Source organism: Larimichthys crocea, chromosome VIII, assembly GCF_000972845.2.
Source record: "Larimichthys crocea isolate SSNF chromosome VIII, L_crocea_2.0, whole genome shotgun sequence".
Lineage (NCBI taxonomy): Eukaryota > Metazoa > Chordata > Actinopteri > Sciaenidae > Larimichthys > Larimichthys crocea.
The window spans coordinates 1,009,577-1,077,915 of record NC_040018.1 but is presented as its reverse complement, the minus strand read 5'-3'; the positions used below and the strand labels follow the sequence as shown (position 1 = coordinate 1,077,915).

Here is a 68,339-nt window from a genome sequence, read left to right as displayed (position 1 = left end):
CATGCTACAAATTGTAAAATGTTCCATATTTGCATCCCAGCAACAATAAACCATATAGTGATGGCATATAACGAGCCCAGGGAAGCTGATGTTAATGAGAATGAACAATATAGTTAGTTATTTTTGCAGACAGTGTGAAATTCTTCATACATTTTTTCACAACTTGAACATTTCCACCCTCTTTCCCCTCTATTATTTATTATGCTTTAAATTCCATGAATTAATCATTTAAAATCTAATGAGACTATACAGTATGTGTTGCCAGGGGACATTTCCTCAGTGTCCTGGCTGTCCTGTCATATGTCAGTCTCAAATCTACATACAGAAGTCGACTGACAGTGAGCTCAGCAGTGGCGGAAAGCACATTCTGTACATTCAAGTACATTCACTCAAGTATACGGTACTTATTTTGAGGTACTTTATTAGACTTGCAACTTTTTACTTCATTATATTGATATGACAGATGTAATTATTAGTTACAATGCAAACTAAAGGCTCTACACACTCACACAGGTGTTTGATTGGACCTCCAGTCAGGTGTGTGTTGGTGGAGCTATGCTGTACTAAAACTGCCATAAAGACTTTACAAATTAATATTTTTTTTCTGCATGAATATCTTCAGCCCTGCTCAAAACTACCAAACATTCAAACATTTTGAGGATTTTAAGTGTTTAAATTCTAGTTTGATTACTTGATGTCACTTTTGTTATTTATGGAAAAACAGTGAGTTATTTTCCCTTTTTTCATACATCAAGTAATGAGCAGGGCTGAAGTTGTTTAAGAGATTTATGCAGAAACAAGCAGAAAAAAAATTAATTTGTGAAGTTTTTTTTTGTCTTGACTTAAGAGGGTAGTACATTTTTTCTATTGATCTAGAAATTAGATTAGAAAAATTCAATTTAGAATTCCAAAATTTGTTGTTACAAAAAAAAAAGTGCCACATGCACTTATACAGCCAAAATGATGATCATAGAGTGATAATAGAGGTTTTTCTCAGCAGCCATTTTGACATGAAACAGCAGGTAAACACAGGTGATACTAATTAAGGTCCAGTTCCATTCAGGTCAAACCGAGTCAGGGTGCAATAAATGGAACACAACCTTGATTAGTATCATCGGTAACGCCTATTCCATGTCAAAATGGCTGCTGTGAAAAAGCTCTGTCTGTCTTTGTCACACTGTTATGCCTCACTGGGACACACTTATGAACATAGCAAGAATGATCACAGCACATGTAGGTATCATTTAACAGTAAGACAGACTTGAAAAAAATCTATCCTTTAATGAGCACCACAGTGCCAAGTATCTCCACAGGAAGGCAGTGTTGTGTTAAGTTAATGTTCCCAGGGATTTAAAAACAGGTGAATGATGGAAACACTGATGGAAAACACAGTCAAAAGCACAAATGAATAAATGTGCATCAGAATATGACAGAAAATGTTAAACTAACGAAGTGTTGCAAGATTTCTTGGACTGATTTTATGTCGATGTTGTGGAACCATACTTTTTATGGTTTTGTTTTATGATGTTTTAGTGAATTATTGATTGATTTGTAGCGGAGAAAGAGAGAGAGACTATTAAATATTCTTTCGGTGTAATAAATCTTGATAATAAACCTTGCCCTCATCGCTGATTTCTTATCAGCATTTAGAGCTTTGTCAGTGGCGTGACTTGCATTTTATCTACTGCTGGAAATCCACCTGCACCAGATAAGGAGGTCTGAGGTTCGTCTGATGCTATTGTTTTCTGTCTTTTACTCCTCAAAGGGTCATGTTTGTTTGACAAATGACAATAAAACTTTTTTTTCCTCCCAGTTTTATTTTCTATTAATAACAGTCACAACCATTGATTTTGAACCTTTTAAAATCAAGAGATTTAAAAGTAAATCAATTCCATAAATGGTGGAGAAGTCTGAAAAATGTATAGAAAACATGCAAAACATAGGCGCTGGTGAATGATAACACAACAGCATGCACGTTATCTTGAACAGACACGTGTTAAACTGCAGAAATATAGTTTCACACCCATTCTGCACGACTTTTCCGGTCTTATTGTGGTTGTTAGTTTTTTTTTTTGGAGGCGGATTGATGCAGCCTGCCTCTGTGGCCTGAACAGTGAGCAGGCTGAGAGGATGAGAGAGAAAACTAAGGTGAAACAGGGAAATGTGGATGTGTGTCGACAGGGAATATATAAAAAAAATCAACTTACAGCTACAAGTTTCTCATCATCAGGACAAAAAATCTGTTTATTAACCCTGATGTTGGTGATCAGATGAAGAAAATAGACAAAGTAGAAAGAGGTTGTGTGGAGATGATTTCAAAGGAGCAGACAACAGAGCTCAACTTTATCTTAAGAATTTCATCATGAATTTCCACCATATTAAAAATGACTAGGGTTTAATTAACGTCTAGAAAAATCTAATGTTTCTTTACAGGCTCAAACTTAAGATGAACTAATATCTTGAACTAATAACAGTTTAATAATAAGAGGTCTAAGAGGGTTTGATTTATTTAATCTCTAGTGGTGCAACATTGATAAAAGTGCAAAAATCATATAAAACAATGTTATAATCATATGTTATTTTGTCTCCTTCACTAAATGTGCAAGTCTTGTTGAGTAGATTCATATTCAGAAGAAGGAAGAAAAAAATATTTAGCAAAAAAAGAAAAAGAAAAGATTTCTCATTATTTTACACATGCAGCAATTAGATCTGTGGGAAGTGAAGCTATTGTTTTTACTTTATGGAACGTATATCTTTCTTCATGAGGTGTTATTTTTCCCATTCATGATTCACGTGAAAGTAATGGAACCGAAGAATAAATAATCAAGACACTTTAAATCTATTAACACTAGTTTTCTTTTTCTTTTTCTTTTTTACAATATCATTTCACTGAGACAATGAGAATCTATATTTTACTGTTTGCAAGTATAATTTCAATCCAGATATCACAGACTAGTGCATTACATATGGAGGAGAGAGGGACATCATCTCACTTCAATTCACGTGAACATCCTGTTATCAAAGATTTTATAAAGAAAGTGACGTGTTGCTCACATCAATGCACTCTGATCTTACTTTGTGTCCTAAGTTATATTTACTTGGTTGTATACTGTACTTCTTACAGTACTGAGAAAATATTATGTTTTATGTGGACAATTGCCATGTTTTATTTATTTACATATTTATTTGTTTGTTAAAACACTTAAGCTATCTCTCAGCTGGTGGTCCATATGTTAAAAGATTTGATGATGGACTTTTGGAATAATAACTTTGTGTAGGCACAGAACAATGAAGCGATACCATTGAAAAATATGGACAATTTGTTCACTAATAATAATTTGTTATGTATTTTTGTATGTGTTGTTGCCCATTGTTTGACAGACGCACCAAGAACAATGAACACACACCACACACACACACACCACACACCACACCACACACACACAATCAAAAATAGATGAGTCCCAAAGAGTGTGAAATATCTATCAACTAGTGTGTTGGATTATTAGAAAGCAGTGCAGGACAAAATACAACAACATGTTTACAGTCGAACCAGCAGAAATTAATGTGACCCACACATAACAGTGCTCATGGTCACACAGAGGGATCTCATTGCTACTCAAACTGTAACTTCTCAAAGTACACCTACAGCAGGAGCCTATACGTAGCTTAATGACGCCCAGTGAACTGATTTTTTTTTTTTTTTTTTTTTTTTTTTTGCTGAATGTGAGTGTGCAGTTTCCAGGATGCTAAGCCTGGCTGTTGTGTGTTTCATTCAACGTGATTAGCCTTAGCCTCTAGGCTCAGTCTGTATATAGACCTGTCCGCAATAAACTTGCTGTTGCAGCAAATTTGAGCAGCACCAGAATTGACAGTAACCTATCACGGGCCTCACTCTGAGCTGCCAAGAAGACGACCATGCTCAAATTGTAAAATGTTCCATATTTGCATCCCAGCAACAATAAACCATTTAGTGATGGCATTAACGAGCCCAGGGACAGCTGATGTTAATGAGAATGAACAATATAGTTAGTTATTTTTGCAGACAGTGTGAAATTCTTCATACTTTTTTCACAACTTGAAATTTCCACCCTCTTTCCCCTCTATTATTTATTATGCTTTAAATTCCATGAATTAATCATTTAAAATCTAATGAGCTATACAGTATGTGTTGCCAGGGGGACATTCTCAGTGTCCTGTGTCCTGTCATATGTCAGTCTCAAATCTACATACAGAAGTTGACTGACCGTGGAGCTCCGCAGTGGCGGAAAGCACATTCTGTACATTCAAGTACATTCACTCAGTACGTATAGTTATTATTTTGAGGTTACTTTATTAGACTTGCAACTTTTTACTTCATTATTGATATGGACAGATGTAATTATTAGTTACAATGCAAACTAAAGGCTCTACACACTCACACAGGTGTTTGATTGGACCTCCAGTCAGTTGTGTTGGTGGAGCTATGCTGTACTAAAACTGCCATAAAAGACTTTACAAATTAATATTTTTTTTCTGCATGAATATCTTCAGCCCTTCTCAAAACTACCAAACATTCAAACATTTTGAAGATTTTAGTGTTTAAATTCTAGTTGATTACTTGATGTCACTTTTGTTATTTATGGAAAAAAAAGGAGTTATTTTCCCTTTTTTCATACATCAAGTAATGAGCAGGGCTGAAGTTGTTTAAGAGATTTATGCAGAAAAAGCAGAAAAAAAATTAATTTGGAAGTTTTTTTTTTTTTGGAAGTGGACATTTTTGTCTTGACTTAAGAGGGTGTACATTTTTTCTATTGATCTAGAAATTAGATTAGAAAAATTTAAATTTCCAAAATTGTTGTTACAAAAAAAAAAGTGCCCATGATCACTTCAATGACAAATGCCAAAGATGAGGGTTAGATATAGAGTGATAATAGACGTTTTTCTCAGCAAGCCATTTTGACATGAAACAGCAGGTAAACAACAGGTGATACTAATTAAGGTCCCGTTCCACTTCAGGTCAAACCGAGTCAGGGTGCAATAAATGGAACACAACCTTGATTAGTATCATCGGTACACCTAGTTACCTACTATTCCATGTCAAAATGGCTGCTTGTGTGAAAAAGCTCTGTCTGTCTTTGTCACACTGTTATGCCTCACTGGGACACACTTATGAACATAGCAAGAATGATCACAGCACAATGTAGGTATCATTTAAGTAAGACAGACTTGAAAAAAATCTATCCTTTAATGAGCACCACAGTGCCAAGTATCTCCAACGGAAGGCAGTGTTGTGTTAAGTTAATGTTCCCCGGGATGTAAAAACAGGTGAACACACTGATGGAAAAACCAGTCAAAAGCACAAATGAATAATGTGCATCAGAATATGACAGAAAATGTTAAACTAACGAAGTGTTGCAAGATTTCTTGGACTGATTTTATGTCGATGTTGTGGAACCATACTTTTATGGTTTGTTTTATGATGTTTTAGTGAATTATTGATTGTTTGTACGGGAGAAAGAGAGAGAGACTATTAAATATTCTTTCGGTGTAATAAATCTTGATAATAAACCTTGCCCTCATCACTGATTTCTTATCAGCATTTAGAGCTTTGTCAGTGGCGTGACTTGCATTTTATCTACTGCTGGAAATCCACCTGCACCAGATAAGGAGGTCTGAGTTCTTGTCTTTGCTTATTGTTTTCTGTCTTTTACTCCTCAAAGGGTCATGTTTGTTTGACAAATGACAATAAAACTTTTTTTTTCTCCCAGTTTTATTTTCTATTAATAACAGTCACAACCATTGATTTGAACCTTTTAAAATCAAGAGATTTAAAAGTAAATCAATTCCATAATGGTGGAGAAGTCTGCAATGTATAGAAAAACTGCAAACATAGCGCTGGTGAATGATAACACCACAGCATGCACGTTATCTGAACAGACACGTGATAAACTGCCGAAATATAGTTTCACACCCATTCTGCACGACTTTTTCGGTCTTATTGTGGTTGTTAGTTTTTTTTTTTGGAGGGGGATTGATGCAGCCTGCCTCTGTGGCCTGAACCGTGAGCAGGCTGAGGGATGAGAGAGAAAACTAAGTGGACAGGGAAATGTGGATGTGTGTCGACAGGGATATAAAAAAATCAACTTACAGCTACAAGTTTCTCATCATCAGGACAAAAAATCTGTTTATTAACCCTGATGTTGGTGATCACGATGAAGATAGACAAAGTAGAAAGAGGTTCTAATGTGGAGATGATTTCAAAGAGGCAGACAACAGAGCTAACTTTATCTTAAGAATTTCATATGAATTTCCACCATATTAAAATGACTAGGGTTTAATTAACGTCTAGAAAAATCTAATGTTTCTTTACAGGCTCAAACTTAAGATGAACTAATATCTTGAACTAATAACAGTTTAATAATAAGAGGTCTAAGAGGGTTTGATTTATTTAAAAAGTGGTGCAACATCAGGTATAAAAATATTGTTCTTTTCTTTGTCTGTGAATCACTCTGTGGCAATTATATATATTATATATATATATATATATATATTATAATATATTATTATATATATATATATATTATATATATATGGTAAGAACAGGTCCAAGCCATCAACATGTACGCACTACCAGTCATCAGATACCCCGCTGGCATCATAAACTGGCCAAAGGAGGGATGAAGCCACAGATATCAAGACTAGAAAGCTCCTCACCATGCATGGAGGGTTCCACCCCAAGTCCAGCACCCTGAGACTATACACTAAGCGGAAGAGGGAGGCCGAGGACTAGTGAGATCAAGGCCACGGTCCAGGATGAACATCGAAAATACAAGACTACATCAGAAAGATGGCCCCGAAGGATGAACTGCTAAGTGAGTGTCTCAGGCAGCAGAACCCTGATGAGGGTGCAGAGGAGGAGGAACAGACAACCTGGAGGGACCAACCCCTACATGGCATGTACCACGTCAGATAGAGGAAGTGGCTGATATCAGAAAAATCCTACCAGTGGCTGGATAATGCAGGACTGACAGACAGCACAGAGGCACTAATTTGGCAGCACAAGGACAGGCCATAAACAAGACCATAGAGGCCAGGATCTACCAGAGTAGACCAGACCCAAGATGCAGACTGTGTAAAGAAGCCCCTGAGACAGTCCAGCATAGTAGCAGGGTGTAAGATGCTAGCTGGATCAGTGTACATGGAAGGCACAACCAAGTGGCTGGGATAGTATGCAGGAACATCTGCAACCTGTTGGATAGAAGTACCTAAATCCCGATGGGCCATACCATACAAGGTGGCTGAGAACAACAGGGCCAGGTTCTGTGGACTTCAGCTTCCAGACTGACAAACAGGTCCTGGTTAACAACAGACATAGTGGTGGACAAAGAGCAGAAGAGGTAGTGGTGAAGATGTGGCGATCCCACTGACGCCACATCAGGAAGAAGGAACATGAGAAAAACTTGAGAAGTATCAAGGGTTGAAAGAGCAGCTGGAACGGATGTGGAAGGTCAAGGGTTGCGTGGTCCCCGTGGTAGTGGGGGCACTTGGGGCAGTAACCCCCAAACTGGGAGAGTGGCTCCAGCAAATCCCAGGAACAACATCTGAAGCCTCAGTCCAGAAGAGTGCCGTCCTAGGAACATTGCTCAAACTCCCAGGCCTCTGGTAGAGGACCTGAGCTTGAGGATGACACGGATACCACCCCACCGGGGTGAGAAGGAGATTTTTATATATATATAATCATACTTTATGGTTATTTTGTCACCTTCACTAAATGTGCAAGTCTATGATTGGGGCAAAGGGGAGGGTTACCACTTCAGAACTTATTCATATATTGTTAAGTAGATTCATATTCAGACTCATATCAATTCCAGAAAAATAAAGGATAAAATGTTTATATTATCAAAAACAATTTGTTTCAGTTGTTTTAAGAAGAGATTCAAACAAAGATGTTGTCCGAACAGTCAACAAAAACAATTTATTCCATGTTTCTCTCAATATTTAATGTTTGTGTGTGAAACGTTCTGTTCATTATAATTTATAAATTAAGTCATCCTGATTTCTTGCTAATACTGCAATCTTTTAATTTTCGTTTTCATGCTGACATACTTCACACAAATGTACCAAAGCTTTGAAAAGAGTTTACAGTTATACTATTGTATTGAGTGTAATACAGATTCCACTTTCTGTAAACACAGCCCAGTGGCATTCATTGTTCCTCTGAAACATCCTATCTGTAAATGGAAACTCAGATACACCCTCAGTTATGGCTCTGCTGTCCAAAGGCCAAGGCAGCAGCGAAGGTTGACTGTATAATAGAGTACAGCGCCCGTCCTTCTCAGAGTTGGTCTGTGTGTGTGGCTGGAGCTGAAGCAGCCACAATGTCTGTGAGGATTCTTTTATTGTTGCTGGCAGTGTCCTCTGCTGTTTCTGCTCAGTCAAGCATGGAGAGCGAAGCAGAGGTGTTCCTGGAGAAGTTCGACAAGGAGGCCACTCAACGTATGTACCAGTACTCGCTGGCATCATGGGCCTACAACACCAACATCACAAAAGAAAACTCAGACAAGCTGGTGAGCAATCGAAGACTTTTAAAACACAGATCTTGTAGCTATTTTAAGTTGACCAGTGCTCACAAAAACAAAGGTGATGTAAGTTACTGATTTACTTGATTTGTTATGTCTGTTTTCATTCCACACAGTTAGCACAGGGGGAAATATGGGGCAATTTCTACAACAATATGTCAAAACTGTCCCAGCAATTCCCCATCAGCGAGATCAAGAATCCAATAATCAAATTACAGCTCCTCTCCCTACAAGACAAAGGCTCTGGTGCCCTGTCTGAGGATAAAGCTGCACATGTAAGACAATTACTCTGTGTTCAATTTCAATCTGTTTTAGATATGTGATTTAAGCTTTTTCATTCTTTCACAATAACCTAAACATTGTTATTTTTGTGCTTTTTTTTAAAATCTACTTGTAGCTGAGTAAGGTCATGAGTGAGATGAGTACAATCTACAGCACAGCGACAGTGTGCCTTATGGACGACCCCCTTAACTGCCAGACTTTGGAGCCAGGTACACTCTGTTAATAAGGGCCGGTTATGGTGACGTGGCTACCTGTCAGCTACTGTCAGCCAGAGTCGGATAAAGCAGTTTATAATTAACACAGTCACTGAGAAAAGAAAAATGTTTTTTATTTTTTGGATTGTGTGAATTATATTTTTTGACCAAAAGGGGTTTAGATATGTACATGTTACTTAGCCAGTGTTTTACAACCTCTTATAAAACAATCAGTGTCTGACTAAGTCATCTTGTCACAGCTGAGATGTCTATGAGTTGTTAGCAGTACAACCAAAGAGATGTTCTCCTTTCGAACCATTAATCATCTCATAACTCCTCAGATTTATCTAGTGACTCTGTGAAGGGGCCCCAACCCGTAGGTTTGGGAACCACCCGGTAAAAGTACTATATATAAAGTAGTTAAGAAGTTGTTTGACTGATCCAGGGGGAGACCTGGGAGGGGAGAGAGGGATGCTGCCGGGAGGGGGGGTGGTGGTTGGATGGGATTATGTTTATAAAAGTTGTATGGATGCTACTGTATGTCTCACTCGCAGTACTTCAATAAAAAGGTTGTTCACAAAAAATAAATAGCTAAGAAGTTAGCTCCACCTCAAGCAGCTACAACAGCAACAACAGCTGCTTACAAATTCTTGTGTCAGGATTATAAATCTAATAATTCAATATACTGTAGTAGTTTCATGCACGGACCATTGTTCTGCAGAACAAGTACTTGTTATTATGAATCATTTCATAAACGGTATATGACTTATGTCTGAAAACTAGATGAATATAAGTGCCACTTGACTAAACGTACTTAGTTCAATTCCACCACTGCTATCTGCTATCACTGCTTTTTTGCAGATTTGATGAAAAGACAAAAATGTATCTGCAATTAATGCACCCACTCTGACTATGACTGACTTGCGATTAACTCTGTTTACAGGCCTGGAGCACGTAATGGCCAACAGCAAAGACTACGCCGAGCGGCTGCATGTGTGGGAGGGCTGGAGGAGAGAGGTGGGGAAGAGGATGAGGCCCCTGTATGAAGACTATGTGGATCTGAAGAATGAAGCTTCCAAATTAAACAGTAATTCATCTCAAAGAATATATTCCACTGCTATATTCCAATATGTAGTAGAGCTGATAGCAACGACAATTACCTAATTAAAAATAACAAATGTCTCTGTCCTACATTTTGTTCTTCTTATGATTGGTTCTCTCTGACGCACACACTTGCAGACTTTGAAGACTATGGAGCTTACTGGAGATATAACTATGAGACCATTGAGGAGGATGCTCAGTTCAACTACACCAGAAATGAGCTCATGGAAGACGTCCGCTCTATATACAAAGAGGTACGTCCAATATCTGTCCATATCGGTGACCTGTACGTCTCATCAACGTTGAGATTATACAATTATTCGTTATTGATTATGTGAAGTAATTAACAACCATATTTTGTTGTTTTTTGTCATAGATCCTGCCTTTGTACAAGGAGCTGCATGCCTATGTGAGAGCCAAGCTCATGGAGGTCTACAAAGAAGGCATTGATTCAGAAGGACCTCTGCCAGCCCACCTGCTGGGTATGTTGAGGATAGATAGATGTCAGAGGCATTGAAATGCAAATATTAGCTTTGCTGATTCAAATATTTTATTTTATTTTTTGCTAATATTTTCTTTTGAATGAGTCTGAGGCAGGAAATTCATAATCACAAATTCAAAGTTTTATTTTCAAATACAGAGAAACTTGCTGACATCTGAGGAATATGAATAACTTCAAACCCTAAAAGCTGAAAAGGGGAGAAAAGGGGAGACAGATAACCGTCTTAATTTTTCTTCCTCTATATTGCATACATAGAGACCAGGATATCAACAAGAAAAATATATGTTAATGTCAAAGTACAAGATAAGATAAGAACATAGGAAGCCTTTCCTGAGGGGAAATTCAATATCAGTGGCAGCACAATGAGAGAAGTGAGTACAAATAAATAAAGTAAAAGTAAAGAAATAAATAAATAATAAAAGGTACAGAAAGATAAAGGAAGAATAGAAGTAAAACAAGCAATTAAAGACAAAATGACACAGTAAATATGGGCTGGCAATAAAGTGATTCAGTGTAATAAAAAAATACAGCTTCAGAGCATGGAGATTTGAAGGTTTGTGTCCAAAGCTTATGTATGGCTCCCTCTGTTGTCAAGGTCTTATCACTACCACTTCATATATGTTTGATAGGCGAGGATGTAAAGCAGAGTGACATCTTGTGAAATAACCTTCACATATGTGTGTGTGTGTGTGTTTTTGAGATTTGGTAAAGACATAATTCAAAAAATATTACTTAGTGCTTTGTTTGGATGTTTAATACAACATTGTTATATGGTACTAAGAGAAGCAGCAAATGTGAATGTGTCAAATCACCTTTGAAAGGATTGCAACTCTGACTTAAGTCTACTGTAGGAGGAACATGTCAGTGTCTACTAGAGAGGGAAAAGTAATTATTATCTTTTGTGTTTTCAGGTGACATGTGGGGAAGATTCTGGACTAACCTGTACCCTCTATCAATTCCCTACCCCGGAAAAAAAGATATTGATGTCAGCGATGAAATGGTGAAGCAGGTACTGTGCACTTTAATTAATCTGTTATTCTGTTTGTATATTAAACATTATTAGGGTAATAAACACTCGCTTTGCAGTGATAAAGAAATTAAAACAAACAAGACGTTGAAATCCTTGATTGAATTTCAGGGTTGGACTGAGATTCGGCTTTTTGAAGAAGCAGAGAAGTTCTTCATGTCTGTGGGTCTTTATGAGATGTTCCCAAATTTCTGGAATAACTCCATGTTCGTGAAGCCTGATGGACGCAAGGTGGTCTGTCACCCCACAGCCTGGGACATGGGAAACAGAGAGGACTTTAGGTAATACACTCACAGCTGTGCAAGCGTGCTGACTCTCTGATGCTGAAGTTACTGACTCTCAAACAAAAAGAAACTGTTGTTGAGATATGCACAATATGAGATTTTTTGGTTAGGACACAGAGTGTATATACATAATTAAAAACCTTACATTGTTACAGCAGTTCCTTTTAAAATATATTTTCATGTGAGATAATTTATATGGCTTTTTTGTTCAGTGAGTTCAAGAGTTATCGCGCTGTAGATCAGTACATGACAGCCATAAATATGATGGTATGAACTTGTTGGGAACAATATTGATTAATCTCTGAGTCATTCTTTCCTGCTGATAAAGAAAGTTAAATATTAATCCATACGGCTTCCCTTTTAACATGTATGGCAAAGTTTTATGGCTTCTTAAGGGCCAGTTTGGATTAAAAATAAGTAATTCATGTTCATCATAAATCCATGTAACTCCACTTATCTCCTTAGACAAAGTCATTTGTTAAGTCTGACTCAACAGAAAGAACTTTTTTATTGGTACATATCTGATATGACATTATGTGCCACACATTATAACTGCTGACAACAACACTTTTCCTGTGATGTCTTCAGGATCAAAATGTGCACCCAGGTCAACATGGACAACTTCCTCACAGTGCACCATGAGATGGGTCACAACCAGTACCAGATGGCGTATCGTAATCTGTCCTACCTCCTGAGGGACGGAGCCAACGAGGGTTTCCACGAGGGTGTCGGAGAAATCATGTCCCTCTCTGCTGCAACACCCAAACACCTGAAGAGCCTGGGTCTCCTGGGTCCTGACTTCGTTTATGATAATGGTAATATTTGTTATGGAATTTTCTATCCTTAGGTTACACGTGGTCACGTGTGGGCCTTGTGGTCCTCAGCAGTATTAGTTGTTTGGCTTTGGTTGAGAACAGTAGGTGCCAGTCTATCTCAACACTGTGGTGGCCAGGGTCAAAGAGACCTATTGCTGCCTTCATAATAGATAGTTGCTGTTGACGTTCTAATCTGCGTAAACAGACATCTGTGTCTCCAGACTAGAATATGCTGACAACACCTCCATGGGTAAAAACATTCTCTTTGACTAATTCTGGGCATATTGTATTTGTGGTGTTATCTTGGGGTTTAAAGTCTATCCACCAGGATGAGTTGGGCAGAATGTGAGACTGACTCAGGCACTTCTGATGAACTTTGAGAGTGTCTCTAATTCTCCTTGGCCAAGCGTCAATAAATAATACAGCATAAGACATCAGAGGCTCCTGAACACTTTCTTCCCTCCTGACCTCACCATTGACCTTTGACTTCAGCAATTTCTCCACAACAACATTTATGTAGACAACACTGACAGTTATCAAACCAAAGAAATATCACTTTCTCAAAAACCTTAAGTTGCTATAATCAATAGTTTCAGATGAAACGACTACAGCCATTTCAAGTGTCTTGTGTCCGGTTGGCCAAATCACAAATCTCTGTTTATTTTCCTGGGATACAAACAAATCTGGCTCTCCTTCAGTCCTGAATGCACTTGAAGCTGTTCGGTAATTGCCAAAAATGGCAGAAGAATAACTTTAGCTGGTATTTATCTAGCATTAGCTAACTCTAAATGTATGACTTACACTGAGTATGTATGACAAATGTGTCTTGGTTGCTGCCCTTGAATGGCCCATAGGATAAAAATAGCTTCAACGCCTTTGGTGCCACCTGGATAGAGCAGGTCACACCTGTATTCACCTGTTTACGTCAGTCACATCAGATAACCAAGCATAACATGACCTTGGACGCCAGGCCCTGCTGATCTAACCGATAGACAAACTGTCACTTACTTACAGTGTCTGACATGCATGCGGAGTGCTTTTAAACTCCTGGGTTTTGCAGTAAGCTCACTGAAATGTTCCAGAAACAATATATATAATATTTATCATGAATACATTGTTTCTAATCCAGAACTTAACTTCTAAAATGATTAGACAGAAGCAGATGGCTTTCTGAACCTTATCACCATTTTGTGTTTTTTTGCCCACAGAAACTGAGATCAACTTCCTGCTCAAACAGGCACTCACCATTGTGGCCACACTGCCGTTCACCTACATGCTGGAGGAATGGAGGTGGCAGGTGTTTGCAGGGAACATCAACAAAAATGAATGGATGAAGCGCTGGTGGGAGATGAAGTAAGCCGAGACCTATAAGACACATTTGTAAATAATCAAGTTAACGCTACTGGCATCTAATATCACTGTAATCAAATAGGATCATGACATATTGCACACAAGTACAGTGGTGTGTAGTCTGTGGTTACAGTAGTTGGCTGCATCAGACTCTCTGTTGTTATAACAGGAGGGACCTGGTTGGGGTGGTGGAGCCAGTGCCAAGAGATGAGACCTACTGTGACCCACCTGCTCTGTTCCATGTATCAGGAGACTATTCTTTCATCAGGTAAAGCTGCAGTAGAAATAACAGCATCTTAACTCCAGCAACTTTGAACCTCACAATCAGTTTCTTGGTTGGCAGGATATGATTAAAACTTGTTCATGTATACTTACATAAAAATATAAACACTTATTTTTGCTCACATTTTACACGAGTTAAAGTAAAAGTTCCAAGACTTCTTTGACTTCATTCTTTGTTCACAAATTTGTTAAACTCCACGTTAGTGTTAGTGAACACCTGACAGGTGATATCACGTGTATATCAGTGAAATTTGGTGAAATGTCTGGCCTTGGAAAAATCAAGCATGTGTTGTGTGTTGATGCAGCTTCACTTTTTCTGTTCTTTTCCTCTTCTTGTATACATATGGAATGACACCAGTTTATATTTAACAACTTGCATTGCCATTTTTACTGCCCAAGCATCTAAAACTGGAAGGCAGAGAGTGAACGAGAAATGCTAAAAATACTAAGCAGCATCAAAACTGTATAAGAAAAACTTTTGACTGACTTTCAGTAGAGTGAAAAGAAGTGAAGACATGTTTTCGATGTACTTTGTAACTTGTGTGTGTGTGTGTGTGTGTGTTTCTTTGTCTTTGGTTGTTAATGCAGGTACTTCACTAGAACCATCTACCAGTTTCAGTTCCAAAAGGCGCTCTGTGACGCAGCCGGTCATACAGATGCCTTGTCTTCATGTGACATTACTGGCTCTAAAGAAGCAGGAACCAAACTGAGGTATGGACGACTTCCTGTTTGTTTTTGACGACTGCTACAGTATCAGATACTCTCTTGGTTATTTTGGTGATAAATACATACATTTCCTATTTGGATAGTCAGTCTAACCATTTTAAATCAAAATTAAAAGAAAGTGTCTCATTCCTGTTTTACAGTGCTGTGGTACATATGTATAAATGCATCAGTAATTTATCATCGTCACCATCATCATCAATGTTTTCTGTTAGGAATATGTTAGAGCTGGGAAGGTCTCAGTCCTGGACGAGGGCCTTGCATGTGATATCCAATGACACTAGGATGAACGCCGGCCCCCTGATGGATTATTTCCAAAAACTTTATGACTGGCTGAAGGTAGAGAATAAGAAACACAATCGGACGGTAGGCTGGAAAACAAACATAGATCCATGTAAGTACAAAACACATTAACATTGGACATTATTACCACTAAAATAGTATTTCTCAGCTCTGTATGTTAAATATGACACTACAGCTAGCCTGGCAATGCACCAGCACCTCTAAAGAAACAAGATAAAATGTGTTTTTAGTGAGAATTAATCCATACAGAAACCAAAATGTATACCCTGGGGGGGTTTAAATTAAATTTAGAGTTGCTGGTAGTTGGACTTTGTTACAGGCAGGCTAGCTGTTTCCCCCTGTTTCCAGTCTTTGTGCTAAGCTGAGCTAACCATCTTGTGGCTCTTGTAGCTTTATATTTATCTTACAGAAGTGAGAGTGGTATCGATATTATTTTTGAACACTTATCTGTTTTGCTTTGTTTCCTGCAAAGAAAACTCATCTGGGTGGAGTGTATTTGTCTCTAACTCAACACTTTTTGATAATTACAAAAAGCTGCTCCAGACACATTTAAACTGTGTCAGTGGGGGGAAAAAAACTTTCTTGTCATTGCATAATTACTTCTTCTTCTTTTTCTTCTGGGGAACCATTTGCTGTGTCACTTTACAAAAGGGCACTGAAGTAAAAAAAAAAAATCCCTGAAAATGTTTTTAAGGAAGTACAAAAACACAGACTTTAGTCGTCAATGTTTTCATGCCCAGAGTTTGCATGATCAAACACCTTTCATTTACTAGAAAGTATATTTTGTGAGAAGAATGCACAGTGCTAGAGCAAAAGTTTTGCTTTGATTGTTAGTGACTCAAAAGTTAAATGAAAAAGTGCTTTGTAACTGGCAGTACTGTTCCAAGTTTGATTAATTATTAAACATTTATGGCAGTTTATATGTATTTGGCCACAGCAACTTTGTTAACCAATAATAGACAAGTGGTTCAGAGTCAGCCCAAGCAAAATGCATATTATGTACCACTTAGCGAGAAATTAGCAGTATTTAGCTGGAAAATGTATGATTTCTGAAACTGAATTAATGATTCGACTTTTTTTTAACAGATTCAAAGTATGCCATTAAAGTGAGAATAAGTTTGAAGGCTGCCATGGGTGAAAACGCTGTGAGTATTATTAATCATACTCATACTTAACAACTTAAGGTGCTATATCTGACTACATGTGGACTGAATTTTGCACCTTTTCTATCATGGCAAATTATTAATCTGCTTAAATGTGTTTCAGTATCCCTGGAACAACAATGAGCTGTACCTGTTCAAGACCAACATTGCGTATGCTTTGAGGCAGTACTACAGCCAAATGAAGAGAGAGACCCTTCTCTTCACGTCAGTATCAACCTCCAAATCAAAAATGTGGACTTGTTTTTGTCTGACTGACTATTTGTTTGAGAGCTTTTGTTGGTTTTCACCTGCAGATCAGAGGACATCCACGCATATAATGACACTCCAAGAATCTCCTTCTACATTGCGGTGACCAAACCTGGGAATCCGTCCATATATATCCCAAAGGGTGATGTAGAAGCTGCCATAAGGTAAGGCGCTAGCTTTGTTCAACACACACGTGTATCTATAGTATCTTCCAAAACTCTGCATGCAATATACTTTGCTTTGACTTACCCTGAATGTTTCACAGACCATGTCCTAAACTGCTGAAGTAGCCCAACTATTTAAATTTATTTTGAATTTTTTTTAGTGAGTCAGTTAACTACTTTGGTTTAGGCTGAAATATCTCAACTACTATGGTATAGAGATTGCCATGACATTCATGGTCCCAAGATTACGAATCTTAGTGACACAGACAAGCCAAACGATGAATCTAGCACCGTTATGACCATTATTGTGCTGCAGATGTTAATGTCAGGGTGAATTACCAAAATGTTGTTTATCCCTCAAATTTTCATCTCTTTTCATCAACAAAATTTCAATAATATTTGAGTCTAATATTTTGGTTAATGACCAAGAGATGATGGCAGCACTGTTTAAATAAACAAAAGGATTAACTGCTTCCTACTAAAATTGATATAATCCACTCTGCGACCTTTCCCTGTAGACATTTAAGAGGTGTTTGCAATAACAAACTCATTTTGATATCGATCCCAGGTTATGTCGAGGCCGGATCAACAATGCCTTCCAATTGGATGACAGGACGCTGGAGTTTGAGGGTATTATACCAACACTGGCCACTCCCACGCAGCAGCCGGTGGAGGTGTGGCTGGTGGTATTTGGGGTGGTCATGGGAGTTGTGGTGTTGGCAGGCGTTTACCTCGTCATCACTGGTGTAAGAGACCGCAGAAAGTGAGTTTTCTCTTGAGCCCGAAAGCTATTCCCGCCATATTACACAAATGATTTGCATAACTGTGAGACGTGTTGTGTTTCTTTCGTGTTTGTAGGAAACCTGAAGATCCAGTTGTGGAAAATCCCTACGATGAAGTCGATGAAATGTCTAATGGACAAGTTAACAAAGCCTATGATGACAGTGGCCATGAACAAACTGGATTCTAAATCCACCACTGGCTCTGAAAAACAGAGGGACGGTGTTTACGAAGTTTTAGTTTTGCTTTTACCGACAGCTGTATAGTGAATATTTTTGCAAAAAAGTATACTTAATTGTACTCAAATGTAGTAAAATATTAAATATACTTTAATGTGAATGTACTAAATGTTCTATTTTTAAACGTAGTAGTAGTAAACATCATACCATACATGAAATTGTAATGTAAGTAAAATTAATTTATACTTCAAGTATATCTGTCAAAAAATATGCTTAAAATTAGCATGAAGTACTCGAACCTGTGCAAGTGTAGTCATTAATATTTTATGTTGAAATATAATATATATATATATATATATATATATATATAATATAATATCTATATATATATATATCATTTATACACTGCAGTGTTAAATCAATGTCAAAAATAGCTCAGTTACAGAAATCATAGAAGACGTTTGAGTCTAATCAAAACATTTTTACATACAACTCCTGAAAATGTGATTTAATTCTAAGCTTTTTCTTCCATTTTAGTTTCTTTCAATTGTTTTTCCAATGTTTCTCTCAGACTGTATTGCATTTCCTCTTCCTGTTGTGATGCCACACTGCAAAAATTCAGGATAGTTGATCAAAAAGAACAAAAAATGTTTGTTTGTGTTTGACTTTTTAATATTTAAAATCCTGTAAATGGCTTCATGATTAGACATTTTTGTGTTTAGTGCATATCTGGTACATAAGTACCAATATGTTGGACTTGGTGTCTGACATACTGTGTGTAATTCTGCTCATAAAATCTTTTATTAATGTACATTAGAAAGAGTTGAATAAATAAAGACATTATCACATCACCTTGTTTGTTTTATCGTGTATATTTTTTGTAAGTTACGTCTTGAACACAAAATATTCATGTTTGTAAAAAAAAAAATCAGCTTGAAAGTCACGTTAAACAACAAAAATGATTACCAAAAATGACGTCACATATCTAAGCCTGTACCACACACATTTAAAAACACACATACTTGTATGATACATATCTACGCACTTCTGCAATAGCAGAATTTGACACAGCGACATTGGTTTCTATCACTGGACCAGGTGGCTCAAACAAAGGAGCCCCTCTCATGTTTTTCATTTTGTATAATATCATCTTCAAGTCCCAAATAAAATTCACACAAGAATTTTAAATGTTAAACTGACTTGACTGAGAACTGGAAATACTTCTGGAGAATGAGACTCTTCGTCACTTCTGAATGACAAAGACGAACCGTTGTTCTTCCATCCCTCCATCCACGGTTCCCACTCCCACGAAGTCTGTGTTGACGATTTGGATGAACCAGCCGGCATACAGCGCTGACTCAAACCTCCGTCGCTTTGTCCGGTCAGACTTCATGTAGAAGACAAAGGAGAGGGTGCTCTCGTCATTCTTGGAGATCTGCTTCAGCCTCTGCTTTTCACATGTCTACAACAACAAATGTGTGGATATGCATCATGGAGAGCACAGGTTAAACATCTGGGCAGTGAAATGATTTATTATGAAGTATCACAATCATAATAATCAACTTGTTAAATTGTGTATAACATACAGTCAAAATATTGCACTACTTCTTTTAGAAAATGGTTGCAATCACAAATACTTTGGTATGTTTTAGGGTTGCTTTGCTGCTTCAGGCCCTGGATGTCTTCACTGTGTGCATGGCATTATAAAATCTAAAGGCTACCAAAGAATTCTGGGGTGCAATGTATGGACCAGTGTCAGAAAGCTGGGTCTTTGTCAGAGATTATGGGTCTTACAATGACCCAAAGAATACTTCAGATAAAACACTGGAGAGCTCCGAAGTGGCCAGCAATCTATAGAGTCCCGATCTAAATCCCTTAGAGCACATGTGGAGAGATCTTAAAACAGCTATTGGGAGAAGGAACCCAACAAATCTGAAAGATCTGGAGCAGCTGGCAAAAGAAGAGTGGTCCAAAACTCCACTACAGAGGTGTAAGAAACTGAAAGCTTTGTGTAAAATGTTTTAGATTCGGCTTTTACTCTCTGCTTTGTTGTCTTATTCCACTGCAAACAAAAGATATAAACATGAAAATACCAAAGTATTTGTAATTGCAACATTCTTTTGAGAGAAGTTGTGCATTATGTGCCAGTAATTCTGACCATGACTGCAGTGACAGGTCTCTGATATGAACGGGTGCCTCACTGATTAAATGACCTTGGTTAGCTTGATAGTTTTCATGCATAAGTTCAGTGTTCCTCCCTGTGTTATGTTGGTATTCATGTTTGCTATCCACAGTATATAGTATATGGAAAAGCAATGAATGCTGCACATCATTAAATAGACTCTCAGTCATAGTTCTTACCTCAACTTTCAGGAGCACCCGTTCCCCTTCCTTGCAACACCTGACAAAGCAGTTGGTCTCGGTAAAGTTTAGGACCACTGCCACTCCTCTGAAAATCTTATCTATAAAGGTTGACTTGTAGGTGTAGATGGTGATCTTCTCTGAACACAAAAGAATCAAAAATTACATATAATAATTAATTTATGAAGAGCCTATCTAAAATTAAAAACATATTTGTGATTACTATTATTTAAATGATTGATTGACAAACCTGGATTTGGTGAAGCGTAGAGAGCATGCTGAGAACAGAGACTTCTTAGGTATTGGTGAGTGGCCACATGTTGAACTGAACCATTTGACACCTTTTCCTGTTTGAAACTTCCTCTTGGAACTTGAAGTGATACAGGGAACATAGGGCAAATACTTCATTAATTTATATGCTCTTTGTAAGAAATATTTATAGTATCTGAGGGGATGAAGTATGAAACTTTTCTAAACCCATAAACGAAAACTCAATCCTCCAGTTTTTCTGAAAAATGCCAAGACTAGTTGGAGGCCAGTAGTTGTCACAGAAGTGTTATGCTTTTACACTTTATTTTCTTGTTTTTCTTTTGCACATGGAGTTTACTCTTGAAAAAGTGATTTGTGTAACTGACTACAGGACTATCTAACTAACTGGATTTTACATGAAAGTGCTCCGAGCTACTTTTACAGTCCAATGCCAGAGCACACTGCAAAAAAACAAACTAAAAAAAAACTGTTGTTTTTATTAATTTTACCTTAAAATAAATAAATACAGTGGTTATATTATAATATTACCATAAAAGGATATTAGTACTGTCGATTTTAAGTTTAGGGTTGGTGTTTTATTCTAAATTTTATCATATAAATACAGTTTTTTTTTATCAAACAAACACTGTTTTGTCATAAAATTAACATGAAAATACCATGTAAATGTTTTGCTTTTAAATATGACAGTGTACAATTAACAGTCTGTCATTTACTGTCAAATACTACTTTATTATGTATAAATTCCCCTAAAATTACATATAAATAACAATACAACTTTTTCAACTATGACGGTAACAGGATATTAGTACTGTTGAATTTCCGGTTTGGCGTTTTATTTCATATTTTACCAAGTAACAATCTCTTATATAAAATATTATTTTATTCTGTATCATTAACAGCTTATGATTTCTTTTTGTTAATGTTGGTGCCATCAAATGTAGCAAGGTATAAGTACAATTATATATACATGTGTACATTTAAAATGTGTCATATGATTAAAAAAAATACATGAATACATGATTAAAGATTAAAGCAGTAGTTCAAACTTGAGTCCTTTTAGATTTTGAACTTAAATATATATTAAAAAAACTTACTCACCAAGTGTCACCGTGCTGGTTTCTGACACCACAACTACATCATTAAAGCTGCATCCTGTCCCATCACATCCCTGGCAGGAGGTCCCGTCCTCGCAGCCCCTCCCGCTCACCACAGAAATGCTGGTTTTTGTCATGGAAACAATGAGCAGATCTCCACCTTCCCCATTCTCCACATTTCCAGGTTTGCAAACATCCTCCTCAACACCCACGTCCTCTTTTACTTCCCCCTCCTGCCCCACTTCCTCCTCCAAGTCCTCCTCCTTCTTCATCTCCATGCAGAAACTGAGAAGTGTGACCTCCTTGGAGACGGGACGTAGAGTGTCCTCAGCTGGGGACGGCTGCTCAGTGTGCTCATTTATGCTGCCAGCCTTGTGAACTGTCTGCGAACCAGAAGCAGGGGTGAATACAATATAATTTCAATAAAATGCTGTGTACTTTAGTTTTAGTTTGATTTAAACATTAAAAGTTAAAAGAGCAGTGTGTATGATTTAGGAAAAACAACCGTGGCAACATCCAGAGCCTGTGTTTAGTTTGTCTTCTACTGTACAAATATCTGTGGCTCATTCTAATGTAATAAAAACATAACAATTCTCATTTTCAGGTGATTACACATTGATGAAAACATAATTATGCATATTATATTCAATTTCTGCCATATGCTGTAAATAGAGCCCCCTAAATCTGACACACTGGATCTTTAAAGTTCATCTAAGGTTTATTTTCATTAACTCCAACAGAAATATAAGAAAACAGGTGCAGCTTTTATGAAATATGAATTCTGACAAGCACACATGTATATTCAGTTTGGGGAAATTGACTTTTAAAGTAACGATGTGACAGCTTGTTTTATGCAACAATACATCCTGGAGTTGCTGGTGAACTCACCAGCATGGGACTACCCTCTGCTAACATTTGTGCCAACTCCTCTGGTGTTAGATCCTGCAGGTCCGCTCCGTTTATTTGCATCAGTTTGTCTCCTTTCCTGAGAAAAGAAGGAAACATAGAAAACATATAAGATCTAATTGTTTTTAATTATAACTAATGATAATTAGAAATTCATAGAGAAAGCTCCAGATGTATCTATGAAAAATAATGAAACTGATGCTGCTGAATATACTAACACACCTCCTTGTCTTGCTTACTATTTTCTAATTTTAAAAAAATGAATAAAAACACATAGCAGACACTCTTTGACACTCTTTAATAGCCAGAAACAGATGTAATCACTTATCTTCTAGTCGAGAGTTGCAAAGCAAAATCCATTTATTACATCTTTGTAATCTTTAAAACAGCAGACCTGTTGGTCTTTTATAAAATTAATAACTCATTAAAGTCTGTGAAAACTAGAAAGGCTGTGAATTAGAGATTTTGGATTTATGTTCTGAGGAGATGCGTTCAACTGAATATAATAAAGGGTCAATAACGTTCATCACCTGTAATGAACCATCAGGTCTGCAGTTGATGTGAATGAATGAATGGTAATATATCAGTTAGTGCTAATGAAGATTATTTTCTCAGTTGATCAACTAATTAACATAATTTTAATTCTCATTTATAAACTGTATTATAAAATATGCCTTACTAGAAAGTTGTAGTATGTTACAGTAGTAACCAATCTTATAGTTAGTATTTATTCTACTGGAACTGTCTGAACTCCTGTGCCAGAGATTGTTTCTTTTCAATTATCTATTGTATGTGTTTGGTTGAAAAAAAATCTATATTTTGTGCAAACTTTTAGCTTTTTTGGCAATTCATTTGTTTTTTTATGTCCTTTTTATGTCTTGTGCAGTAAAGCAAATGCTTTAGAATGCTATTCTAAACTGCTGTGTTACTTTACATAACCATGCATTAGTCAGTGTATAGCTTATACCTTAACGCTCTATCTCCAGCCGTTTTTTTGTACTTCACCACATTTTCCACGTCATACTGGTGTTTTCCTTCGTGTATCTGGTGGACGATCAGCACTCCTCCCTTAACCAGAGAATCCTGATGTTTAGGAATAAATAAACAAACATAACATCAGTCGTTATACACACTCATATCTTTTAAAATGTGTGCCACAACATTCATTCAGTGTTTAAGACTATTAGATTTTGTCACCCACCTTCAGATCCATGATGCCGACAGTGTCCGCTCGTCACAGTGCCAAAGAATGAAGCCGACCGCAGTGATAGAGAGGCTCTTTTAAAGCCCTTGGATGTCTGTGCTTCTGCTTTGTATGAGCAAAAGAGGAAGTAAGAATGCGGGGTCACTGACACATAAGGGGACACTATCTTGGATGGGGAACTGGTGTCAGAAGAGGAAGTTAAAGAAGTAAATCTTAAATACATCAGTGTGCAATATGATTTTGTTAGAAAACAGAACTTTTGAAAATAGAAGAAAGAATGGGGGAATTCATCAGTAAAAGTGTGTTTTTCTTTCTCCTGGTGATGTAGATTTTCTTACATGTAAGGACTCATTGACAAGCAGAAGAGGTAATGAAAGTGTCCAAACAAGTCATCTCACCGTCACACGCACACACCCACACCATCCTGTACTGCACTGTCTTCGTTTACTTTGTGGTTCACTTCCTTAAATTCATTACAATACCAACACTGTCCACAAATAACCACAAATCCTGAACACACAGAAGAGGAAATCACAGCGGTCCAGTTAGACATAGGAACTATTGGAAGAATATGACTTCCTCTGTGACGGTTAATAATTCTGTTATGGAGAGTAAACAATGTAAATTTGTAGTAAATGTGGTTCTACAAACCAGTAACCTAATAAAAAAAACGGAAGGAAAAGCAACGGTGAAGTGTAGTTTGTTATATTTTGCTTTACGTTATGTCTCATTAGTACTATGTGTTATGAAATCACTAATAGTATTTTATTAAAAGCCAAATAAAGTAAACAACAAGAAATTTTTTCGTCCAGTACATCCATTGTTACTCATCATGACATTACATTGAGGTCTAACAAACATTTTAAGTGCATTTCCTTCCTCATTAAACATTTGCAAAGATCTGTTTGATTGTTTACGTCCATGTTTGTTTCCTCACTTGGTTGGTGAACACTAAAGGCAAGATGTCAGTCATGCTGCCTGTAAAACCTGCATGGTCCAAACAGGGACCAACCGTAAACAGCATAAAGAATAGACAAAGTATCTGTGACGTCTCCCACAGGTTTCTGAAGAGCTGATGTGCAGCTCAGAGTGTGGTGGCTCTGGCCGCCGCCACGTTCACAGTCCTACCTCTTCCTCCTCCCGGCTAATCTAAAAATGGGTGCTGCATGTCATCCCCCCCCCCCCCCCCCCCCCCGTCTCTCTCCCTCTCTTCCCACTTTTCTGTCACTCACAAATTGAGTTTGCCAGGCAACCAGAAAAGATCTGTATGCTAAGCTAATGAGAGCGTTTTTTGAAATTTTCATCCAGCTATTGGCAGGAAAGCTGAGTTAATAAACATATTTTGTGAAATGTCAAACTATTCCTTTAACCGGATGTCATTTAAACTCTAGCATCTGGCAGGTGTCTTCAATGTTTGTTGTTGTGAACAATATTTCGGATATTTTAATCCTATGGAGACTTTTGCTGGTGCACTGTTTTCATACTGGGCTGAGTTATGTTACTAAATTTATAACAAACACACACACTGAAGCTATTTCCAGCTTTCCCTGTCGAGCCAGTGAAGTCTATCTAAATCTGTACACGCTGAGGTGGATTGAGTTACATGAGAGGAACACGCCACTGTCGCAAAATCTACACCGTACCACTGTACACAACAGTATGCCAGAGCTGAGGTACAGACCACGTTCCCACCATCAGAAGCCGGCATAAGTTGACAATTCAAACTCAACCAGGTATGTTGAGTGTATGTGATTCTGCATGACGTGTGTCTTTTTAACTGCTTCTCCAGAGTGACAGAAAGAACTTTTTGGCAATAAAACAACAGGTAAATAAAATAACTATCATACTTATTTATGTCTTTAATCGGTTATCATGGTGTTCCCTCTGAAATGCTGTAAATATATGTTTGCATCTGAGACTGAATTCATTTAAAACTGAATACTGTGCTGAACACTACAAACCACCACTGAGTGAAAGTGACACGTTGCAGTTTAAGGAACTAACTCTGATCACAAATTAGGTTTTAAAAGTACTATTCACCTGACTGCACCTGTGTGAATGTGTAACACTGTCCTATATTGTGTGTGTGTGTGTGTGTGTGTGTGTGTGTGTTTCAGATGGTGATACTTGATGTGTTAATAATAGGGGGTGGCCCTCATGCCTTGACCCTGGCTAGTTTACTATCCAACCCTGATCCAAACTCAGACCCTGGACATGACTTACCACTCTCCACCTCCTGCTCGGACCCTCCGAGGCCTCAACCAAACCTGAAGAAGAGAAATGCAGCAACTGGTACTTGACCTATGAAAGGATGAGTTAATTAAATGATTAGTTAATTGGGCAGAACAATTACTGATAATGACTTTTGAAAAGTAAAAATGTCAATTATTCACAAAATCCAGTGTCTAAATTGTGAATCTTTGTGAATATTCGGTCGGACAAAAACAAATAATGGAAAATTGTGATGGACATTTTTCAGTACGATGGTTCGTACCAATGATTAAACAGCAGTTAATTGAGAACTTTTAATTAGCAGATTATGGATAAAGAAAATAATTGTCTGAAATGAGTTTTGCATTAGCCTGATAATACTGACCAACCAGGCAACTGAATTTCCTTTTACTTACACTGAAAACAAAACAAAAGATGTGTGATTCATAGGCTCCTGATCAGTTTGCTGACACACTAAATAAATGAAGGCTTTTTTGCCACTGTTACTACTTGTGACGCACTATAAATCAAATAGCCTTCCTGTTTCTGGTTTGTGATTAGTCTCTCCAGGCGTGACACTGGAGGAGCAAATAGCAAAGTCCACAATATCGGAGAGGGTCATTTGCCCCCCGCTGAGTCTCCGAGTGGTAGATTCCTACGGAGAATGGACCACTCTGTGGGAGAGCCAGTTCACAGCTCTGAACATCCCTCATCTGCGCTCACACACGCTTGTGCACTCAGATCCTCTCAATAAGGTATAGACACAAATAAATTCAACAGAAGTAGAAATGAGGAAGGTGTTTTTAAAGTGTGAATGTAAAACAAGCACCTGTGTGTGTGTGTGCGTGTGTGTTTTTCCTGCACAGAAAGCACTGCAGGAGTTTGTTTTAAAGTGTGATCGTTCGGCGGAGCTTCACAGTCTTCCGGACCAGGTTTACATTCTGGACGAAAATGCATTTTTCAATGACATGAGGCTTGGAAAGAAGGAGAGGAAACGTCTCAACATCACTTCAACACTCAAGAAGAGTTTGTCTTTCAGCTTGCCGGGAAGCAAACTGAGTGTGGATTTCTTTAAAGATCAGGTGTGTGTGTGTGTGAGTGTGTGTGTTCTGCATGGTATGTACAATTAAATGCAATAAAAGCACTGCTTGCTTGACTTGTCGTGTGTTTACAATATTTCAAAATGAAAGCATGAAACACTGCATCTACAGTGTTAGGCCCAGAAATATTTGGACGGTGACACAATCTTCATGATTTGGGCTCTGCATGCCACCACATTGGATTTGAAATGAAACAACTACAATGGAATTGAAGTGCAGACTTTAAGGTTTAATTCAAGGGGTTGAACAAAAATATATGATTAAACATGTAGGAATTGTAGCTATTTATATACAAACGCTCCTAATTCAAAGGGCTCAAAAGTAATTGGACAAATAAACATAACCCTAAGTAAAATGTTACTTTTCAATATTTTGTTGAGAATCCTGGAACCCATGGACAGCATGAAACGCTGGGGTTCCTCCTTTGTGATACTTTGCCAGGCCTTTACTGCAGCTGTCTTCAGTTGTTGCTTGTTTGTGGGTCTTTCTGCCTTAAGTTTTGTCTTGAGCAAGTGAAATGCATGCTCGATTGGGTTGAGATTTGGTAAATTGACTTGGCCATTGCAGAATATGCCACTTCTTTGCTTTAAAGAAGCAAACTTTAAACTCCTGGGTTGCTTTTGCAGTATGTTTTGGATCATTGTCCATCCGTGAAGCGCCGTCCAATTAACTTTGCTGCATTTGGCTGAATCTGAGCAGAAAGTATATCCCTATACACTTCAGAATTCATCCGGCTGCTTCTGACTTTTGTCACATCATCAATAAACACAAGTGACCCAGTACCATTGGAAGCCATGCAGGCCCATGCCATCACACTGCCTCCACCATGTTTTACAGAAGATGTAGTCTGCTTTGGATCATGAGCTGTTCCAATTCTTCTCCAAACTTTCTTCTTCCCATCATTCTGGTACAGGTTGATCTTAGTCTCATCTGTCCAAAGAATGCTGTTCCAGAACTGGACTGGCTTCTTTGGGTGTTTTTTGGCAAAGTCAATTCTGGCCTTTCTATTTTTGAGGCTGATTAATGGTTTGCACCTTGTAGTGAATCCTTTGTATTTACTCTCATGAAGTCTTCTCTTTGTGGTAGACTTAGATACTGATACACTTACTTCCTGAAGAGTGTTCTTCACTTGAGTGGATGTTGTGAAGGGGTTTTTCTTTACCATGGATAGGATTCTGCGATCATCCACCACTGTTGTCTTCTGTGGACGTCCAGGCCTTTTTGAGTTCCCAAGCTCACCAGTACACTCTTTTTTTCTCAGAATGTACCAAATTGTTGATTTGGCCACTCCTAACATTTCTGCTATCTCTCTGATGGATTTCTTCTTTTTTTCAGCCTCAGGATAGTCTGTTTCACCTCCATTGAGAGCTCCTTTGACCGCATGTTGTGTGTTCACAGAAACAGCTTCAAAATGTAAAAGCCACACCTGGAATCAACTCTAGACCTTTTAACTGCCTAATTAATGACAGATTAACGATGGAAGAGCCCATGCAGCCTTGTTTTTTGTTTTTTTTTGTAGCCATCTGAGTCAACTGTCCAATTACTTTTGGTCCCTTGAAAAAGAGGCGGCTACGTATTAAAGAGCTGTAATTCCTAAACCCTTGCTCCAACTTGGATGTGAATACTCTTAAATTACAGCTGAGAGTCTGCACTTTAAGCCTATATTGATTATATAATTGTATCCTGAATATGTTTTCGTAAACAACTAAAATAACAAAACTTGTGTCACTGTCCAAATATTTTCGTGCCTAACTGTAAATAACATTTGATGTGATTTGAGTTTTGCTTTATGCTTGTTCGGAGTTATTTCTTAACTAACATTAAGGTTAAATATTTAATATTATAATTATAATTACCAAAAAGCTTGAATACAATATGATAAACAATACTATTAGCATTGTAATACCTCTAATGACACATTTAAAAACTTATGTATGAAAAGGCGTTGTTGGTCTTTGTGTGATTTGTTGACATTTAGATGGAAACATATGAAATAATGCTGAGTATGAGTATTTTTGAGTTGGTGAATCTAAAACGTACAGGTGGAGAGATACAACTTGGACAAAGTTCTGGTAAAGGGAACAGTGGAGAACATCACACCCATATGTGAAAACAAGGAGAAGATGGAAGACAATGCTCAGGAAACAGAGAATGAGGCCATGACAGTGACTGAAAGGAAGAGAGTGAAATATTTTCAAGTCCAATTTCAGGAAGGAAACATCCTAAGAGCCCATCAGGTCATTATGGCAACAGGTCCAACCCGTGCCCAGATGGCAAACATCCCTTCGTGGGTGAAAAGCATTGGAGAGAGCTACCCAGAGGAGCGTTTGCAACACACAGTGCACCTCATGCACCACCTGGCAACTGCTCGACAACAACTTAAAGATCATCAGAGACAGAAAGAGACTTTTCCCACTGAAGGTGAGTCAGATTACTTCTGAGGGTTGAGAAAAACCTTAGAGGGAAACTATGTTATAGCATTTGTTCAGAATATTCAATAATACTTTGCTTTCACCTGAGGTTTCCCACAGACTTCAGTCATCCTTGCTGCAACACTTTTACAAGTACTGTATGCTTATGTGTGTCTAGAACTGTGTGTAGTGTGTGAGGCAGGGCAGAGAGTAATGGTAGTTGGTGGAGGTCTGACCAGCGCTCATGTCGTCTCACTTGCCCTGCAGCAAGGTGCCAGCCATGTGACATGGGTCATGAGGAAGTACCTGCAGGTCTAGTGACAGTGTGAAACCGCATGTAGCCCAACCATAAAGAATTACTGCAGGTACACCTGTCTGCCTCCGACACACATGTCTGTCTTTATTGTTTCTTCTACAGTTAAAACAGTTTGATGTGGGCGACGTGGAGACCCTGGTGGGTCGTTACTCCCATGTGGAACACGGCATCAAGATGGACGGCCAAGCCTACCTACGACAGTTCTATAATGAACGGAGTCTCCACAGGCGGCTGGCTATGATTCGCCAAGCAAGGAAAGGAGGGGCCGTCACACCAGAGGCGTACATCCACCTACAGCCATTCATCCTGAATGGACAGGTGGACGTGAAGACATACTGTCAGGTAAGGGGTTAAGTGCATAAGATAATCTTATGACAGGTGATTTTTTTTCACCTGAATCTCATGTAACAATCCAGGTGAGTGAAGCCAGCTGGTGCTACAGAAGCCAGGCCTGGAGTCTTTCCCTCAGCACCGGGAACCACTGGACTGGAGATATGATCTGGCTCGCCACCGGCTGCAAACTTGATGTCAAACAGGACCCATTGCTTTCTGAGGTGATGAAGGAATTCCCCATTCAGGTGGGTTGGACATGTACATTTTTAAAATCAACCCATGTGTGCTTACTGTAACGTGAACAAGGAAATACTGCCAGATTCATAAATTGTGTTTGGCTTGTCTCTGCATGAAGGTGATAGACGGTTGGCCGTGCATATCAGAAAGCTTACAGTGGGCTGAAGAGTGTCCGCTCTATCTGATGGGGCAGTACACAGCTCTTCAGGTAGGTTTTCTCGTGTTTTGGTGTGCAAAAATAGATCTCAACAACAATCTGCGCTATTATTTTACAGACTACATTTCCTACATGCAGGTGGGACCTCATGCAGTAAACCTGGCTGGTGGACAGGCTGCCAGCATGCGAATCGCCAAAGACATTGCACGCCGTCAACAACGGGACAATGGGGACGCTTCTGAACCGAGTGGAGAGAAATCTAAAACTGAAGAATATATTCAACAGATGCAAGGCCTGTTATGGCTTTGACTTTAGCATTTAGCCCGAAGAAATGTGTATGTGAGCAGTCATCTATTCTTGATGATGATGATAGGCCTACACTTCAATAAAAGCTGTGAAATGGACTTCTTTTTAGGAACTATATCATTCAATCTTGGACAGGGCTGGAGCCGATCCCAGCTGGCACTGGACAAGAGGCGGGGTACACCCTGGATAAATTGGCAGTTCATCACAGCGCACATAAAGACAAAGAGGCAAAACTTCACACTCACATTCACACCAGTTACCTGTTAACAGTCCACAGTCATTGGTCTGTGGGAGGGTGCCGAAGTACCTGGAGAGAACCCACGCAGATATGGGGAAAACATGCAAACTACACACATACTGGAGGATTCGTAACAGGAACCTTCTTGCTATGAGGTGACAGTGCCAACCACCGCACCAATGAATCATTTTCCAATAAGTCCAATCATTCATTTTTAAGGATTAATTATAAAGATAGTCTGTGAAAAATCTGTGATTGTGTATTGCTGATTTCAGCATTTACAACAGGGCAAGCAAATACTTTATGGCATTAGACTTCAGATATACTCTTTTACAGCAGCTTCTTGCTCTCTCCCTTTCTCTTCTTAGTTTCCTCTGTCAGCATCACCTTTTGCTATTTTCACCTCTGACATGATGTCTTTACAGTCTGGTGAGCCTGGTTACATAGCCTGCTTGTCCATCTCTGGTTGTTGCATGAAACTGGGCTGGAAAACTTGTTCAAAAAAAGGGACACCATTCACCTGATTACAGGTCAGTGTGGCATCAACATGATTTTAAATCTTTTACTTAAAAGTTACACAGTGTGGCTTTAAACTGATTTGAGTTGAGAGCTTTAGCTTTAGTCCTGTGCAAGTGGTGGTCACATACACATCTCTGACTCTGGTGCATGCTCGGATTATTTCCAGCTACTTGCACACTGTGGAAATCCTAAGCCACGCCCCTCTGCTTGACTTCCGTATTGTAATCTTACCTGAGCCTGAGGAGGTGAAGAGGACTGCAGCCCCACCAATAAACTGGCGGTGTTTCAAGTATCACCATAAAACCAGTTAAAAAAAATAAAAAATCATAACAGTGTCAGGACTTGTTGTATTTCAGGTAGGTGAGTGTATTTCACAGTGTAATTAACGTTGACAGTAATGTTTAAACATTAATGACAGTGATGTTCCTATCGGATGTAACAGGTGACTGTTCCTGTTTCATTGGGCGGTATTGTAGATGATAATACAGTTAATAAAAGATGCAGTTATTAATAATGTGTTAAAAGCTGTGACCCGGTACAAGCAGATCCGCAGACCTGAGATCAGCTCGATAAGGTGCTCTCATGTGTTTCCGGTAAAATGATGAATGATCTTTGCACGACAGAGCTGGGCTGATGTCAGTTTGACATTTTCAGGAAAGTTTTTCTGAATGATTACAGCAAATGTTGTGACCTGCAGCAGCAGCAGCAGCAGCTCTGGGATCAGCTGATGACCAGCTGACTAGCTCAGCAAACCGATCAGCTGATTGTTTTCACGGGTAGTGGCAATCCGGCCATGAAAAGTGTCTTAAATAAGGGGAAACCCTGTGATTGCGTGACCTCACAGGTTATTTTGACTGATTACATTGCTGCATTTTATTTTGGAATATTCAGCTAACAGGTTTCTCCTCCTCAGTCTGGTTTTTAGACACCAATGACAGTCACAGTTTGAATATTACAACTTTATTATAGTGTGAATACAGAATGAGATTTAGACTTAAGACCACTGAGGTACCCTAAGAAATAATAAAGAGAAAATACAACAGGGCACAGGTGAATTACAGTGTTTTGCCTAACTGCATGGGGAAATATCTGAATAAATATATTAACACGACTATTTATGACCTGCAGTAGATTACAGTAGTTCTGCTGTGTAATTTGTGAAACTTGTCCAGATCAGCAATATCAAATAAATATGACATTTCCTACATGTTTTTATTTCAACACATCAAACTTTGTTCTGCTTTTCTTTCTTTCCTGGCCTCAAAAAAACAGTTTCATTGTGTCCATAAATGCTTTTTATTGTCATTTTATCCTCTGTGTATGAACATCAAATAATGTGATATGTTTTTTTAATGTTTTTGTAGAGATTATTCCCGGCATAATGAATGTACGGAGAGTGGAAAAGACAGTTTTGAGTGTGGAGCAGTCAGAGGGAATCGGTGCTTATGCTCGCAGGAGCATCGGTAGAAAGGAAGTAAGTTTCTTAACATGTAAATGTACAACAAAGTTCATCTGTCAACCATATAATTAAAAATTTAACATATCAGCTGTCATTAAAATTGAGTGTTGTTTTATTTCCAGCTGAGAAACCTGGATCCTTTCCTGATGTTGGACGAGTTCAGAATGAGCAAACCAGCAGGTTTTCCAGACCATCCTCACAGAGGCTTTGAGACGGTCAGTATTTGGCTATACTTTTAGAAATTGCCAAACTATTTAATGTGCCGGCAAATATTCAGAAGCTCGAGAAATATAAACATTTGAGTCTCTATGTGTAAAGTGGTTGTTAAATCAGGTCACAGGTTGTTATATCAAACATTCCTCTCTTCTCCAGGACACCATGCTTTATTCACCTCACCAAACTATTTGTGCTATCTTGCCTTCATCAGGATGATGTCTGAGACTGTGTCTGTACTGATACTAATGAAAAGACATAAATTGTAAATAGACTGCACCTATAAACCAAAAAATACAAAATTCTTCCCTCTAATATGTTGAAACAATAACCGTATTGAACTAATAAAACAGCAACAACAGGACCAACAGGCATTCATGAGCGGTGAAACTCCTACTTTGATCACTAGATGGCGACACAAGGACAGTGTGCAGAAAGCCAAAGTGCCACTTGGCCTCACACAAATGATGATTTTGGTTTATAGAGTTCATTATACAGAAAGTCTAATATATATTAGAGATATAATATCTGCTGGTGCTGTTAAGTTTGTGCAACTTCAGCCCCGGAAAACTTAAGGTGAAAGGTTTTAATGATGAAAACTCACAGAAAAGAAAAAAATTCCATATTTTGAAACAGAGGAATTACCCGACTGTGTTTTTGTTGAACCACCTTTGGTTTTGTGGTTCTTCTGAACATTGGAAATGAAAGCATTACGCCTCTACTAATGCTAATCTTTCTTGACCATTGTGACTCATGTACTTACATTTTGACCAGTTTATTAAAAATAAAGAGATGAAAAAATGAACATTTAAGACCAAAAATGTGATCACATGACCACGGCAGCCTCTTCTACATTCACATAATAAAAATGAAGCACATGTACATTAAAAAAAAAAACACAGTATTTTACAGACTCTCTCCACATAAACCAAGCACTCATGATGACTCAGCGTTTACTCTCACATTTCAAACCACCTCTGTACAGTTCAGAAGCCACAGCTTCCCATCTTCCATCTTAATTTCAGTGCTAACTGATGAGAAAGAAAATTGGTAATCAGTTATTTAATTGACAGAGAAGTAATTGATGACTTGATTGATAACTGAAAGTTTTTCTTGTGTAAAAAAAGGTTTCTGGTGGTTACAGCTCCTTAATGTGAGATTATTTTTGAAAGGTGTCTGTTTGTCAGACAAATTAACATTTTTAAGACTTTACATCAGTCTGTTTTATAGACTCACTGTTTAGTTTTTTTTACTTACAAATAGAATATTCACACAATTTCAGTGTTCATAATGTTTCAAATCTGGTTGTAATTGAATGATCCTTACTTTAAAGCGACACTAATCGACATTTTAAATGACAAATAACAATGACAGTGTGTAATGTGAAAGATTTGTGTAGAAGAAAGTTGCTCACAAGGACAAACCTACATAGAAACATTCATATTCATTCAAATATTCAGTCATGATCTTAAATATAAGGCAGCATAGGCCGACTTTATTCAGTTATGATCAGTTCACATAGGAGTTTGGTTTATTCCCAATAAGATGATTATTTATTGAATAGAACCAGTTCAAGAACCAAAGCTCATCACTGCAGCTAAAAAACATGATCAAGAATTTATTGTAGCAGTTTCTCCTCACTTGACAACTCTTGATTATTTTGAAAAGGAAATGTCTGGGGACATTGCGGTTACTAGTTCAGTGGTGAAATCAGTTGAAACGGACAGTATGTCCACAAACATCTGCAGCTTATCTTGGCAGGAGCCCAAAGAGTGAACAAAATGAAAATCAGACGACATGTTTTATGTGTCCTTACAGGATGTCAGTGAGTAGGCGAAATACCGCACTGCTGAAAGAATGTGGTCACATGTAATCCCAGACCAGCTCTGAATGTGGGCCTAAGCCATCCTCAATGCAATCTGCAATCACACCTGTACTAAGAGCTGTCCACTTGTAATCAGATTACCCAGGACGTATGCAATTGATAGGACCCCACAGGGTCAATACCAGGTGTAAACAAGGACATACTGTAATACTGCTCCATGTTTGCTCAATGTGTTAATATACAACACATTAGTGATGACACCTTTATGAGGCAATGTGACAGTGTTCTTTTCAGCTTCTTCCTTTTCCATGATGTGACCACATCTATCTGATTATATAATTAATCTAATTTATTTTGCAATGGAAAACTACAATTAAATATGGTTTGGACCTGTCTTTAATTCAGTAAGTGAACAACTACACTTCATCTTCAGAAATTGACAGCCTTTCCCTAGACTTTACTGGTTTATGCTGGATGTCTGAAGGAAGTGGGAGAGTGTCTAATTAAATAACTTTTCATTTCAGGCCTTAGGAATGGAACATATAGTCTGGTCCCACTCTTTTAGTCTTTCTGTGAACCACTCTTTGAAAACAACTTTTTTTTTCTGGCATAATACTGTTTATTAAACTCACACTCTCTCAAGCCTGTCATCTGTTTTTTTTAAATTATGGCTTAACTCTGTTAGCAGTAATACTACTACCACACCGATGAATGGAGGTAATGGGGCAGGTTGGACTTGTACTGTAGCTTCAAAATCAAACTCAGCAAACCCAGATAATGTTCTTAATTTGCCAGACTTTCTTCCAAGTGTATTTGATTTGGCAGATACAACTTATATATCCCGGTGTGGGTGGACAGGACTAGGCTACACTCCCAGCATGCCTTTCAGCAGGTGTGTTTGCTCACACTCACATGCTTTTTGAAAGCGCACAGCTGTAGAGACACATCACAGGCAGCTCACTGCAGGGGCCCAAGTTTTCCTCCCTTAGACAGATGTTCACCTTTAAACTCATGACCCCACAATCAACGGTTCTCTTCCTGTCCAGTCTGACCACTGGGTGGGTGAAACGAGCACACACGTGCTTTTAGTGTCGAAGCAGCACTTGTTTCTAAGTTCATGGCCTGAGTTAAAGAAACCTGGAACATTCTGGTGCACTTACTGCAAAGAACGTGCTTCATCCACGTCTTTACATTTGTTTTTGAAATGCAACTAATTATTAAGTCCTTGCACAATTTTGCAATAGCTGTTTATGTTACATATGTGTGTCTCTCCTCAAACAGGTTACGTATGTTTTAGAGGGGATCACAGCGCATGAGGACTTTTGTGGCCATACAGGACGACTGAAACCAGGAGATCTGCAAGTACGGCTTATGTGGTTCATTTTTATGATTTTCTTTATTGAAGGAAGAGTTTGATGCTTGTTTGCTTCCATGCCAAGATTCATTCCAATGTTTGTGTTGTGTGAATATGAAGCTAGACAGTTATCTTAACTTAGCACAAAGACTGGAAACAGGGGAAACCACTATAAGATAATTTTTTTTCAAGCTTTATTTTCGATAGAGACAGCTTATAAGGGTGACAGGAATGTGAGGAGAGAGACATGGGGAGTGACCACAGGTCGGATTCGAACCCTGAGCTGCTGCAGCAAGGACTGAGCTTTCCTTCGTACACGGGGCGGTTGCTCTACCAACTGAGCCAAACAACACCCCGAGCCATTCAACTTTTGGAAGAATGCAACTCAATGTTACGCTTATCAGACGAGTGAAACCCTCCACAGTCAACCTGAAATGTCACTAAAACTGAGCACGATCCCGTCCGGCATTCATAGACTACACTATGATACTCTACCTGTTGTGTTAGCTACCTTGCTCGTAATTTACACTGCAAAATAGAGATACCAAGAAGGTTCCTTTGATTTGTGTCCAATGGTTTGAGAGATAGAGAGAGAGAGCGAGCAGTAGTCGAGTAAGGGGGACTTGATTTAGTCTGAATATGGCGTTAGTGCTGCTCAGCCAAGACCCTCATGAAACCAAATAAAACGTGTCATTTATACACTTTTTATGCAGATTAAACAAATAAAATATGGCATGTTAATTACTGATATTTGGAGGTTTTATTACCTCTGGACAGAGCCAGGCTAGCTGTTTCCCTGCTTTCAGTCCTTGTGTTGCGAACCTAAGCTGACTGGCTGCTATCTGGAGCTTGAGACACACAGACATGAGAGATATCGACCTTCTCATCTACCAGTGATCAAGAAAGGAAAATATTTTTTCAAAAACGTTTGACTATTCCTGTAATCTGCCACTAATTAATGGTTTCCCCTTCTTTCACATATTAGATGCTATCTAACAGTGTGATCATTGTTGTCTACATGTATCCGTATCTAACAGTGTCTTTAGTTTTAGTCATTAACATGAATCAGAAGCATTTAGTCCGCTTGTTATTAACGTAAATTAAAGAGCAGAACAAGACTTAAGCCTATTGGCGTACAAATCCCCACAAACTCATCACATATGCATTATAATGTTGTGCACTCACACTAATTGGATATCATGCCCTGTGGCTTGTTTCCTGTGTTTTCAAAGTAATAAAGTTGCATTCACACACACACACACACAGACACACACACACACACACACACACACACACACACACAGGCTGCTGACTCAGCTTCAATCTGTAGAAGAGGTTCAGTCAGTTCAGCTGAATTTGCTCTCAACCGCCATGTGCACCTTCTACAGCCTCGGACGTCACGTTGGTCCTTTAGAGAAGCTCAAACACTGTCTCAGATTAAAGCACGGTTTCATTAAAGAAGGTGGAGGAGGACATCAAGTCATCAACAGGGAAAATGTTTCATAATTTTGTTTGAATTAATTCCACATCTGTATAAAAAAGAAAACAAGGATTATTCTGTGCCTGGAAATTCAGTTGAAAGAAACCATTTTAGTATGAGCAGATTATTTCCATGTTAGACTGCATTATATTATCTAAGATATTTTACATTTTTAAAACATTATAAACACGGCACAGATCTCTGCTCTCTTGGTTTGTGGTCATCCTCTGTTGTATTCCAAATGTTGTATTATCCAGCAGACAGCAAATATCCAGAATGCAGCAGTAAAAGAAACCAAACAACGCAATCAATGGTCACAGAGGAATTATCAGTGCCCAGCTGCATTAAAGCAAAGCTTGAGAGTGGAAAATTACAGCTGGACTAAAGAAGAAGCAAAAGCTGTTAAATAAACTTTGAACCAGTAAATCATTACCTTATTTATTATATTTAAGAGCCTGACAGAGGAATGTTTCTTTATTTTACTGAAAATTACTCTTGTGTTGCTCTACACTTCACGTAAACACCTATAAGCTGCAATCTGTCATCATGGCGATATCAAATGTTCACGACTTTAGTTGAACCTTGTGCTAATTAGTTCCAAACACAAGTATGACTGATGCTGGGTTAAGTTTTACAGTATTTCAGCATTAGCAATAGAAAAGTTTTATGTAATCATAATTAATTAATGTGGATTCCATGGATCTATAGTTCTTCCATTTTCACTCCACACACAGATCTGGTTTAAGCTTTCTGACTTGAATTCATAACACAAACATATATCATATTTCCATCCTGTTTTCTGCATTTTTTTCATTGTCTGATGTTCGGCTGATGTTCGCGTATCTTTTCGACCACCATATTAGCAGTAGTAGATGGAAACATTTTCACATTTTCTTTTGCTCAATCCACTCAAAAATCGATCAAAATGTGCGGTACGTTTCAATGGAAACACTGCTGATGTCTGTTCCGCCCAATAGCTAGATGAAAAGTCAGCAGATAATTAGAAAACGTTACACAAAATTGTGAACTTCTGAATCAAATTTTGTGTCAGGGCACTAGGTGAAAAGTCACCAAAGTTAATATTTATGTCTGTACAAACATTTGTTGAGCTATTTCTGTCTGAACTAAAGTGGTGGACCAGCCAACCGATCTGCAGTGGCATTTGTAGTGCCACACCACATGCATGGGCAATGTATATATGTGATATCACCCTCAGCAGATTGTATGTGTGACATTTGTGTTTGGTATATTTCAAATATGTATCTATGTCCGCCAGTGGATGACTGCAGGAAAGGGGGTGGTCCATGCTGAGATGCCCGTGTCAGAGGAGCCGGTGGTGGGGTTACAGCTGTGGGTGAACCTGTCCAGACGAGACAAGATGGTGGAACCAGCATACCAGGAGCTTAAAGGCTCAGATATCCCCAAACCGAGCCAGGGAGGAGTGACAGTCGCTGTGATATCCGGAGAGGCTTTAGGAGCAAAGGTGTGTGTCCACACATGTGTATCTGTGTGTGTGTGTGTCTTCACCTACAGGCTTGTGATGTCACTGCGACATCATTAAATCAAACCACAGCCAGGAGAGCACTTTGAAATCGAAAAAGATGTTTACTTTCCTAGTAGCTGTTGATCTCATGGAGATTGCTCATTTGCTGGATGCTCGAGGCAGACAGGAAAAACTGACAAACAATGACATAAATGAGCATGCATGTGTGTGTGTGTGTGAAAGAGAGGATGCCTGTTAGCCACACTATTTGACTGGTGTGAGTGTAAGAGTTTGAATAGAGGAAACAGTAAATGAGGAGCAGATTGGATTGTCCAGGCCTGCGAGGGACGACTTGTGTTGGAGTGTGGGCGTTTGTGTGTGTGTGTGTGTGTGTCCCGACAGTATAAAGACAATCTTAAGCACCGTTAACAGTTTGTAAATGTTGTTATTTTAACAACACATCACAATGTGCATCTGATAATAAAAACTGAACAGAAGTAAGAGGAGAAACTTCAGTGATGAAATCCATAAATAGTCAAGGTAATTAATATTGATAATTCAATTTTGAAACTCACTTTCCTCCATTTTTTAAAGCCCCTGTGAGTAAGATTAAAAGTGACACCCAGTGGTAATAAAACCTGGATCCTTTCACAAGGACTGTGTTATTACTTAAACCTGCAATAACAATGTTTTTTTTTGTTTTGTTTGTGTGGGTAAACCTTCACATATCATATGACATTTTATGTCTCCTCCAACTCATAATGGAATATCTGGCTCCAATGCTCCTCTGTGCTCACCAGCTTGTCACTAAATGTATCTGTCTTCTGGTTTGGTGCTGAGATTTTTCTCTGAAAGCAGCTGCATGCTGCAGCCAAACTGATTTGAATTTCTATACGTTTCAGATAACATTAATAATGATATGTATTTATTGTTTTTTAACAGATGACGATAATCATTTTGCACAAAAAAGGAACAAAGAACTCCAAAATTACCCAGGCACTTTCATTTCCTTCACTTTGCTCACTTTCTCACCCCTGTGTTTCCTGTTTGCAAATCCTCAGTGCTGAGGTTTTTATGGTCATTTGCATCAGCTGTTGAGCTCTATCCATAAACAATGAAACTACAAATGACAGATTCTGACTTTGTATGTGAAAAACTATGTGATTATTTATTTAGGTTATGGAGCCAGAACATATGATGTGGGTAGCAACAGAGCAATGCAACTACGGTTTATTGTTCACAACCCATTTGCAGGGAAAAAAGAGCTGGTGGTTCTTAAGTTTTCTGTTCTATACAAAATATAAAAAAAGGTTTAAAGTTTGTGGCTCTATGTAGAGAAAATACGTATGTTTTCTGACTGACTTTTTACTTTTTCAAAAGTCTAAGGTATACACAAGGACGCCAACCTTGTACCTAGACTTCAGAGTGCAGGCAGGGGCCGTGCACATACAGCCAGTTCCTTCAGGTAAGAGGATAACATTTATAAATACAATAAAGTGTGTCTGTAAATGGTTGGATGATAATAAAAGTTCTAGAGTATTCTGTAAGGTATTCTGAGGTGTCCCTGCAACAACCTACTTTACCACAAACCATATAAAATACTGGAAACATACCTTGAAAATGAAAAACAGTTTAACCTGCTCTTCTTGTTTATTTTAATTTATTTTTGATGGAAACCATTTTGTTTGTTTGTTTGTTTGTTTTGATTTTTTGTGACAAGGGGCATAAAACGTACTCTCTTCAACTTGAAAATAAAACGTTAAATTCATAATTAATAAAATTCACCCCTGCCTATTAATAAACTTCATTAATAGACTAAACAGTACATTAAAACATGTCTCTATGGCTAATTTCCCTGTTCATTACAACTATACTGAGGCTGAATTTTTATTCAACTCACCTGTTTAAATCATTTTAAGGCTTAAAGTTATACAGAATCAACAGCATGGCTGCTTTGATTGACAGGTGGGTGCCATTACAGGCAGCTTGTTTGAGCTCCCAGCTGTTAGCCGGGAGGCGGCAGAGGCAGTTAAAGTTACAGTTAGCAAACTTAAAGCTGCGCTGTCAAGTTTTCTTGTAAACAAATAAAATTTGTGAGACCTGCTGAGAAAAATATTGCTCCATGATGATACTAGTAGTCAAAAACTCCATAGTGCACCTTTAAGGTAGATATTGCTGGAACTGCTACTTCAATAACTAATATCTAAAGTGTGTTGACATTTAATATTTATCAATATCCTGTAACTATCAACACAGTGCCCACCTAAGATTCCTAAGATTTAGAGTTTCTCAGACATTTGCATTTTACAGGCTCCGTTCAGAAGGATCCAGGTCAGTATACACAACTTTGATCATTTTGGACAAAAAACTCTGCCCCCTTTTTTATTGGACATCCTGAAATACCTCTGCCGCAAAGGCTGAGGGCAATGTTGGTACATCCTGTTCCAGGTGGATATGGGGCAGGGCTTTGCCTTTATATCTCTCGACGTTCACTGGACCTTGTCGCTGCCTGGTTGGCCTCTGCGTCGGGCCTCTCTGTCAGTTGTTCACCCTGACCCACCAGCTCCTGTCAGGTTTGGCCTGGTAAACACCAGATCACTTGCGAATAAATCATTTATCCTTCGACTTCAACTATCCGACTGTTTTTATCCTCCTTCACCAGCTTTGAACTCAGTCTGTCTGAGCTGGGACACCCTCACACTGTGCTGTGTGCTGTGGTCTATCGGCCTCCCAAATATAACAGAGACTTTTTAACAGATTTTTCTATGTTCTTGGCTGATATTATGCCAAAATATTACCCGGGTCCTTATCGTTGGAGATTGTAAAATTCATGTGTGTTGCCCTGAAAACCCTTTGGCACGAGACTTTTTAAACATCATTGACTCTTTTAATCTCATGCAGTCTGTAGTTGGGCCTACACACTTGATCTTGTTTTATCTTATGGTTTGCCTGTTCTTAACCTGGAGGTCTGTGAGGATACAGAGGCTCTCAACTCATGGTTTCTCGACACCTGGCAAACTGCAATAGACATTGCGGCTCCATTGAAGACCAGGCAGCAGAAAGCTAAATCAGAGTCTTGGCTGAATGAAACAACCCGCACTGCCAGACAGGAGTGTTGAAGAGCTGAGCGGAGTGAAAAAAAGGACAAAGTGTCTTTCCAAATACTGAGGGATGCTGGCGTCCTTACCAATCCACTGTGAAAGAGGCAAAAAAAAAAAACATTTTTCTGATATTGTTCTGCTAAACTGTCATAAGCCTTGTGTGTTGTTTAAAGTGATCAACTCTGCTCTGAATGCACCACGGACTGGAATTGATGCCTCTACTGGTGTGTGTGAGAACTTTCTGCACTACTTCATTGATAAAGTCACTTCCACCAGAGCACTTATTGCACCTCTTGTTTCTGATCCTTCAGTGTTTGTCCCCTGCTCTGCTGTGTTGGACACGTTTGACCCTGTGACCCTGCCCTTTGTGCAGGAGATTGTGGGTCATTTGAAGTTCTCTGGCTCTCCAGATGATACTGTCCCACCCCGACTTTTAAAAGGAGAGGTGGGGCATTGGGGCATCTTGTCTCACAGTTATTGATAGCAGTCTGTCCTCTGGAGTGGTCCCTGTAAATTTAAAAGACATGCATTTGTGACGGGAGTGTTGATTTTATGTGTATACATGCATATTTTTATCTTGTGCGGGCAGTATTTTATTTAATTTTATTGTTTTTTATCTTTCTATTGTCTACTTCATGTTTTTATTGTCTTTGTATTGTGTTATTTATTTATTGTGTTTTATCATGTTGTGCAGCACTTTGGAAACCTTGTGTTTGCTAAAAATCGTGCTATATAAATAAAGTGGATTGGATTGGATAGGTTTTAGATTAAAGACTACACTCTAAGTTTCTAACTGTGGAGGAGTAAGAGAAATGTGGATAAAATGTTATCAGCAGGCATTTATAGTTCTAACAGAAACACCTCAGGGCTCGTAAAGCTTGTAAAAGCTGTTGGAGGACACGACAGCTCAGCATTTTACATTAACAGAGAGCGAGAGAGCGTCATGGTGAGAAAGAGAGCTTTACAACACAAGGAACATTTAAATTCACTGCTACTTTCATTCATTTTATTCATCTGCCCTTAACCATATAATACTTCTTCTGCAATGAGTGCTGACCAAATGACCAAACCTAAATTTAGGAAATATGCTGATTAGAGCATATTTTGTTAGACAAAAACATTGACAAAGCTTCCATCATGTCTGTAAGGTAAATATGATATTACAACAAGCAGCTCATTAGTCTAGCTCAAAGCCTGGAGGTGGAGGGTTACAGCTAGCCTGGCTCAAAAAGATAACAAAATCCACCCACAACTTCTAACTCTCACTAATTAACATGTTATCTTGTTTGTTTAATCCATACACAAAAAAACAAGATTTTTTAGAGGTTACTAGCAGTGACCAGGCAACCGTGCATGTAAATGTTTACACCTGTCAGATAGCATGTGAAAATATTTAGCCACAACCAAACTTTAGTCTGTTTGCTGCAACCTGTTTTAATTCAGTGATGTGTAAATCTTCACTTAGCTAGGCCAAGTTATAAAGGCAAACAAAAAGTCATCTGAAAAAAACACAAATAGTTATTTTTATACTTTGTACGAATCAAACAAACTTTTAAGTATTCCTTTAAACTTTATTCTTACTTATTCTAACTTAAACCGACTGATTTAGTATGTCACTTCCATATACTGTAGTTGGGGGACTCACAAGGACAGATTAGAAGAAAATCAGTCAAAAGTGAAGCAGTAGAAATCTTAGTATGGGCCAAGCTCTCCTTGTGCTGTTATCATGCCGTGGTTGGGAGGTTTGGGGCCAGACAAAAAGCAGCATCTGGCTCTCCAGATCAGGTGTTGGGCTTATAGCTATCAACCCCATCCTGTGAAATACTGTCCTGTCACAGAAAGATAAATATAGTTGCATTATGTTCCACAGGGAATGAAGAGTATATGATCAAGTATCAAGCTACAAGAAACACTGGATCCTACATCATTTCCCATAATATCATTGCACTGCATTTTTCTCAGTGAATCTCGACGTGGCTCTTTTACTCTCTCAGCCATAACAGCTAGCTGTTTTCAGAAAAATGCTCTACAAATATTCTTTAAATGGCCGACACAGTTAGCAACTTAGTGGAGCATTCGGTGGCTAAAGAGCAAGATATTTCCCTCATGAGTTGGTAGAGACTAAAAAGATAAGAGAGTGAGTATTGGACTAAGATTCGCCATGAATGGTAATGTTGCTCAGTAACTGTTTTCCGTATCAATTTTAAAACTGTTTCATCAACATCTTCATTGTACGTGTACATAAAAAAATTCTGTTTGTGACAGGATGGACTGCATTCATCTACACTCTATCTGGGTCCATTGATGTTGGTGAGTTTTGTCTGACTAATGTTCTTGGTGAAAGGCCCACTCTGTTTTTATGTAATTTATGTTTTGTTATGTTATGTTTTATTTTGTTGGAAGAAATCACTAATAAATTAACATTCTTAGATAAGGCACTCATTTCACTCACTTTCTTCCTTGCTCTTCCTGCTGCCGTATCTGTTACAAATATGTGTGTGTGATCTTAGTCCAATTGTAACTTCCCGTCTACATTCAGCCAAATGCCTGTTCCACTTTAAAGCCTGATGGATTCATTCTGACCATGCTGCAACCTCTGTGAAGTGAAGCGCCAAAAACTGCAGTTCCTCGAAAGACCAGTTGAGGCTGGCTACAGAACGAGTCAGTCTCCATAAGCCCCCATGTTAAAATATCCAACTCCACAGCAGATGTATTATATTTAGGCGTTACAGAAGGCTTGTTTGAACCCCCAGGCATCATTCGGGCTACAGAGGATCCATTTTTAGGATGTGGTCAAATAGTCAAATTTGCTTAGGAACCTAGTATTAAAGTATTAACATAGTCACCATGATAAGAGCTGTTCGAATTCTCTAACTGTTAAGTAAAGGAGCTTCAGTGCTTCCTTTATTATCTCTTTTAGCATAGGATACACCAGACCATCCTTTAGGAAAGGAAAGGAGGTAATGCCGCCCCACAATTCCTTGTGGCAGCAGCAAAAAATCGGCGCACCGGTCAGTCGTTCACAACCAGAAAACATTAATGTATTTAAACAGTGTCAGTCGTTCACAACCAGAAAACATTAATGTATTTAAACAGTGTGATGCCGCCTGCAGCAGAGAGAGCGTGTGAATATGAACATATGTGTTGACGTGATGAAGTGCGTTCACACACAGAGTAAAAACTGTTTCTAACTGTGACATCCAGCGTCCTGCAGATCATCATGAAGTTACCATTGCTGATTAATCATATCTCTTTGCCATAACTTGTTAATATGTTTATACATGAGTGGACAGGAGGGTGACAGGTGATAATGATGTCATATTTTTCACCTGGTTTTCCACATTTATATTCCCTGCATTAAACTACATGCTAAGAGCGCACTGGGAGTATCTAGTAAGTATCTCAGATGTGTGTTTTGTAGTTCATCTTCACTATCTTCATATAATCACCTTACTCACATGCTATACGCGCTATTGTATCACTATTTGACATATCATGAAATACTGTATTTCTTGCTTATTGGTCGACATTGTGTGATCAGGGAATTCCCCTTGCATGAGAACAAACCCTTTCGGACAGAGCATTGATTTTCAGAGGGTTTCTTGGTTCGTTAAAACGTGTTGTTTTCAGTCAGAATTCCCCTTTTTTTATTATTCTTTCATAAAATTTCATTATGATTTGATTAGTCTACATCGTTACACTGCAGGATCTCTCAGACTGGTTACAATTGCTGGCAGATGTTTTGATGACACGAGAGGATTAAAATGGCTGCTAAGATTAAAGAAGTTATTTGAATCTTAAGTCTCTGACTTTACGTGTAGTCTGTGGCCAAATCAGGACCAGCTGGCTTTGATGAATGCGTTGACCACAAGTGGAAGTGTCTGGCTTTCTCAGCATTTAGTGTCAGTATTGTAAGTGTTGCAGCGTGCAAAGTGCTAAACTAGGCCAAAATGTCTGAAACTCACAGGTGCCTGTATTACTATTGAGTGGTTGTTATGCTACATAGACCCGTTCTATATGGAAATTATTTGTGTATTATTATTACTGACATAAGCAGCAAGTAAGCTTGTTTTAGGCGAAAACAATAGGTAGTAATACCAATGTCTGAACAGGCTTCATCTAATTTTCTTCCCAATTTTTTATTTGGTTTTCCCCAATGAGGAGCTCCTACTCTCAGAATGTTTAATTTCCCATTTGTTTTCCGAAATACATCAAAAAGAGCTCCAAGACCACAAACTTTAATCAGTCATCTTAAATAGCATGTTTATTGTGTGGTTTGTTCCCTAACATGACAAAACCACCCTATTTTGCCAGAATAAAATGTGAAGAGCTCTCTCAGCTCAATATTTCTTTTTCATTTCATTGTCAATACAGTTATGAGTAATCCTGAGGCAGTATATAGAGCGGTTTCTAGCATGTTTCTGAAAATAATGGGAGTGGTGGGTTTATACGTTTTAATGGGAATTAATGTCACAATGAAGGGAAGATAAAAAGAAGTCAGAGTATTAATAAAAAACATGGTATTGTAACATTGAATGGTATTGCAGTCCTGTCAGTAAGAACGTGGTACATAAATGTAAATATTAGGATGAGTCTGAATAGTATTGACCAGTCATCTTTGAGTTGTCTTTGGTTGAAAAGGTCTGTGTACAGAACAAGAAAGATGCTACATTTGGTCGAAGTGCAATTCCAGAACCCATCGGCCATTGTCTGATGACGATCTTTCTAAAATCTTTTTTTATCTGCATTCATGTGCAGATATCTGTTGATAGAGAGGAAGTCTTGATATGTCTAGAGGCTAAACCGTTGTCCGATGATAGTCCATGGGTTCCAAGATGGGGTTGTGTTAGGATCAAAGTCAATTAAAAACATAATTAATTTAAAATGAAGAAGACAAAAACTGTGAACTTTTCTTGTTTTCAAGGCCCAGATGAGGAGCAGCAGAAGGTAGAGCCCCATCACACTGTGGTGTTTGGAGATGGAGACTGTGTCAAATTTCAAAACAAGGTGAGTTCTCTGGAACCAACCCAAACCTTTTCCCATAACGCCCAGGGCCGGTCCTAGCTATGGGCAATGTGGGCGGCCGCCCAGGGCGCATTCTCCGTGGGGGGCGCACGAACGCCCGAAAAAGCAAAAAACCTCGGTAATTTTCGATACCGCTCATTAAGTTAGCGGAGTGGGAGCGGGGTGTTGACAAGGCAGAGGGGGGCGTCGGACAGACCGATGGGGGCGCACGCATCCCTGGGCGCACGGCGCATCCGGGGGGGGGGGTTCGCCCAGGGCGCAAATGTGGCCAGGACCGGCGCTGATAACGCCCCTTTTTAGAAAGGTGAAAATATGTCCTTTCTTATATTTAGGGTTTTACTGATGTGTTTTCTTGTTGTTGTGGAGAAACTGCTGAAAGTCAATGGCACCAGGTCAGAAGGGAAGAAAGCATTCAGGAGCCTCTGATGTTGAAATATTTATTGACGCTTGATCAAGAAGAATTAGAGACACTCTCAAAGTTCATCAGAAGTGCCTGAGTCGGTCTCACATTCTGCCCAACTCATGCTCATGCTGGTGGTCAGACTTTAAACGCCTACAGATAACACCACAAATACTATGTCTTTACCCATGTTAGTGTTACCGTCAGCACATTCTAGGCTGGAGACACTGTTGTCTGTTTATGTTAAAGACACGTCAACGGCAAGCTATCTATTATGTCTAGGAAGACAACGTTAGGTCAGTTCAACCCTGGCCACCGCAGTGTTGAGATAGGCTGGCACCTGCTGTTCTCAACCAAAGCCAAACAACTACGTCTGCCAAGGACCTCGAGGCCCACACGTGACCTTGTGTAACCTAACTATAGAAACACTTGTTGACTTCCCTTCTTACTTCATCATCTTTCCTTCATCATAAGTTCCTTTCCGTTGTATCATGTAAAGCCTCCCACCTCTTAGCTAGCTTGACCCTTCCCACCTGGAAGAGTCCAACTTAGCACAACTTTTTTTGGTTTGCATTCTGCCTCCATTTGGCCGATCTAAGTGACCTCTACCTTATTTCAGTGATGATGTTTTTGCCTTTGACTTAATCTTGTTAGGCTTAGGTATCCATTGTGTAATCCCTCAATATTTTTCAGATTAGTTTTGGTTTCCTGCTAGCCTCCAGAATCAAACATTTAAATGGACTTGACTTTTTCCTCATATAGATGGTGCTTTGTTTTTAGGTTTATACTTGGGACACACACGCTGGGCTTTCTACAGTTTTATTTAAAGAGCAACATGGAGAAACCCTACTTGTTGTAAATATCAAGTGTTTCATGAGAAAAAAAAATCCAAACTCAGACAATAGTCAGAAAAAAACAGTTTTGTTTTGACTTTGTTTCTTCCATCATCTTGTGACCACACAGTTTTATCCTGGGGATCTATTGTTGGGTATCCGATCACTAGATTGGGAACCACTGATTTGAAGAAAAATACAAATGAAAGGCTGATCGCACTGCCTCGTATTTCCTCCTCAGGGCTCTGAAGTTTCCCATTTTGTGCTGATTGCTGGAGAACCAATCAAAGAACCCATGGTACAACACGGTACGTCGTTTGTGTTATTCCCTCTAACAAGTCACTGAACAAAAGAAACGCTCTGTTTTTTTCAGACATCACAGATAGACCCTTACCAACAATACCTGGAATTTAATACATCACTCTGTTGTATCTGCCCTTCAGGTCCATTTGTGATGACCACAGAGGAAGAGATCAGAGAGGCCATCAGGGACTACCAGAATGGCAAAAATGGTTTTGAAAGGGCCGTAAACTGGAGGTCCAAGATCAGAGATTCTGTCTGAAGATTATATATTGCACTCTTGGTGAAAATGTTCGCCTTACATACCTTTTGCTATGTTAAGAATGTGGGAGTGGACAACATGCTTGATTGTTAACAGTCAGTAGTTTACCCTCTCCCTTGTAAAATATAGATATTCATGGAAAATGTGCGTCTCACTGCTCTCCACTCCCCTTGTTAAACTGAAGCCTTATTACATTTTCCTTCTGCTGTTTTGAAATAACAATGTAGCAGAGCTGTTATGAAATTCTGGAAGCAGGTTGCTTTTATGCATTGATGTTGTTGTAAAGATAATTTAACATAATGTATGATGATTTTACTTATGTTTTGATGTTTTACCACAGAAACATGAACCCAAGTCATCCAGCTACTATAAAACAAAAGCAGTTTTTTTCCAGCTGCTTGATATCACATGACCTCGATTAACCAAAAGTCTTTACAGCCCACAATAAAATATTATATTGTAAAACAAAATGTTTTTGCATGTTTCGTGAAAGCAGAAAAAGCTCAAGCTGCTGTTCCTCATTTGCATACACATTATGAATATTGTTCTCATATTTCCTACATTATGTGTGTTCCTGGCAGATTACATCCTGAGTCAAGCAGGCCTGGATTGGTGAGTGTGTGGGGGTGTCGATGGGATAGGGGTGGTGCTGGCATCTTATTTCCCCTCACACGTTACGGAGGTCTGGATCACATTTAAAACACATGTTACTGCTCTTTGGCTGTGTGGGGTTTGGCAGCTCCAGAGGAAAAGACACTGATAGGGGATTTAACAGGCAGGGGGCTTGATCACTTGACAAACAGACATTAAAAAGGAAGACGCGAACACACAAGCAAATAAAAAGGCGTGCTTTGAGGCAGCAGGACCAGGCAGCAGTGGGAGAAACGTAAGAGCAGACACCAAGACAGTCAGCTTCTCATAGCTTTTTCAGAATCAGCCCACATCTGAGGCGAAGGAATTGCGTGGCTACTCCTCCACCTCAGGGCCTTTTTACACGGACCAACCACAGCAGGATCTGGAGAACTGAGGACTGACCCAGGGGGAAGTTTAACATACAGATATTGTAACCACTGAAATTTGCAGTTAACAGACGTCAGGAGGTGGAAACATAAAAAAAAGTAAAGAGAGAACACAGGGGAATTTGTTCAGATCATCTAGATTAAAGGCCCTGAAATATCTCACAGGGCTGCAGTCCATTTGGACAAAAGACAGTGTCCTCATAAGAAGTCTTTAAGGGAATCTTAACTTTTGTTTTTTCTGAAGTAATTTTCAACTTCTAACTTCTAGTAGCCTCGTTATTTAACTGGACTCCTCCAGGGTGCGCATCAAAGCCTCTGCAGTAAGAGGTGCATGTTTTAAAGCCTCTTTAGCCTCCATTTGGTTCGTCAGTGTCTGGTTTGCTGTGACAGGTTACGCCTGGCTTAAGACACACACACACACACTCTCTAGTGCAGCTGGAAGATCAAGAGTCTGTGTTGCACATACCTGCACCGAGCGGACTGAGTGTGTGTGGTCTGAGAGACTCAGCTGGTCTGGGGAAACGGAGTCAGAGAAGCAGCCAGCTCTAAGTGCTTTCTGCCAGCAGTAAAAAAGGAGGCAAGTCCATACTGCTAAGTGCTACTCAGAGAAAGTGACCTGGGCCAAGGGATGATGATGAAGACGAGACGGACTCTGTGCAGAATCTCGTGCTTGGTGACTCTGTTGGTGGAGCTGAGCTGGATAAATGTGGGCCACAGCATGCACAGAGAGGGAGGAAGCAGGGTAAGTGTGAAGCTTTAAGTGTATGTAATATGTATCACAGCAACACAGCAAGAAGCCTCCTGTGATTGCTTTTTGTAGGTGATGTATAACACAGATGATGTTCCTAATGGTACTAAAAATAACTCTTAATTATCTAACATTGTCCACAAATGAAAAGGTGGCGTTGCTCTTATATTCTTGATGCATTCAGGGCTTGATTCCACTTGTTTTTGGAGTGTGGCGTAGCGTCATACCTCTTTTCACTCATTATCTCATCAACCTCACTCTTGCTGTTGCTGCCAGTGTAGTACACTCACATGTCCTCACGCTGAAAAGCAAAATTGACAGTAATGTGTGTGCTTGCATGTGGCAAAGAGAGAAAACATGGGGACTGCGTCAGAGAGATTATTGAAGCAATCCACTCTTATTCTTCACTGTTTACTGATTTACCTGATCTAGCTGTCATTCATCTAGATTATTTTATTGTCTTTTCACACTTTCTCTTTATTTAACAAACCCCCCCTTGATCGTTACATCCCTTTCTCAGGCGCTCTCCCCCTCTGTTTCTCATTAGTGGGTCTATCCCCTGGTAGAAATTGTGCAGGGGAAACCTCCCTATTTTCTGTTGTTGTTTCTCTGATTTTAAGTGGAAGCAGTCAACCAGCCAACCTGCCCCACCCTCTGTTCTGCAACACACTGAAGACATCAGAGAGCTTAGATCGTTGCAGTTGTTGAAAGGAAATAAAGCAAACATCGGGCAGACAAGTACAATATTCCATGACTGTCCTGTCTGATGTGCCTCCACCCCAGTTGTAGACCGACCATCCAGTGTAATGCTTTGGCTTTCGCGCCACAAAAATGCTCAAGCTTTGGAAGTACTACATTTTTTTTTTTTTTTAAACATCTCTTCACTCTTCTGCTCAAACAGATCACTCCCTAGGCTCTTCAAAGTCAACAAGTTGAAACAGAAAACAGACATCATTTTAGATTTAGTACAAGAGATTTAATCTGCATTTCATCAAATTCTTGTCCAAACCATACAGATCTCATATTTTCTGCTTTTTATTTTGTTCTGGTTAATGTCATCATGGGAAACTTGCCCTTCTGAGGTAGAATGACAGGCAGGTTTACGATTTTCTCCTTCTTCTCTCTGTACTTTGAACAGTATACAGTTTAAGTGCATTTGTGCATACATCACGTGTGCTTTTAAGTGAATGCTGGTGGTTTGGTTTTCAGATGTCCTGGCTGCATGTTATATTTCTATGCATACTCTTTAGTATGAGAATGAGCAGTTTTCAGAGACAGAGACTTATAAAATCAGACTGGAGCCGACACACAAATCTGCTGTTGCAGCTTTTGATAATCACAATCTGACTAGTGGGCGTGACACCAGGCCAAGCGCTCAGAGTAAGGCACATGTTAGAAGAAAATAGCATATAATGTTGCTGCAAATTCATATAATTTCTTTCTTTTTTCAAACTAGACTTTAAAAGTTCTGTGAGGCTGTACTTAGGTACAGCAGAATTTTGAGCTGAATGCAAACATCAGAAGGCTCATGGTGACATTGCTAAAATGCACTACATTCATCCCCCCAAATGTATCCATGATATAGTGTCTTCAAAAATAAGTTAATAAGTCAATTTACTGCTGAGTAAACTAATTAGGGTCTATGGAGTATTCAGTCAGTCAACTTTAAAGTCTGATCTGACAGTGGTGCTGGAAGAAAAGTTAAGAGATGACCAAAATCATTCAAATTCTTCCCTTTTAGACTGAAGATTTTTATCTCAAGACAAATGTCTCTGTCTTGTCTTGGTCTCAGACAACAAGGACTATTTTATTTCAAAACCTGTCACAGCTGCAGTGATGTCACAACATTTCTTGTGCATTGTCTTGATTTATGTGGTAACATCATTACAGTTGAATGCATAACACCCTGCTTCAAATGCAACTAATAATTAACTTAATTTTTGTTACTGTTAGCGGCTGTCACAGGGCTGTCAACCAAATCTTCTGTCATTAAATGTACCTAAAGCACAAAGAGTTCATCCATAAAACAGCATCCAAGGCTTGGGATCATGTCAGACTTTTATCAGTACTTAAAAAAGGAAGCATTTTAAAGGAAGGTAAGCTAAGTGTAGCTGGCTACTGTTAGCAAAACTCTACAGAAGTCTCTTCACCCCATCACCAAAGACTTTTGTCAATATGTTATTATATATGCTACCAAGTAACTACGATCTGGTCTTGGTCTTGACTCGGTCAAAGATTTGGCTTTAGTCTCTGTCTGCGAGTCATGACTTGGTCTTTGTTAAGGTAGTCTTGACTGTAACACTGTGGCAATTCATCCAGTCGTCGTTGAGGAAATTACCAAAATCTATAGGATTAATCTGTGACTGTCTGTTTTATCATAATCATCCAATAATTGTAGAGATAGATATTACTGAACCGCGTGTCAACCCAGTCTCGCCAAAGTCGGTATACTTTATCCTTTGTGGATCTTTAAAATGCGTAACAATTTATTATGAAATCCATTTTCCATATTTTACTTTGGAGTATAAATATCAACCTAATGTCGCTACAAGAGGAAGACTCAGAGGATCACTAACATCTGTAAGATTTGTCATCTGGTGACCACAAGTCTGCATCACATTTCAAGTCACACATCAAATAGATTTTAAAATATCTGGAGCAAAGTGGTGGACCAACTGACAGACAATCACTCCCTAGAGCTGTGCATAATACGCACTTAGTAATCTTCACTAATGCTATGATCAAAGAGACTGCAATTGTACAAGAGTTGTCAATAAAGTCATCAGAAAAATTTCTATGCCAAAAAGACAGATGCAGTGACATCATGTGATACTGAGATCATCATTGAAGAGTTTTATTTAGTTTTTATGTTAATGTGAAACATTAAATGATGATTGCCTGTGGTCCCTGCAGGTTAAAAGGGAGTGGGAAAAAAAAGTGCGTTCCGCCTCCAGCTTAGATGAACTGCTGATGCTCGCAGACTTTCCAGACTGGAAGCTGTGGAAGTGTCGTCTGAGACTGCAGCAGCCAGAGACCCTCTCTTCTCCACCTTCAGTCGGCTCACACCGCTCTACACGTTACGCTGCAGAGTCTTACAGTCTGGAGATACTTAATGGTTGGATAAACAACATACAGGCCATGTTACATGCAAGTCTCTCTATGTATGTTGATGTGCTTACCAACATTGTTTGTCTCCCTTTTAGCCATAGATGAAGAGTGGCAGCGGACTCAGTGCATGCCAAGAGAAACGTGTGTCGATGTGGCCAAAGAGCTTGGCACCGACCCCTCAATGTTCTTCAAGCCACCTTGTGTAGCCGTCCACAGGTTTGTTGAACACGAAACCAGAACTTTAACATTGTTCAGCAATTCAATGCTATGGCACCGTCTTTGCATCCTACCTGATGCTCAAATTGATCAAACTTCTCAGCAGTCATGTTTGTTTCATCAATATGTATTCAGTCATGTTGAATATATCCTGACCAGGGAACAAAACTTGAAACAATATACATATTTGACCTCTACCAGCTTGCAGAAGAAAAACATTTGGAGGTCCCAAAAAACAAAAAAGCAGATTAAACACTTTTAGTGACACTTTGGTTGCTGAATGGTTACCAGAAATGCCACATAATTTCATAATTGATCATTTGACATTTTGGCAATTATGCTTATAAGATTTCTTCCTGAAAGTCCCTTGGGAAGATTCTTATTACTTTCATGTCCATATGGTAAATATGTCATTACCACAAGAAGCAGCTGGTTAGCTTAGCTTAACATAAAGACTGTAAAAAGGTGGAAACAGCTGGCCAAAGCTAACAAATCCACCTATTAGGTCTTCTGAATGACAAGTTGTGTGACAAGCTTTATGGGGAATTACACATGTACCTGATTATTTCTTGGCTGACTTTCTGTAGCCTTCTTTTAACTGTGAGGTGAGTCACAAAAGCCAATTTCGTAGTCACCCAATTAACATGTACAGCGTGTTAATTACAGAACCTTAGAGGGGCTCAAGGATGTAAATATCGACTGTGCAAGCATTGTGGTAGTAATGAGTGACTCAGATATATGCCTGTGTTTAAAGAAGAACTCATGTTAAATTACAAATAGTGCCATTTTTATATACAGCCTGGAATCCAGGCAGCAATATATTAAAATCATACTATTTTCTTTACACACACATACAGATATTCAATGATGATTGCTGGGTAATATATACTTGACAGGCAAATGAAATATACAGTAGCTAGGGCTTATCGTAACAGCTGTGCAAGCTCATTTTAACTACCTCACGCCACAGGATGATGATTTTGTTATCTTTGGACAAACCCAGGCCAGTTCTGTTTACAGTATCTGTCCTGAGCTAAGCTAACCAGCTGCTGTAGCTACATGTTTATCCTACAGACATGAGAGTTGTATTGATCTTTTCATCTACTACAATTCCTCCTTTAACGATCCTGATACTATCTTCTGTGTTTGTCTCCATTTACATTAATTTGACCCAATATGAAAAAAGTCCTTCAGATTCAAAGATTTACTGTACATGCCTTTCAGTGGAACTGCTCTATATTTATGTTATTTGCCATGCACATCATTTTACCCTGATGTTTCCCCCCTGACAGGTGCAGTGGCTGCTGTAATCAAGAGGGTGTTACCTGCAGAAACACAACTACTGTGTATGTGAATAAAACTGTGAGTGTCTGATGAATAATGATAACTAGATAGCTAGATAACCTGTTTGAGTATTGTAACAGCAGCACTCGTTTTCAGCGGTCAAACACTCACATCAGTTTCTGTTTTGTGTGTTTTTGTGCATTTCAGGTCCTTAGTGTCATCCCATTCAAGTTTGTACCAGAACCTGTGTTAATAAAAGTAGCTAATCATACAGAGTGCAAGTGCATGGAGCCAGCAATAATACGACGTAACGCTCAACCTCACAGAAGTAGTGGGTGAGTCTAAAATTGCAGTTTTTTAATTTAATTTGGTGCAATGCTGCTTTTTTCCCCGATTCTAATCAATCTGGTTCATTGGCAGCTGCTCTCCGACGGGCCAGCCAGAGGCAGAGGACTCCAGGAGGCTGTGTGCCAGTGGCTTGATTTGGGATTGTTCCACTGACAGATGCATACCTTACCCTTCCAGTACACCAGGTGTGTGTGTGTGTGTGTGTGTGTGCAAACGTATAGAAAAGTATTTTTAACGTGTACAAACAAACAAACACACAAATTATAAAACATCATTTAAAATCTGTGCTTATTAAAAATGAATCTGCAATTTAATAACTTTATTATATGAAAATATGCCAAACATTTCATGATTTCACCTTCTCAGATGTGACTATTTACAGATCTTCCTTGTCATGAATTACAACAAACTGAATAATTTTGAGTTTTTGGACTTGTGATCAGACAAAACAAGATGTCTGAAGGTGTCTTTTTGAGCTCTGGATAATTGTGATGGCGTTTCTTACATTCCATCGATTAATCAAGAAAAGAAAATAACCCACAGGTCGTCTTCTAGTCTACCATGTTGGACCACCGTGTTTCTACAGTAGCCCAGAACAGGCAGACTAAACACTATCTTTAAATATGACCTTTCACATTTTTTGTGACCACTGTAGTTTGTCTTTCAGGCTAGGAAGGAGAGGTCCTAGGTCATGAGTCCTAGAATATCAGGAAATTGTGAACAGACATTTGTGGTGTCATGAGGATAACACTAACTCTTGGTTTTGACCAAATGCCTGTAGAATGAGCCACAGCGATACCACATCTATTGTGATCCAAAAGTAAATCATATCAACAGAATTACATTTCAGATTATCTTTAGGGATTAACTTAAAAGTCATATTAAAGTCAATTAAAGATGCTGTATGTTCACTTTCAGTGTATGACCAAACTGACATATGTTAACTCATTTAGATTCAGCGACAAGATGAAAAGTCATTTCTTGTTCCATTATTACCCCCTGCTTAGACTTTCCACTCAGTTCATGGATGCCTGACTGTGAGATAGATGTGGAACGATGTGACTGCCTTCCTCGACCTGTGCCAACTCTCCAGCGCTGTCAGCTCAACTCTTCCATCTGTGCCGACAGGCATCAACGTTTTCATAAAGCCTCCTGCAGGTAAGCCAGAGAGAGGCTTTACATAATAATCTGTTTGTTTACCATGGACACTCTCTTATGCTCTAGTCTGTACTGTATTATCAAAAGTGATAATATACACAACACATACCTAGGCATGCCTTTGTCATTATTATATAAGCCACAAATAAAATGACAATGTTTATCCTGAGTGCTGGTTGGCAAAGCGGTTCTGAGCTCTGTTGTGTCTGAAATCGTGCATATCTTATCCTTAAATGTTCCCTCTTTTATTCACAGATGCAAATAGCCCAGGTAGAAGTCCACTTGTGAAATAAACCACGACAACCTGCTCACCAAGGATGTTTGGAGGCAGAGAAAAAAGGCTAATAATTTATTTACAGTCCTATTTATGCTGATCACTTTAACTAATTAAGATTATATTAACTCACATGACCATGTTAACTGATTTTTTTAACATGCTTACCTTATGTTTAAATCAACGTGTAAAGTTTATGGTGTTTATGATTTGTACATTTGTTCATATGGCACTGATTATGTAGTTTATATTAAAAAGATTATTTTTATAATTTGAACATGCTTTTGAATTTATGGATTATTGCTTTATTTCTGATGGACATTTTATACTAGTATACGGTACAACTAGAGTACAAACAAAAGAGCAGAAATGCTGAAGTCTGTCGTGGAAATAAAGTAAATACCCACAAAGTTAAGTATTGTTACTTAAAAAAGAAGTTGCTTGGATTTAATGTTTATACACAGTCTAAAATATTCACCCTCCTCTTTCATGTTTTATTGCTGTTTTATCAAAAAAGGACTTAATGTGGCTTTTTGTTTTTTCTCTGATCCAAAATTCAATGACTTATTACTAGTATTACTAATGTAAAACACAAAACAATTGTAGTATTTAAATATATATTTTTTAAAAAGGATACAATATCATCACTAAGACACACTAAATATTCACCAGGACACACTAAATATTCACTAGGACACACTAGTGTAGTCAATTTGTTTCACAAGTCACATGATTAGTTAAACAGAGATCACCTGTGAGCATTCAAGACATTTCAAATTGATGATTGTATAAATACTCTTGAATCTGGAGCGCTTGTGAGGTAAGATAAATGCAAAGAGAAGGGAGGAAAAGCTGATGCAGTCTGCGAGGAAACCTGCGACTTTGTATTCCAGCAAGAAAATAACCTGAAGCAAAGACAGAGCAAGACAGGACAAAAACGTCTATGTCTATGAGTTGCTTCCAATTCAATTGTGAATATGTGGTTGGACTTGGAAGGCTCTTCACTTCTGATCCTCATGCAGTCTGACAGAGTTTGAGCAGTTTTACAAAAAGAACGGGCAAAATTGCAGTGTCCACATGTTCAGAGCTGATAGATCTATCCACACAGACTCAAGGCTGTAACTGCTGCCAAAGTTGCATCTACTAAATACTGACGTAGAGGGGGTATATATCATTATAATTCATAATATTAAAAACTATTTTACAATGTTTTAAGACAATAAAACGTGCTACTTTCACATATTTTTTATAGACAAGCAGCTGCTTTGCTGACATGACATCTGCTAAATCCAGTATCTGAGTGTTTTTTTGTTAGACAGATTGTGGCAGAGAATACACTCCGTGAAACATTGTCACTAATAATAATCCTGCAGCAGGAACAGCACAGCAGCTTCTCTTAAAACAGGTGCGTCACTTGTAATTGTGCTAACTGTTGCTTGGTGAACATATTGATTTTCCAGTGTGGTATTTTCTCTATTTTTCTCCCAGCAGTACTGCTCATCAATAAAATGTAAACAAAGTGAACGGTATGTCCTCCTTCCTCTTTGTTGGCATCAAAATCGATTTTGCACCCATCATAAAAGGTAAAATACCATAATGTTTAATGTCATGTTTGTGTCAGAGCGCCGGTCAATACATTAATGAAGGAGTTTTGTCTCCCCCTTGCTGCACTGATAGTGTAGTTTTCTCAGTTAAATCATCATTACAAAAATAGTTTGCACTGTTGACAACATACAAAGAACAATATCAATCCCTACATTTATAGTTTTATAAATATCAAACATTAAAAACATTCCAATTTAATGAATTAAACTCATGTTTATTTGACTTATATTTATTCTTTGTGAAGGAAAAACCACAGTCATAGACAAGTTAAATATGACACTAATCGAAAAATACAAGACCATTATAAAAGACAATTACTCTAAATCTGAGTAAGCTGCTTAATGATAGCAACAATATATTAAAGGTGCACTGTGGAGTTTTCTTGCAAAGCCGACCTTTTAACATATTTCATTATTTGCATTGTGTACATCCATGTCTCTTTGTTTGGAGTCTTCTTCTTCCCTACCCATGTTGGCATGTTGCTGCACATGTTGGCTTGTTACTGTCACCTGTAGATCAATGCAGAAGTGTGAAATCATTGGCAGTAATGTGTTATATATATATAACCCCACATGCAGCGCACGTATATGTGGACGAGATAAACAACACACTCAATAAAAAACTGCTCCATAGCGCTACTAGATATCAGAAACTCCACAGGGCACCTTTAGAATGAGCTTTTTATATTTAAAGGCACATGGGGTCCTCTTTCATGGAGCCTGTTGCATTGAGCCGCCACATTTCTGCAATAGTCCAGAATAGACAAACCAAACACTGGCTTGAGATAGGGTCTTTCTAATTTTGCAGCCACCATAATTTCTCCTACAGACTTGGAATAAAAAGGTAAAGTGATTGCAGTCACCTACACCAGTCAACTACACCACTGTGCCACAAAATCCTATACACAAGTCCTTTAATTAATACCAAAACCTTCCATCCATCCTGACACAGAGACACTCTCCCATTCACACCACACCTGGCACGTTTGAATCCAGAACCTTCATGTTGTAAAAATATCACATTAAAGTTTTATGGGTTGTTTATGTAGAGGACTATTTCTTGGCCAGCACAGTGACTTCCTGGGGTCTTGTTGTCATCTTTCAGGCATCAAAGACTCTAGAAAGTCTCCCAGCCCAGAATACCCCCCCCCCCCCCCCCCCCCCATAAAACCGTGTCGATTATACTGCGATAAGGTCAGGCACAAGGCTTGGCTACCAATTGTTGCTCTAATTTATACTAGAAGTGTAGGATGGGGTAGAGGTCAGGACTTCTCTTCCAGACCAAACTCTGAAAAATAGGAAGGGAAAAGGTTTTCTTCAAACTTGCCACAAGATTGGAAGTACAGTATTGACTTCATTGGATCTAAGGAGTGAGCTCAAACAGCGCAAGAACAAATGTATAGTAGTATATTCACATATTTTGAGCATACAGTGAATAAATGTCATGATTAAATTGGAAGGTGAAATGTGGATGTGCTATTTACAGCACTCTGCTTCAGTCTGTGTGAAAGACATGGGAGATTTTCACACATTGTCAAGAAGAAAACACTGAAATCCATCATGTTCTTATTAAAGTCAAGAATGCACAATTGTATCTTACAGGAAATCAATGTGCACATAAACGTCTCATTTTACCCCATTACAGCACAATGGGTAAAAAGCAAATGTTCCTTCATCATGGAAAATGAATGTGTCACATGTCTTTGTTTGTCAGTTAATTTTGATAATATGATTGGGTCAAAAACATTGAGCCCTATTGCTGCTCGAGACATAACATCCCTTTTTTTTACCTTGTGTGACTTATTTTTCAAAATTAAAAAGTGGTACTCTACCATAGAGGAATAAATCTCTGGCTAACAAGTTGCATTTTGTTTAAATGTGATTACTACTGATTATCATTGATAATTTAATCATCCTTGCCTAATTGCCTAATATTTTGTGTTTTACTGGGATATTGCATAACTCTGTTTTATGTGTTTTTGGAGGGACTTTGGAGGGAAAATGGAAAGGGGGATGACATGCAGCAAAGGGCCATAGGTTGGAATCAAACTGCTGTATGGACCAATCCTTTGTACAGGAGCCTTATATCAAATCTGGATGATGTACCTTAGAGCAGAAATATTGTAACCACCTTAAGGTTTTAATTGCCTTAATAAAACTGTGGGAAACTGATCAAACACTTTGAAAATATAAGAATAAAACTAAGGAACTCTCATCAAGCGAATCTTGTGGTGAACCAAGTCAATGTGTGTAACCAACTGTGGTCTAAAAGAGATGACTTTTCAGTCTGCTGATGTTCTTTTGATAGTCCTGACACTTTTGCATTTGGCTGCTTCGGCTCAGTGAACAGGTACACCACGACAAAACACTGACCTTAAGAGTGACTGTGTGAGGGGTTCAGGAAAGGTTGGACGTGTTTTTGCTTTTAATTTCTTTCTTCCTGTTGAGACAGTTCGATGAGACCGAAATGCCTAATGGAGAACCTGTCTTATTGAACTTCACAATTAGTACAAGTAAGGGCGAAGTGTGGGCAAACCCGGGTCAGCTCAGTTTATCTACCTCTTTGAAGTGTGGCTGAGAGGTTACACATCTATTTTCAGATCAATGAATGAGGAGAAACAGGGGTGTTACCTCTGCACACCTGAATAATAATGAATCTCGCCTTTTTTATGACCAATCACTCTTAAACATTCTCTTAAAAACTGAGAGAAAAAGAACATGTATGTAATCACATACGCATACACGTAGTAAAACACACTTAACACAGACGTTATACATATGTTTCTTTGTATTTAATCAATGATCAATGTTTTTTTTTCTTTGTTAAAGGTCCAGTGTGTGGGATTTAGTGGTATCTAGCGGTGAAGTTGCAGTTTGCAACCAGCTGAATAACCCTTGCCTCACTCTCTTCCAAGGCAGTAGGAAAATGTACAGTGGCTTAAAAAAAACATGAAAGTGTTTTGTCTGTCTCTGTTTTGTCTGGCGGACTCTCAGAGGACTGTAAGAGGACCCACTCCCTCTATAGATATAAAAGATTCACTCTAAGGTAAAAAAAAAAAAAAAAGATTCTTATTTTCAGGTGATCATACAGTCAAAACATACATATGAATATTATATTCCAGTTCTGCCATATCCTACTCATAAATACTGGACCTTTTTAACATAATACTTATGACTGTGTCCCCCTCCTGCATAAGAGGACAGTTTTTTGTTTATTATCCTTCTTTATCTTTCACAGAACAGAACATCTTTATGTATCCTGTCATATGGAGGCTATTTGCCTTCTCTCTTCCCACTGGTTTTCCCATCTTTTCCCCCCTCCCCTCGTGTGTGTGTGTGTGTGTTGCTGGGCGTAGCCTCAATTCCCCTCTCACCTGCTTGATGGCCTCACCACCTGTTCCTCATTCACAAGCCACTGCTACAGTATAAAAAACAGTTTCTTCCATCCAGCCCTGTTTGGTCACTACTGCACTCTTTGATACCTGCCACCACTCCGGACACGCACACCACTGGATCATTACCTCACCTGCACATTCTCCCTGGTCTTTACCATAAACTGTGATTGATACTGATTCAGTATCTGGGTTAGTGTTTGCATACTCAGTCCAGAATCACAAGGTTTGAAGATTTTAAACTATTAATGAAGCAGATTGATTACAACAATTTTTTTTTTTACTTGATGGTATGTATTAACTGTTGACTTAAAGAGTGAAGGAGATCCTCTCCTAAGTTGGGGAATCTTACAGGAACCAAGGATTTGTTCAGGATTAATTAACCTGTAAGATTTATGCTGATTCCTTAACTTCCTACATTATTCCTTCAAAGTCCTTTAAAAGTCCTGCAGGGGCTTGCATGGACCATGACATCATGTTCATGCGGGATTCCTGAAATATTTCAAACATGTGTTAATGCACATTTATTAGTCTTAATTTATGTGTCTTTCATTTCTTAAATTAAAAACACAGCCCTTGTTTACATTCCAGACTTTCTTTCAGAATGACCCTGCCTATAAAGCTGACATGTTAAGTAGATGGTTGAGACCCCGCAGGACAGAAATTTGGCAAGGTACTTACACCACAATTAAACAAACGGTATCCAGACTGAATTATACACACACTCATCACAACCTGGGCATGATCCTTTCCCTCTGTGAAGGCCCAAATTAGGACATTGCAGTGTGATATGCTGACTGTAAATCTAGCATGTGACAGTGCAGAATAAGCTTGTCCATTGGTCACAGTAGTGCAGCAAGTATGTCGTGTATACACAGTCAACAGGACTAAGACTCGTAACATAACCAAAGTACAAAGACAGACATGAGGCTCCAGTTTCTCGATGCATTGTAATGTAGAAAGCGATATAGTGGACACTTAATTGACCGGCATTTTTATTCATTTATATCGTGTTTATTCTATTGGAAAGAAAAACGCATGTTGCAATATGTTTAAACACCGACTTAGTGTCTGTTTAATTTCCTTGGGAACTGCATGTAAATTATGTTAACACACACGCAAATATAGACATGTTTACAATCACAGTTTATTTTTCACACTGTGAGGAACACCACATTCTGTAACCACAGGACAACTAACGTTTAAAAAACATCTCTGAGGGTACATTTTCACAGTTATCACATCATCTAACATTTAGAAATATTATACACATACAGCAACAGCGTCCCAGCAGATTTTTATACAGTGATATTCAAATATGAACAATTACCACATATTACAACACAATAAATGAACTTTTGGCAACATCATAGCAAAAGCATTTTATCTATTGTAGCAGTAAAAAAGTTACTTTACTTAATATCTTGGCACTAGAGGTATGAGTCACCTTCTAAAGACTAATACTGTTTTTTACTCAAATCGTAGTGTGAAATCTCTCCTTGAATAAAACCCTTAAAGGTCCAATTTCATGTCAGTTTGTGTTCACTTAAGTCATCATGTGAAGGATAGAATAATGTCTTCTGTCATGGTCTAAAAAAAAGTCTTCGAATAAGTCTTCGTGTTTATCTCAGCTTTGGCTTGGAGACTTAACACTCATAACAGCCTGTGACACAAACTGGAAGTGTGACTATGTTGTAATTTACCAGGTACAGAATGTACGTCAAAGACGTCAAACAGCACTATACTTTTTAAAGCTTGTACGTGATTGGTTGTATTCCTAAATGGCATATGTTAGCATGCCAATATTATACTTGCTCAACATAAGAATAATAGCAATGTGACTGAAGATCCTACAATACCAATATTAGCATTTAGCTCAAGTACAGCCTCACACAGCTGCTGTTATGCGTCTACTCTTGTTCCACAATATCGCCTCTTGACAGCTAAAGCATGTTTTAATTATGGCCATGTTCAGGCACTCACAGCACTTAGTTAAGATGAGAGAAAGACTTCTTTCGAGTACGTTCTAAGTGTCAAAACAAACACTTAAGTAAGTACTAAATAGGGCGTGAATTATATGGCGTCAAAGTTTTGCCTCATGCCTGGGAAAAAAGGTGCCCTTAGTATTGTGTGGGTGTGTGTCTGTGTTACTGAACAGATGTGGTTAGCAAGGCTGCTGACTCAAAAAGGGAAAATGCTGCAATGAGATGAGCTAAGTTTTTTTTTTTTTTAAAGAAAGCTCACAAAATAAAACAGTTAGCGTGCAAATAATAAAGTCAAATTTAGTATAGATACTTTACAAACTGCAATGACACCAAATTAAACAAGACTCAGTGTTTAAAACAGAAGTACATCATGAAAAAGAGTAATAGATTGAATGGAAATATATTTAAATTGATGTCATATGAAATGATGTGGAGAACTGAAGTCACAAGAAAAGTGTGGAAATGTACATCAAATGTATCTCTCACTCACTCACTCTCACTCACACTCACATATTCACATACATTTCCCTTCACTCTAACATCTCTCCTCTCAGTTGCATGTCCATGGGTCTTGTGTATGCATGTCTGTATTTTGGGCCTGCATGATGGAGTGAAAAAGATGGATTAATGAATAAAGTAACTATTCCTTTTCCTACACACAATCCTCCTGATAGAGCCGTCTGCCGTTGATCATGCTCAGACTTGCCATGGAGTGATGTGTGCTGCGGACAGATGTCAGACGCGTGTTAAAATGCGTCGGGCTCTGTGAGGAGCGTTTGAATATCATACGACAGCAACAACAAAGCTGCTGATTGAACTGCTTCTGGAAGGTCTTGCTCAGCAGGTAAAGGGCAAAGGGGTTGAGGCAGGAGTTGGTGAAAGCCAGGATACGAGCCACAACACTGCACACAAAGTGAACCAGGGAAGTGTCCACCTGGTGGGTGGGAAAGAGGGTTGGGAAAAAATGGTTCATAAGATGGAGAGGAATAGAAGCATGTGTATACTTAGGATCTAAACAAATACTTCAGATATGAATGTGCTCACATACAGATAAATACTAGGTATGTATGATATATTCATCATGTCTATTCTGATAATGAAATTATAGCTAATAGACTATCTGTCGATAATAATTTATTTTGAATTCTTCTGCTAAATATTTGAAAGTGTCTTGTGCAGTTTTTTTGATGCAGCGTACTTTACTGGAAAAAATATAACTGTTTCTTTACATTACATCAGTCATCTTATCAATATCACCCATGAGACGCAGGTAATTATTAGTTACCAGTATCGTATTGGCTGGAGAAAAACTATATTGTGCATCAGTGATAAAAACAGAATCAGAACTACACATATATATTATACAGTAATATACTACTAATATATTATTGCCTGTTTTTCATCAATAGCTTTCTCGTTTTTAACGTTTATTAATAAAGAGCTTGTTAAATTATCTGTACAACCTCTGTTTATTAAAGAAAATATCACTTAGTGAAAGTCTGACTTGTATTTTCCCTCCGCTATTCTCCTGTTCCATTGATCATTAACTTAATTAATTTAGGTATATGGTTAAAATATTATGTTACAAAGCTATACATATACATAGTGCGAGGAATTCAAATGGCAATAGAAGAAAATAAATATATTATAGACTGGCCCTTTTTCCGCTATAAATACAAATATACATATTTTTAAGTAAACACATACAGAAAACTGTGAGTTACACAGTAATATACTTAACAGTTAAAAAACAAATGAACAGTCATACTCTTACTATTAGAAATATAGAGAAATGCTTCTGTCTACCTGGGAGTAGTGATAGGAGCGGTACAAGTAGATGACATGACTGGGAAGCCAGCACACTGCAAACAGACCAACAAACACCAGCACTGTCTTGGCCAAGCGCTTCCTCGATTCAACCTGTCCATTGTAAGAAAAATGTCAAAACCAAAGAGCAGCGCTGTTGTATAATAGACATCAGTGTTTAAATAGATATTAAAGAAAATTAATGTTTAACTGTGTTTCTGCCACAAGCCCAGAATAGTTTTATGTATCATCATCATATGGTTTTATGTACCATCATCATATGGTGGGCGTTTAATGGGCAGGTTCCAACATTTAAAGATGGTATTTAAAATATTACTATGTTTGAGTAATTTAAGGCCAATCAATACATAAATAAAAAAAAAGACCTGTAATTTCTCACAAAAATGTCACTCACAAATTGAAATAATTTAAACATTTTAGAGACATGCTGGAAGAACTCATGACCTCAGCATATTACAAATCAGGCTATGATCGTGGTAATGACAGTTTTAACACTGGCCTGTTGCCTTGCGTGCACGTTCCCCTCCACAGGCAGGTTTGAGGCACTCCTCATCAGGCTCCGGGCTATGAAGGTGTAGTACATGGATATGACCAGTAGAGGAATGACGTAGAAAATGAGGAAGGAGGCCATGGAGTGGATCTTCGGGTGCAGTTCCCCGGCATGGGGATAAGGGGCACAGGTGACAAAGCTCTCATTGGTGGAGGTGATGTTGAAGGAGTGGAGGTCAGAGAAGACGGCCTCAGGGATTGCCAGGACAAGAGAGAAGACCCAGATCAGCGCCGCCCGCAGGACAATGCTGGTAGTGGTGCTTGATGTTTGGATGTCCAGAGGCTTTACAATGGCTCTGTACCTGATAGAATATACACACATATACAGTAATTAGTAGGTTATGTGTTCTGCTTTGAGAAATCACATTGACTCCTAACTCTTCAAAAATGTGACTTATTTATTGACTTGCAGTGTTGCTTAAACCTGCAATATCAGATTTATTGGCCACCAGGGGTTCGTGGAAACAAGCCAAAAACAAAATATTGACATATTATGACCTTTTTTACTTGATATACTGAACTTCACAAACATTTGCTTATTTACACATTCGGTAGACATTGAGCAAAATAATTTTTCATTTTGAGATGTTTCTGGGAACCTGGAGAATCGAAGTTCAACAATCATTTTAGCTTTGTTTTTGGTCTTTACTAAGTCCTAGAGGAAATATCCTGCTCTTTAATGTTCCACTTTGTTCACTAGCTGTTTTCTCATGAGGCTGGGCAGTCTATATGGTATTTTTTTTAGAGCTTTTTTGCTGAAAATCAGCTCCCTGATGCAGCCAATGAGACCAAGGAAAGCATTAATAGTAAAATCTTAATAAAGACATCTGTTGCGGCCGCTGTCATCTTGCCTTTGGTATATCTTTGTTTGTTGTGTTGTGTTGTGTTGTGTTGTGTTGTGTTGTGTATGCAAATCAAGGTGTGGTCACCGACTCCCGAATGGGCCCCAACTGACAAGGTGTAGACACCTGATTCCTCCCTTTATGGAAGCTCGGAGGATCAGGATCAGTGCAGCACCAACCCCGACCAACTAATCCCCACTCACCAATTGCCTGATTTAAACCAGAACCACCTGTCATTTAGGATGGCTTGTGGTTGTTGTGTTGAGCTCGCCTTGTTAGAAAATGGAACCTTACTTTGTATGTTAACTGTTGTTAACTCGTCTGTTGGTTGAGGTTTTCATTGTTACATTGGCACTGGGCTTTTAGAGAGTTCTCTTTTAGTTTCTTTGCCTTTCATTTAATAAATAACTTTGTTATACCAAGTACACCTGGATTTATTTACTAGTTTTTCCCCTTTAAAACCAACATACATGTTCACCAGTGTTCTACATCACCTCAGTAGGTCTTCAGTGATTGAACTGAAGACATAAAATGTTCTTGCTTGATATACAACTTCAGTTGCTGAACAATCAACAGAGTCCCTGTTGTTGTATTTTGTGTTTCATAAAGCGCCACACAATTTTATTGGGAG

General features: G+C 38.6%; 6 protein-coding genes across 7 annotated transcripts in view; 4 read left to right on the top strand and 2 right to left on the bottom strand.

The window, feature by feature from the left end:
* Nucleotides 1-8,308: 8,308 nt before the first annotated feature.
* Nucleotides 8,309-18,284, top strand: ace2 (angiotensin I converting enzyme 2). The gene is made up of 18 exons (XM_010731844.3): nucleotides 8,309-8,549; nucleotides 8,678-8,836; nucleotides 8,959-9,052; nucleotides 9,981-10,124; nucleotides 10,277-10,392; nucleotides 10,515-10,620; nucleotides 11,552-11,649; nucleotides 11,779-11,948; nucleotides 12,540-12,766; nucleotides 13,975-14,119; nucleotides 14,286-14,384; nucleotides 14,987-15,109; nucleotides 15,337-15,515; nucleotides 16,511-16,569; nucleotides 16,691-16,791; nucleotides 16,881-16,997; nucleotides 17,566-17,760; nucleotides 17,856-18,284. Exons 1-18 carry the CDS (start codon nucleotides 8,361-8,363, stop codon nucleotides 17,965-17,967), a joined length of 2,433 nt encoding a protein of 810 aa, XP_010730146.1. The 5' UTR covers nucleotides 8,309-8,360; the 3' UTR covers nucleotides 17,968-18,284.
* A 326-nt stretch (nucleotides 18,285-18,610) lies between these two features.
* il1fma (interleukin-1 family member A) lies at nucleotides 18,611-23,913 on the bottom strand. Its single transcript, XM_010731843.3, has 7 exons — nucleotides 23,789-23,913; nucleotides 23,555-23,670; nucleotides 22,570-22,666; nucleotides 21,686-22,064; nucleotides 20,568-20,687; nucleotides 20,318-20,457; nucleotides 18,611-19,418 (listed from the first exon to the last, which is right to left on the bottom strand). Exons 1-7 carry the CDS (start codon nucleotides 23,798-23,800, stop codon nucleotides 19,200-19,202), a joined length of 1,083 nt encoding a protein of 360 aa, XP_010730145.3. The 5' UTR covers nucleotides 23,801-23,913; the 3' UTR covers nucleotides 18,611-19,199.
* A 1,523-nt stretch (nucleotides 23,914-25,436) lies between these two features.
* On the top strand, nucleotides 25,437-31,036 carry zgc:113276 (uncharacterized). The gene is made up of 10 exons (XM_019278063.2): nucleotides 25,437-25,524; nucleotides 25,909-26,083; nucleotides 26,564-26,757; nucleotides 26,869-27,084; nucleotides 29,145-29,523; nucleotides 29,692-29,825; nucleotides 29,932-30,171; nucleotides 30,246-30,407; nucleotides 30,518-30,607; nucleotides 30,695-31,036. Exons 2-10 carry the CDS (start codon nucleotides 25,909-25,911, stop codon nucleotides 30,863-30,865), a joined length of 1,761 nt encoding a protein of 586 aa, XP_019133608.1. The 5' UTR covers nucleotides 25,437-25,524; the 3' UTR covers nucleotides 30,866-31,036.
* Nucleotides 31,037-31,521: 485 nt separating this feature from the next.
* On the top strand, nucleotides 31,522-49,815 carry pir (pirin). 2 transcript variants are annotated; one of them, XM_019278048.2, is made up of 10 exons: nucleotides 31,522-31,979; nucleotides 32,984-33,093; nucleotides 33,201-33,293; nucleotides 36,398-36,478; nucleotides 39,227-39,433; nucleotides 40,814-40,898; nucleotides 44,800-44,844; nucleotides 47,459-47,541; nucleotides 49,034-49,100; nucleotides 49,236-49,815. In XM_019278048.2, exons 2-10 carry the CDS (start codon nucleotides 33,001-33,003, stop codon nucleotides 49,352-49,354), a joined length of 873 nt encoding a protein of 290 aa, XP_019133593.2. In that variant the 5' UTR covers nucleotides 31,522-31,979; nucleotides 32,984-33,000; the 3' UTR covers nucleotides 49,355-49,815. The 2 variants fall into 2 exon arrangements, with proteins under 2 accessions (XP_019133593.2, XP_019133592.2); XM_019278047.2 differs by having other exon boundaries at nucleotides 31,523-31,975; nucleotides 32,986-33,093.
* Nucleotides 49,816-50,046: 231 nt separating this feature from the next.
* On the top strand, nucleotides 50,047-57,760 carry vegfd (vascular endothelial growth factor D). Its single transcript, XM_010731878.3, has 8 exons — nucleotides 50,047-51,115; nucleotides 54,035-54,236; nucleotides 54,325-54,445; nucleotides 55,738-55,807; nucleotides 55,937-56,064; nucleotides 56,150-56,262; nucleotides 57,085-57,235; nucleotides 57,491-57,760. The coding sequence occupies exons 1-8, from the start codon at nucleotides 51,002-51,004 to the stop codon at nucleotides 57,498-57,500; spliced, it is 909 nt and encodes a 302-aa protein (XP_010730180.1). The 5' UTR covers nucleotides 50,047-51,001; the 3' UTR covers nucleotides 57,501-57,760.
* A 6,031-nt stretch (nucleotides 57,761-63,791) lies between these two features.
* The window catches only part of grpr (gastrin-releasing peptide receptor), a 12,489-nt gene continuing 7,941 nt past the window's right edge, over nucleotides 63,792-68,339 (bottom strand). The window contains exons 2-4 of the mRNA XM_010731877.3: nucleotides 66,817-67,168; nucleotides 66,297-66,410; nucleotides 63,792-65,424 (exon numbers count right to left, since the gene is read on the bottom strand). Coding sequence (XP_010730179.2) covers nucleotides 65,143-65,424; nucleotides 66,297-66,410; nucleotides 66,817-67,168 — 748 coding nt within the window. The 3' untranslated portion in view covers nucleotides 63,792-65,142. The remainder of the gene's footprint in view (nucleotides 65,425-66,296; nucleotides 66,411-66,816; nucleotides 67,169-68,339) is intronic.

What these genes read in the sequence shown, in the direction of transcription:
- vegfd (XM_010731878.3), top strand. Translation starts at nt 51,002, where the DNA reads ATGATGATGAAGACGAGACGGACTCTGTGCAGAATCTCGTGCTTGGTG. An exon ending in CAACCTCACAGAAGTAGTGG is followed by an intron (nt 56,065 to 56,149) that starts GTGAGTCTAAAA and finishes GTTCATTGGCAG; the next exon opens with CTGCTCTCCGACGGGCCAGC. An exon ending in TTACCCTTCCAGTACACCAG is followed by an intron (nt 56,263 to 57,084) that starts GTGTGTGTGTGT and finishes CCCCCTGCTTAG; the next exon opens with ACTTTCCACTCAGTTCATGG.
- zgc:113276 (XM_019278063.2), top strand. Translation starts at nt 25,909, where the DNA reads ATGGTGATACTTGATGTGTTAATAATAGGGGGTGGCCCTCATGCCTTG. An exon ending in ACTCAGATCCTCTCAATAAG is followed by an intron (nt 26,758 to 26,868) that starts GTATAGACACAA and finishes TTTCCTGCACAG; the next exon opens with AAAGCACTGCAGGAGTTTGT. An exon ending in ACGTGAAGACATACTGTCAG is followed by an intron (nt 30,172 to 30,245) that starts GTAAGGGGTTAA and finishes GTAACAATCCAG; the next exon opens with GTGAGTGAAGCCAGCTGGTG.
- il1fma (XM_010731843.3), bottom strand. An exon ending in GCTGGAGATAGAGCGTTAAG is followed by an intron (nt 22,667 to 23,554) that starts GTATAAGCTATA and finishes TTCTTTTCTCAG; the next exon opens with GAAAGGAGACAAACTGATGC. An exon ending in GGGTGCTCCTGAAAGTTGAG is followed by an intron (nt 19,419 to 20,317) that starts GTAAGAACTATG and finishes TTGTTGTTGTAG; the next exon opens with ACATGTGAAAAGCAGAGGCT.
- pir (XM_019278048.2), top strand. Translation starts at nt 33,001, where the DNA reads ATGAATGTACGGAGAGTGGAAAAGACAGTTTTGAGTGTGGAGCAGTCA. An exon ending in GGAGCATCGGTAGAAAGGAA is followed by an intron (nt 33,094 to 33,200) that starts GTAAGTTTCTTA and finishes TTTTATTTCCAG; the next exon opens with CTGAGAAACCTGGATCCTTT. An exon ending in AGAACCCATGGTACAACACG is followed by an intron (nt 49,101 to 49,235) that starts GTACGTCGTTTG and finishes TCTGCCCTTCAG; the next exon opens with GTCCATTTGTGATGACCACA.
- ace2 (XM_010731844.3), top strand. Translation starts at nt 8,361, where the DNA reads ATGTCTGTGAGGATTCTTTTATTGTTGCTGGCAGTGTCCTCTGCTGTT. An exon ending in AAGCGCTGGTGGGAGATGAA is followed by an intron (nt 14,120 to 14,285) that starts GTAAGCCGAGAC and finishes TTGTTATAACAG; the next exon opens with GAGGGACCTGGTTGGGGTGG. An exon ending in GAAGCAGGAACCAAACTGAG is followed by an intron (nt 15,110 to 15,336) that starts GTATGGACGACT and finishes GTTTTCTGTTAG; the next exon opens with GAATATGTTAGAGCTGGGAA.